The 72089-nt window shown below is 39.0% G+C and overlaps 1 protein-coding gene across 1 annotated transcript; it reads right to left on the bottom strand.

Annotated features, from left to right (window-relative positions):
* Nucleotides 1-30342: 30342 nt before the first annotated feature.
* Nucleotides 30343-54593, bottom strand: LOC126243273 (lambda-crystallin). The gene is made up of 6 exons (XM_049948151.1): nt 54434-54593; nt 48408-48595; nt 43986-44194; nt 38230-38387; nt 33075-33217; nt 30343-30624 (listed from the first exon to the last, which is right to left on the bottom strand). Exons 1-6 carry the CDS (start codon nt 54478-54480, stop codon nt 30407-30409), a joined length of 963 nt encoding a protein of 320 aa, XP_049804108.1. The 5' UTR covers nt 54481-54593; the 3' UTR covers nt 30343-30406.
* Between the last annotated feature and the right edge of the window lie 17496 nt (nt 54594-72089).

The raw sequence follows: 72089 nt of genomic DNA, 5'->3' as shown, positions 1-72089 counted from the left end.
AGTTAATTATCCAGAATTGAGTTATAGTAACTAGTATACTTTGGGAACTCTTGCAGCTGCTGTTAACTGTAATTAAGTGTAATGCAATACCACTAATCTTCCATGTGCATCCTAACTTCTATCATCTTGGAATTTTCCTCAGAATCACTGGCTAATCTTCCAACTGGTGCTGCACCACAGCAAACATTGTCACAACAATATTGCACTCAAATGGTTTTTCTTAAGATGCCAGAATGTCTATTGTCTAACTCTTCCTCGGTCTGCATCGCTATAGCCCTTGAGTTTTATGTTTCTCCTTTCACAATGTCTTGATTAATATTTCTACTGATAATGGAAATTCCTGGACGGAAAAATTCATGAAATACGGGAAAAGACACCCATGTACCTACGAGTACACGTGCATGGTGCTCACATGTAATAGAAAAGAGTTAACACTCATTTTGTAGCTCGTGTTCTTTGTAGTTAGAGTATACGCACTCAAATGTAAATGCCCATGGTAGTAGCGAGACTGATTATTGAAATCTGTTGCTTGGTTTAATGGAAGTGGGGAGAGGATATGGGAGGCTGCATGAAGCAAGGAGGGGGTTGCAGGATAGTGTGGGACAGGTATTTTCAGGGTGTATACGACCAGGGACATCAGGGAAAAACCCGGGAATTTTTTCGTCCGGGAGAAAACCGGGAATATTTTAGAATTCCGGGAATTTTTCATTGTTTTAGTTACCAGTTAAATTTTTGTAATTTTGACTGGTAAGAACGAATACTCTAACGAAGGATATTACTGTATCCCGCCTTTGCAGAATAATACTGCACAACAAAACATGAGCGAGAGAAAAAAAGAAAATAAACCTTAAGTCGCAAAGGAAATGCACCGTATACAACAACAAAACACTGTGGTAACAACAAATTGCCTCCGATGAGCGTGACGTGACAGCTGTTTACATTAGAATCATTTGAGCAGTTGCAGGAGGGCTCTTAATGCGTGCGCAGTTGAGTCGCATGTGAGTAGTACCTTCTCGCTTCTGGCTACAGATGTGTGGCTTGGGGCCACTATCTAAATTGCTCCGGTTCAGAAATATCGTAGATTCGGGGCAGTTGCACAGAGCAGTCTTGAGTTGTAGTGGGGAGGTGGGTAGTCTCCACGTGACCTGTGTTTACGTTTAGTGATTTTGCTGTTTCCTCTTCATTTATTATCTCGCATTAAATGAAAACAAAGCGAATTTCTGTGGCCTGGAGCTACCAAATGAATTAAAATACGTTCGCATAGTTACGGAAGGCTAAAATTTGTTGTTAGTTTCAGGTTTTATTTCCACCTTTCTGACAGTCAAGCATTAATCGCCTTGCAGAACAATGAAGTTATTTTTGTCATTTACTAAAGAGATTTGGCTTTTGTCAATCTTTTGCGCTGAGCAGTCAATTTATTTGAAACAGTGTTTAATTTCACACTATTGGCTAGTTTCAACTGTTCGCTGCATTTCAAGTGCACGTTTTCCATCTTCACATTTTCCACTGGTACTGGTACTCAAGAAAATTTACAAACAATTGTGCACTTTAAGGCGAATTATGAATTTTAGTATGGTTCACGAAATTCTGATGCTCTTGAAGTATCCTTGATGTCTTGTTTCTTTTATGACATAATTCAAGATCTTTTCATGTTTTACACGTACGAACATGCGGGCTTCCTGCGTCATCGTAGCTGCGCAGGCGCAGCGACGCCTGTTATCTGGCGCGCTCTGGCAACTGCTGAAACGAACCAGTTTCTAACAGGTCACAGGAAAATATGCGAATGATGGTTTGAAAAGTGTTAATTTCAAAGTAAATTTCCTTTTACGCAAGATGAACTATGTACGATGAATTTCTTAAATCAGAGCGTTTGACTCTCATTTAAAAATCAACTCTTTGAGGACGACCATCTAGAAGAATTTCGAGCCCAGAAGATCAGACATTTAGGTAGTTACTAAAAATTTTACTAGCACAATTGTGTGATGTATCTTAAAGTGTAACATGCGCAAAATATCAGCATTATAGGCCCTATGTGGAAGCTTAGCTTCTCCTGCAGCTTATTAATCTTAGAGACCAATATTATTTGTGAAAGCTTTGTTTTTCTTGTAGCAACACTGTGTATATTAATTTCAACCATTAACTTTTCTTTTTTGTGTGTTCGCACTACTTAAGTGATCTTGCTATTGGTTGACTACATCACGTGTCCTATGCTGTCATCAGCTGGCGAGATCACGTGACGTGAGCTATGACTGGCTTACAAAAGTGCGTCGCAATCTCAATTTCATTGCTTCGGAAAGTAACATGCAGTGTTTGGTGGAATTCGAATTTATACCTCCGTAACACGAAAAAATGCAGCGTACATGTTGCTGCACATCAAAGATCTTTCCAAAACATGTTTTTTTTTTTTTTTCCGCCATGGGTTTCGTTTTCTAAAGTGCTGGCAAATTCTACGTCTGTGTAGAAACCATGAACATTCTAAGGATTGATAAGTTTTACGGTGCCGAGGAAAAGTATACTGACACTTAACACGGAGAAAGTGTATTTTCAACCGGGAAAAATCCGGGAATTTTTTTTCCTTGTTCATGTATACACCCTGTATTTTGCAATATGACTCAGCAGCTGCACAGCAAGGTGGAGTTTATAGGGTAGAGTTTTTTTGTTTGATGCGGCCCCCCACGGTCGTCCTCTATACATAGAGCTTATAAGGGATAGAAAGAGGGAGGGTAGAAAAGGAGGGGGAGAGTAAGACATGGGAGAGGGTACTTCAAGACTCCTCCTAAGAATGTGTAAGTTATTGAAGGTTTAGGCCAGGGGGGATTGTGAGAGCAGATGATACACTGGAGAGGCAGTTCCCACCAGTATACAGTAGTTACAGCAAAGCTGATGCATGGCATGACTGCTTTCACATGTGGTCCTGACTTACTGGGTAGGAGATGAACTGGACTGCACTAGATGATGGTGGGTTGATGCATAGGACAGGTCTTACAACTGTGTCAACCACAAGGGAGTGAGCCATGGCGTGCAGGATTGGAAGCAGAATTGGAGAAGGGATGGGCAAGGGTATTCAGTAGGTAGGTAGGTTGGTTGGTTGGATGGGTGGTGGAACACTACTTCGGCTGATGTGGTTAGGACATTGTTCATCTCAGGGCACAACTCTAAAGTAGTCACAAAGTCCTGATGGATGTGGTCGAGCTTCTCAAGGTCATGGTGATATAGGGCGATTAGAGAAGTGCTGGTCGAAGGCTAGTTAACAGGTTTACTGTAGTCAGAGGAGGAGATGACATGGGAGATCTGTATATGGATGAGCTAGTAGGGTATTGTCTGTCAGTAAAGGCTCTGGTAGGGCAATAAGATAACTGTATATTTCGACAACTCCTGCCTTGCACTGGAGATGTAGCATCCATGGTTGTGGAGGCTACATGGAATGGATGACAGCTGTCAATTGGGAGGGATGGTTTGTGCCCTTGATATTAACGTCCATATTTATGGACCCATTTGAGATGTGGAGATAAACATCTAGGGAGGTGGCTTGTTGAGTTAAGGAGTACCAGTTGAAGAGGATTTGGGAGTAGGTGTTAGGGTTATGGAGGAAGGAACAAAGGTTTTTCCCTACCCTCCTTTACTTCCGTCCCTCCCCCATATATATATAGAGGGAAACATTCCACGTGGAAAAAATATATCTAAAAAGAAAGATGATGAGACTTACCAAACAAAAGCGCTGGCAGGTCGATAGACACACAAACAAACACAAATATACACACAAAATTCAAGCTTTCGCAACAAACTGTTGCCTCATCGGGAAAGACGAAAGGATGTGGGTTTTAAGGGAGAGGGTAAGGAGTCGTTCCAATCCCGGGAGCGGAAAGACTTACCTTAGGGGGAAAAAAGGACAGGTATACACTCGCACACACACACACACATATCCATCCACACAAGCAGACACTGTATGTGTGGATGGATATGTGTGTGTGTGTGCGAGTGTATACCTGTCCTTTTTTCCCCCTAAGGTAAGTCTTTCCGCTCCCGGGATTGGAACGACTCCTTACCCTCTCCCTTAAAACCCAGATCCTTTCGTCTTTCCCTCTCCTTCCCTCTTTCCTGATGAGGCAACAGTTTGTTGCGAAAGCTTGAATTTTGTGTGTATATTTGTGTTTGTTTGTGTGTCTATCGACCTGCCAGCGCTTTTGTTTGGTAAGTCTCATCATCTTTCTTTTTATATATATATATATATATATTATTTATTTACACGTCAAGTTCCATAGGACCAAATTGAGGAGCAAATCTCCAAGGTCATTGAACGTGCCAGTACGTGAAATTACAACATAAAAGTAATAAAAGATAAAAATAAAGTGTTTATGAACCCAAAAAAGTATTGCCATAAGTTTCAGTAAATGCAGTCAACAATATTACATAAGAAACAGCTTAATTTTTCAAGGAACTCCTCAGCAGAATAGAGTGATCCATAAGGAAACTCTTCAGTTTCGATTTGAATGCACATGGATTATTGCTAAGATTTATGAATTCTTGTGGTATCTTATTGAAAATGGAAGCAGCAGTATGCAGCACACCTTTCTGCACAAGAGCTAAGGAACTCCGATCCAAATGTAGGTTATAGAGGCCAATGTCAAAATACCCATATTGTGAACTGGGGTCGACAGGAGGTTTGTGAACTTAAACCACTTTATTGTATGAACTGCCTGTTTCTGAGCAAAAAATATCCTTTTAGAATGGGAAGAGTTACCCCAAAATATAATACCATATGACATAAGCAAATGAAAATAATCAAAGTAGACTAATTTTCATGTCGAACATTACTCACTTCAGGTACCGTTCAAATAGTAAAAACGGCAGCATTAAGTCTTTGAACAAGATACTGAACATGGGCTTTCCATGACAGTTTATTATCTATGTGAACACCTAGAAATTTGAACTGTTCAGTTTCACTAATAATAAGCCCATTCTGTGAAATTAAAACATCAGGTTTTGGTGAATTGTGTGTTAGAAAATGTAAAAACTGAGTCTTACTGTGATTTAGTGTTAATTTTCTAAGCCATGTACTGTTTGAAACTGAGCCAATGTTGCACACAGCATCCTTTACTACCCAGTTAGTGTCATCAGCAAACAAAAATATTTTAGTTACCAGTAATACTAGAGGGCATATCATTTATACAGGGTGTCTACGACCCGGGACAACCGGGAGATGTGGGAAAAACCCGGGAATTTTTTTGAATTCCGGGAATTTTTCATTGTTTTTGTTCTCAGTTAAATTTTTGTAGTTTTGACTGGTAAGAACCAATACTCTAACAAAGGATATTACTGTATCCTGCTACTGCAAAATAATACTGCAGCCATAAAACATGAACGAGAGAAAAAACTAAAATAAAACTTAATTGCAAAGGAATTGCACCATTTACAGCAACAAAACACAGTGCTCATACAAGCTTCTGCCAACAGCAAAATGTGTCAAAGGCTTTAGGAAGACTATGCATTGCTTCATAACAACAAATTGCCTCCGATGAGCTTGACGTCACAACTGTTATTAGATTTGTTTTAGCAGTTACGAGTGGGATCATGCGCATGCGCAGTTGAGTAGTATCTTCTTCCACTTCTGGCTACAGAAAAAGGCAGCTAGGTGCTACTGGGAAAAATTTTACTGGCGCGCCCAAGCTGCCAGATTGCGCAGCAGCCCTGGATCTAGGAGTGCGGGAGGGGGCAAATTCATATAAAACTTGTTTCACAGAGCGCCTATCATCCAGCACACGTTGGTCTATCGATTGTTCTTATGACTTTGAAATGTATCCCTGTCTGTTTTTGAACATTGTTGAACACATTCTAAGTTGATTTCTGAATGAATCATAAGTTGATTTGTGAATGCGTGCATAGTGTACGTGATGTCTGTCAGTGGAATCCTCGTCACATCTAGAAATAAACTTTCCTGCAGACAAAAGGGGCTATAAGAGCTGAGCAGAGTATAGCCGAACGAAAGAAAGCCAACCACTGTCTGATTATGTGGTTTATAGGGTTTGCGACTGATGAGTGTTGTTACGATTACCAGCGAAATCCATAGATTCAGACTACCAGAATGCTAATAAACGACTAACAGGTAACAGGAGTAAAAGGTAAGAAAGATTACGTATTATCTTCTCGGTGTTTTTTGTGTGAAAAAAAAGTCTTCTCGGTGTATCCAAGAAAATGAAATTTTGACAGAAAATTTTTGGCCAGATCGCTATACTAACCAGGGCCAGTTGTACAGTCTACGGCTAGCAGCCGCTTTAAGGTCTATTCTGAAAGTAGTGGAAAACGCGTTGTACGAACACATAACAATGCCTACCCGAAGAATAATCGCGGTATAACTAAACTGGTGATTCTGGAAGAGTTAGTGAAGTTAATCGGCGAATAAGCTTTGACATTGGCAGGAATAGATACAGAATTAGTGATGACAACATTGTTTGTTAGAACGAGGAAGGAGAAGAAAAGGGGACATCACACAAATTATGGAAGAATAAGACGATTCCAAATTTCTATAAAAATTTCGCACTACTACTTTTCGATCTCATGCTTGAGAAACTGGAGCGTATGAAGTAAGTGTAAAACTTATTTTCTAACGTAAAGATTTTTGCTTGGAGTAGGCCTAATAGGCATTTGATATTGGTACTTTGGAATTATAATCTGCCGTGTTATAAAAATGACTGTTTCTGCCAAAACAGTCTCGTTTATTTGGCGTGTGTTACAATTTCTGCAGTATTATAAAGGCCTATTTTGTTTTAGCTCGCAGACAGTGCCAAAATATAGGTAATCAGGTCGAGAAACTACACCGGTTTTGGGCCTATTTGTAGGTACAGGTTTTTCAGTATTAGAGAACGACATTTCGATTTTTCATGTAGCAAAACGTTTGACGAACTTTGATGAGGTAACAGATTCTTTCGCAGAAAGGAAAGCATGCCATGTAAAGCTGTAGCAAGATTAGAGAGAGAAAAATTCTAGGAGCTAAGGATTGAAGAAATGTGTACTGTCTTGCTTGTCTCTTCTCATTACTGGCTTTATGTATCCTGTACTTAATTTTATGTCACACGTAGCAGCAAGTTGTAAGCTAACAGGGAATAAAGAGTGCAAATTTTTCGAAGAGTTTTTTTAAAAAAAAAAGAAAAAGAGGGGCAGGATGTCAAACCGGCCGACTGGAAGCAGGAGAGGCACCATAGGACATTTTAATTTCCGCTTTCCTGAATATAGTTTGATGGCATCCAGTACAAAATATACATGTTTCAATTCCACAGACCGAAATACAGTGACGTGCGATAGAAGAATGCTGTGTGAAGAGGTATGGCGCTGCACTTTGGTACAATTAAGATCAGATAACATGTCTTACAATTCCTCGGACACGTATGTTTTATGTATTAGAGTCTTCAGAAAGATGTGCACAACAAAAGGAACATATTTTTTAAGATTCGATTTTTTTAATTTTTGACGTCCTATCTCAAACGCTAGAGGGAAGCCACTATCTACTATTGCCCAGGTTCGGAAATATCATAGATACGGGTCTGATGCGCAGAGCAGTCTGAGTTATAATAGGGAAGTGGGTATTCTCCATGTGACCCGTGTTTACATTTAGTGATTTTGCTGTTTCCTCTTTGTCTACTGCACTCATGTCAAATGGAAACAAAATTGATTTCTTTGGCCGGGAGCTATCATGTGAATTAAAATACATCCATATAATTACGGAAGGCTAAAATACGTTATTAGTTCCAGATTTTATTTCCACCTTTCTGACAGTCAAACATTAATTGCCATGCAGAAGAATGAAGTTATTTTTATCGGTATGCTGAAGAAATTTTCTTTTATTAATCTTTTCCGCTGAGGCAGTCAATATATTTGAAACAAAGGGCTTAATTTCAAACTATTGGCTTGTTTCAACTGTTCGGTGCATTTCAAGTGTACGTTTTCATCTTCTAGCACGTATGGCATTATGTCATAACAAAGAACCAGACATGAGATAGCAAAGTACTGGTACCCAAGGAAATTTACATCCCGAAATCACGTTGAAAAGCTTAATATCAGGTCGATGCCTACTTAACTGGTAATCTGAGACTCATTTAAAAATCAGCTCTTCGATGACGAGCCACTTAGAAGAATTTATAGCCCAGAAGATCACACTTTTATGTCGTTATTAAAAAAATTTACTAGCACATTTGTGTGGTAATCTTAAAATGTAATACGTGCATAAAAGATCAACATTATATGTGAAAGATTAGCTTCTTTTGCAGCGTATTGGCCTTAGAGACCAATATTATATGTGAAAGCTTTGTTTTTCTTGTAGCAACATTATATATATTAATTTAAACCATTAAATTTTCCTGTCCGTGTGTTCGCATTGCTTAACAGTGATGTTGCTATTGGCTGACTACACCACGTGTCCGAAGCTCTGAATATCCGCTGTCATTGGCTGGTGAGATCATGTGACATGAGCTGTGACTGGCTTACAAATACGCATCACAATCTCGATTTCAATGCTTCGAAAAGTAACGTGTGGTGTTTGGTGGAATTCGAATTTATACTTTCGTAATACGAAAATATGCGGCGTACATGTTACTGCACATCAAACATCTTTCCAGAAGGTGTTTCGTTTCCTAAAGCGCCGGGAAATTCTACTCCCATGTATAAAACCGTAACCATTCAAAGGATTGATAAGTTATACAATTTGGAGAGAAAATATAGTGTCAATTAACTGGGAAAAACTATGTTTCCACCCGGGAGAAAGTGTCTTTTAACCGAGAAATCCGGGAATTTTTTTTCCTTGTCCACGTATATGCCCTGTTATATAAATAAAGAACAGGAGTGGCCCCAACACTGATCCCTGGGGCACCCTCCATTCGACTGTACCCCCCCTCCCCCCTCAGACCCCACATCACAGCCATTCTCAGCACTGCGAGTAATGACTTTTGCTGTCTGTTGTTAAAGTAAAAGGTGAAGCAATTGTGAGCTACTCCCATATTCCATGATGGTCCAACTTCTGGAGCAATATTTTGTGGTCAACACAATCAAACGCCTTAGTCAAATCAAAAAATATGCCAAGCGTTTGAAACCTTTTGTTTAACCCATCCAGTACATCACAGAGAAAAAAGAATATAGCATTTTCACTTGTTAAATGGCTTCTAAAGCCAAACTGTACATTTGATAGAAAATTATGTGATATAAAATGATCAATTATCCTTATATACACAGCCTTTTCAAAAATTTTAGGAAACACATGGCATAGAAATAGGTTTAAAATTGTCTGCACTATTCCTTTCTCCCTTTTTATAAAGCAGGTTTACTGCTGGAAAGGAAACTGACCATTCCTAAAGGAAAAATTACAAATGTTGCTAACAAGGGAACCTCCCCATCGCACCCCCCTCAGATTTAGTTGTAAGTTGGCACAGTGGATAGGCCTTGAAAAACTGAACACAGACCAATCGCGAAAACAGGAAGAAGTTGTGTGGAACTATGAAAAAAAGAAGCAAAATGTACAAACTGAGTAGTCCATGCACAAGATAGCAACATCAAGGATACTGTGAGCTCAGGAGTACCGTAATCCCATGGTTAGCATGAGCAGCTACGGAATGAGAGGTCCTTGGTTCAAGTCTTCCCTCGAGTGAAAAGTTTAATTTTTTATTTTCATCACTTTTTTGGGAGTGATTATCACATCCACAAGAAAACCTAAATCGGGCAATGTAGAAGAATCTTTTTACCCATTCGCCAAGTGTACAAGTTAGGCGGGTCGACAACGTTTTCCTGTCATGCAGCGCACATGCCGTCACCAGTGTCGTATAGAATATATCAGACGTGTTTTCCTGTGGAGGAATCGGTTGACCTCTGACCTTGCGAACAAATGTTTTCGGTTCCCATTGGAGAGGCACGTCCTTTCGTCTACTAATCGCACAGTTTTGCGATGCGGTCGCAAAACACAGACACTAAACTTATTACAGTGAACAGAGACGTCAATGAACGAACAGACAGATCACAACTTTGCGAAAATAAAGAAAGTAAACTTTTTACTCGAGGGAAGACTTTAACCAAGGACCTCTCATTCCGCAGCTGCTCACGCTAACCACAGAACCACGGCGCTCCTGAGCTCACACTATCCTTGATGCTGCCTGACTACTCAGTTTGTATATTTTGCTTATTTTTTTCATAGTTCCACACAACTTCTTCCTGTTTTCTCGATTGATCTACGTTCAGTTTTTCAAGGCCTATCCACTGTGCCAACTTATAACTAAATCTGAGGGGGGTGCGATGGGGAGGTTCCCTTGTAAGTACAGGGCTAACATGTGCTGCACAGTACTTTAATAGTCTGCCAGGCACTCCATCATACCCACAAGCGTCCTTAGTTTTCAGTGATTTAATTATTGAGTCAATCTCCCCCTTGTCAGTATCACAGAAGAGTATTTCAGACATCAGTCTCGGAAAGGCATTTTACAAGAGAGTTGTATGATTCCCTGTAGAAACTAAATTTTCATTTAATTCATCAGCAATGCTCAGAAAATGATTGTTAAATACTGTACGTATATCTGATTTATCAGTAACAGAAATATTTTCACAACAAACTGCCTTTATATCATCAACCTTATACTGCTGACCAGAGTACTTCCTTCACAACTGACCTTATGATTTGGATTTTATCCTGTGAATTAGCTATTCTTTTTGCATACCACATGCTCTCTGCCTTTCTAATAACATTTTTAAGCACCTTACAATACTGTTTGCAATGGGCTACTGTAGCTTGATTGTGACTACTTTTAACATTTTGATATAATTCCCACCTTGTTCTACATGATATCCTTATCCCACTAGTCAGCCACCTGGGCTGCCTTTTACTCATAGTACGTTGTTTAGAACATTCCAATTGAAAGCCACTCTCAAAGAGCATGAGAAATGTGTTAAGAAAAGCATTATATTTGTCATCTATGTTATCGGCACTACAAACATCCTGCCACTCTTGTTCGTTGACGAGGTTTAAAAAACACTCTATTGCTGTTGAATTAACTTTCCTACATAGTTTGTAATTATATGTGACATTTGTTTGAGTGCAAATCCTTTTATTGTTGAAATTTGTGCATCATGATCTGACAGGCCATTAACCCTTTACTATCTGAATGTCCATCTAGTAATGAAGAATGAATAAAAAAAAAATTGTCTATGGCTGTGCTACTGGTCCCCTGCACCCTAGCTGGGAAAAACACCGTCTGCATCAGATCATATGAATTTAGGACAGCTACCAAAATCCTTTTTCTTGCACATCATATACGAAAGTAATATTGAAGTTGCCATGTATAACTAATTTCCGGTACTTCCTATAAAGTGAATCAAGAACCCTCTCTAGCTTGAGCAGAAGTGCTCTTTAAGTCAGAGTTAGGGGACCTATAAACAACAAAAATTAGAAGTTTAGTTTCATTAAATTCATGTGCTCCTGCACAACATTCAAATATCTGTTCAGTGCAGCGCCGTGATAAGTCTTTGAACTCAAATGGAATATTGTTTTTTATGTACATGGCCACCCCGCAAGGAACTCAACAACCAGCTAATCTGTATCCTGGTAAAGGAAGCCTCTGAATTGTCAAATTATTTAAGTGATCCCCTGATATACCAATAATTCCAGAGTCAACATCTATAAGCAGTTCACTAACTTTATCTCTAATAACTCCTATATTTTGATGAAATATGCTAATTCCTTCTCAACTTGGAAACATGATGTCCTCTGAAGGTGCTTCCTTAGAGGGACTTCTTTAAGCAGGTATACCTATCAGCTGATTTCAGTCTAAAAAAGGTGCATCTCTAGTGAAACCCGATCTACTGATAGACTAAACTGGCACCACTAAAATGTGACCCATGCCCTCTGCCATCAGTGCCCTCCCCAGCTCCATGTTAACACTCCTAACAGCTGCATCAAGATGAGGCCGATCATGACTGAAACAGTTGCACAGAATGCACATTAGTGCCACCAGTTTGAGTTGCTACCTTTACCAGGTCACCACCTCCCTCCCCCATCTCTCCCCTTCCCCCCTCTCTGTGCTGCAAATTGTATTTGTCACAATCAGAATGCTCTCTGTCTCAAAATATGTTACACCAAATATGTTCAAAATTTTATTTGTATGATGATTGGTCTACGCATAGCTTCTACCTCTCCCAAGTCGTGTATTACATTTGGTTTTTAGTTGTCTCTTAAAACTGTTAATCTGTTCTGCACCTTTAGGTAGAATGAAGAAATTGTCCACTTCTATAACGATTACTGCGGCATCTGTTCTATTTCTATAATCTGTTGGGATCTTTATCAAGATTTTGTACTGACATCTGTCCCAACAACAGCTATTCTGTTTAAGTGTTTAAATACTTTCCAGATCTCCACATCTTCTCTTTTTCTGGACAAGTTTTTCTATCCGCTTCTAGCTAGAACACACATATTTCATCAAATGATTTCCAATTTAAGGAAGCTGTCTTCACATCCGTTTGGTAATTTAGTAAATCTTCTTTTATTACTAGGGCTGAAATGTATCTTGAGTGATTCATATTTTACCACTGGAAAAACTTTCTCTTCAGTGTTATCCACAGGGTGGCTCTAGTATGTGTCACATGGGTGGACCAGATTACAAAATGGATGGACCTAACCTTGGGTTCACATGGATCAATGTAAATGACAAAATATAATTTAATAAATTAATTTACTGACCACACACAATTGCACCAATAAGTTATCAAAAAGTGGCAGATTTGGTTTAGAATGCCGATTATTTATGACTGTGTCCTGCGTATTTATAGTCAGTGTATATTTATTGTGTATGTTTATGTATCTGCATCAGCAACATAAAATTTCAGAGTGGCTTCAAAACCGCAATATTTGCAACAAATTGAACATATTTCTTCCATTAATTCTTGCATCAAGGGCCTCTTCCATTTATTCTTGCATCAGGGGCCTTGTGCGTCTTGTCACGGCACTTGAATGTTATATCTTTTTGCCTTTAACCAACTCGAAATAGCTTATGGTAGTATAATTTTTTTCTCTATAGACAGTGTTGATTTCTGTCTTCAGTGGCAGCAACAAATAAAGTTTTTCTACAAGAGGGTTTAAAAAGACCAGAATTATTTTTCAAAAGCTATATATTCAAATTGTTTACAAAACAACTTTATCCCCTTCAAAACTCTCCATTACAACTAACACATTTGTCCACCAGTGCTTCTACTGTTCGAAACATTGTTTTCGTCGATTGGAGAAGTTGATGGACATCCAGAACGAGGTTTGTCATCGACCGACACGTCACCATTTTTAAATTGCGCAAACCGCATGTACACGTGAGTGTAAGCTGTTTTCAGCATCAAAACAGTTTCAGCAGCATTCTTATTGAATAAAAAACAAAATTTCACAACTGCATTCTGTTCAATTAAACTTGCCATCATACATAATGAAACGAGAACAAAACAGGGCTAGCAAAAACAGTCACAGCAGATGGACACAACAAGCCATGTCGCAGTGCTGAGTAGAGCGCCTCTGTGTGTGTGTGTGTGTGTGTGTGTGTGTGTGTGTGTGTGTGTGTGTGTGAACTCACTGGGACTGTACAATTTTAATTTCTATATTCGGTCTGGGGGTACATTCTAGAAGTATCCACAAATGTCAAGAATCATTGTACTGAAATATTCTGTAGCTGTATATATACTGTATGTGTTCTGGTCGGAGGCAGTTCGCTCCGTGCTCTTGTATGTGCAAGTGCTGAATAAACCTTCGTTAAGTGAAGTTAGTGTTCATCATTCATCTAATTGCACCTTCTATGTGACATTATTCTGGTGGAGACGCTGGGTATTTGAACTTGTGATAGTGCACATTATCGACGACACAGTGGCTCCCATCAGGCCATGACAGAGCTGCCGTTTACGTGGCGAGAAACCATAGTTCGAGCCATATTCAACAGATCGCAATGTACCGGAGACAGAAGAAGAAGACGACAACGACGTTACGATGACAGCAACTGTGTGCCACCTCATGAGACATCCTTCTCAGTTCTCTGGTGACGATGGCCAAGATCTAAACAAGTGGCTGAAGGTATACGAGCATATAGCCAAATTTAATAAATGGAATGACCCCGTGCTGCCAAGCAATGGTATGAGAACAACGAGGAGAAGTTCACAAGCTGGCAAGTATTCCAGTCAGAACTGCGCAAGTATTTCGCCCACACTCGACGACAGACGTGCAAGGTTGAAGATAAAGCGCAGGGCACAGCGATCAGGAGAAACTACAGCATCCTACATTAAAGACATCTCGGAGCTATGTAAAATAGTGGATCCTAGAATGGAGGAGGAAGATAAGGTTGCGAATCTCATGAGGGTGTTGCTGAGGACATGTATCAAGCCCCACTCCTGAAGGAGGTTTCAACAGCAGACGACTTCATAAAATGGTGCCAGTATATCGAGACAATGCATTAAAAAAGAATTACGCGCAAGAAGTTTGATCGGCTTCCAAACGTCATATCGATGTCTGTGATGGAGGAAGCAACCGATTTCATAAGTGTTCTTCATCAGATAGTGAGAGAGGAAGTTCAGAAGGCACTTGGATTGCACAGCGAGCAAAAAATCGAGACACTTCCATAGCTCTTAAGGCAGGAAGTGGAATAGACATTGAACCCAATCTCTGATACTTCATTTCCCTTTTAAAACAGTGAAAAAATTAAGACCCAGGCCGAGTTACGTTCCTACAATGCCGCATGAGGAACCTGTTTGGGCATCAAGGAAGACTGACATCTGGAGGACCCAGGATAATCAGCCTGCATGTTTCCACTGTGGATGACTGGATCATGTGGTGCGCTATTGTCGAGAAAAGCGGCAGATATTTGATGATGCCTGCACCAGAAGACAGCAGACCGATCTTCGCCGATGCCAACCCTGGGATGACGAAGATGAACAAGATGATGTGGGTGCAGGATGACGTAGGTCACAATCGCCGCAAGCTAGCCGCTGGAGAGGTCGCTCCCCAACATGCCGATCAAGGTCTCCATAGCTGTTTAGAAGCTCCAGCCAATCACCTAGCCCCCGCAACCTGGTAAACTAAAGGGTGCGACCTTCCTTGGAGGTGAGGCCAACGAAGAGAAGAATCCTCTGCCATCGACCACTACAAAAATGATAGGAAACTACATCCTCAGGGGTGGCTGACCAGCCCAAGCTCTTGTGGACTCTGGTGCATCATATTCAGTCATTTCCGAGAAGTAATGTTGCCAGTTGCAGAAAACCATATTCATTGACAACAGAACATCTCTGCTGAAGGTGGCTAATGGGAAATATGTAAAACCTACAGGAAGATGTGTCTTTCGTGTTGGTATAAGTGGCCATACACAGCCCTTAGAATTCATTGTCTTACAAGAAAGTAGTCATGACATCATTATCGGCTGGGACATTTTGAAAGCTGCTCAGGCAATTATAGATTGTGGTCACTCGAAGATTATGCTAGGCGAGATGAGATACTGTGAACAGGAAGATGCCTACGAGTGTGTGGAGACTGTGTGCTGGATGAAGTGATCATTCCTGCAGTCAGCACTAGAAAGGCAACTGTCACATGTCATGCCATGCATCAACCCATGGAACTTGTAGTGAAATGTAAGAGAAACATACCACTGAAGAATAACTTGGTCATCCCAGCCTCTGTCATCTTGTTTAAGAATGGATTCGGTGAATTGTGGATAGTTAACTGTTGCCGAGAACTGCAGATCCTTCCAAGACGCATGTGCATAGCAAATGCTGAGCTGTTAATTGAAGAACAGCTGAGCGTCATAGAAACTTCCCGTGCCGAGTCTGTGGGTGAAATTAGCACTACCACTACGAGACAAGATCTTCTAGCTCAACTATCACCAGATCACACTAAGGAACAACAGAAGAAGCTACTTGCCATTCTTCAAGAGTTCCCAGAATGCTTCAATCCACAGGTGAAGAGCAAATTAGGCAAATCGATGTTGAAGCACCGGATTAACACTGGAGACCATCAACCAATAAGCCAGAGAGCATACTGTGTGTCAGCAATGGAACTTTGAATAATTTGTGGTGAGGTAGAGAAAATGAAGAAGAATGACAACATTTAACCTTTGCAGAGCCCATGTCGTCACCAGTGGTCCTTATCAGGAAGAAGGATGGCAGTTGGCGCTTTTGTGTTGATTACAGGAAGCTTAATGAGATAACTAAAAAAGACGTTTACCCTCTTCCATGAATTGACGATACACTAGATTATCTGAAGGGGGCTAAGTTTTTCTCAACCATGGACATGTACTTGGGATTCTGGCAAATCAGTGTAGATAAGGGTGATTGTGAGAAAACTGCATTCATCACCCCTGAGGGCCTGTATGAGTTTAAGGTAATGCCGTTTGGTTTGTGTAATGCACCAGCAACTTTTGAATGTATGACGGATAATCTATGTTGTCTGAAGTGGATGATGTGTCTTTGTTATGTATATGACATTATAGTGTTCTCAGAGACATTTGATGAACATACAAAAAGACTGAGGGCCATTCTTAAGTGTCTCCAACAAGGTGGACTTAAACTTAATCCAAGAAAGTGTCTCTTTGGAGCAAAAGAGATCAAAATACTTGGACACCTTGTGTCAAATGAAGGTGTGTGGCCAGACCCAGAAAAGGTGAGATCTATAACTGAATTTCGTATTCCTAAAAGTATTAGAGGTGTGAGAAGCTTCCTCAGATTATGTTCTTATTACCTTTGTTTTATCAAAGCCACGCCACTCTGAGTTGTTAAAAGCTGATGCTAAATTTATCTGGGGTGGTGCTCAACGAGATTCTTTCGATGTGCTGCGAAAAGCTCTGACGACTGACCTTGTACTTGGTCTGTATGATGAGAGAGCTACCTACAGAACTACACACAGATGACAGTGGGTATGGGATCGGTGCAAATTTCGGATGGAAAAGAGAAGGTTACAGCCTATGCTGCTAGGACACTTAAAAAAGCCAAGAGAAACTACTCTACTACAGAAAGAGAATGTCTTGCTGTGACCTGGGCCATGTGCAAATTTCGACAGTATCTCTATGGAAGGCCATTCACAGTTTTTACTGACCATCATTCACTTTGTTGGCTGACAGGTCTTAAGGATCGAACAGGATGACTCGCCAGGTGGGCACTACGTCTTCAAGAGTATGACATTACCATAGTGTATAAAAGTGGAAGAAAACACAAAGATGCAGACTGTGTCTCAAGAAACCCTGTGCAAGACCATCAAGACTTTGATGAAGATAGAGACTGTCTCGCTGCACTCCAGGATTTCTCTGCTGAGTAGGAGGAGGACACCAAGATATCTCAAATTATGCTTGCCTCAAATCGGTCAGAGGATATGAAAGGACAATTTAAGGAAGTTAATGGATTACTTTGCAAGAAAAACTTTGATCCGTTTGGAAAGAGAGCTGGCTACCAGTGATTCCTATCACATGCGCTTAGATGTTCTACAGTAATTCCATGACACAACTGAGGCCGGACATTTTGGATTTATTAAGACCTACGATAGAATCCGCAAGAGATTTTTCTGGCCAGGTTTATGTAGGAGTGTCCATCACTATGTGTCGCACTGCCAAGAATGCCAGAGGAGAAAGGCAGTTCCTCAGAAACCACCTTTCAGGCGTTGTTGGGATTGACCTCCTCGGACGATTTCCAACGTCTGCTAGTGGCAATAGATGGATTATTGTTTGCACTGATTATCTGTCACGCTATGCCACTACAAAAGCTGTGAAAACAGCTGAAGCATCCGAGGTAGCAAAATTCACCATGGAAGAAATTGTATTAAAACACAGTGCCCCAGGGTAGTTAATTATGGATCGAGGGAAAGTTTTTCAATCGAATCTTGTGACAGAGATAAACCGTTGGTGCAACATTACTCATCACATGACGACTGCCTACCATCTGCAAACTAACGGGCTTACTGAACGCCTTAATAAGACCTTGGCCGACATGCTATCAATGTTCGTCAATGTAGAGCAGAGCAACTGGGATGAGGTGCTACCTTTCATGACGTTTGCCTACAACACCACCACAGGATTTATGCCATTTTTCCTGGCGCATGGGCATGAGGTGACTACGATGATGGACACTGTGTTTCCGTTACATCCTGATGACATGGACGACGACTGCGTCAGCCACGTGTTAACCAGAGCTCAGGAAGCTCGGCAGTTAGCTCGACTCTGCGCGCTGCAGGCCCAAGAAAATAATTGCTGAAGGTATGAAGCGAGCCACTGTCCTGTTGTCTACCAGCCTGGTAACCTCGTCTGGATCTTCACTCCTGTTTGGAAGGTTGGTCTCTCTGAGAAGCTCCTCAGGCGCTACTTTGGACCTTATAAGGTTGTAAAACAGTTGTCTGATGTTACTTACGAAGTTGAAGATTTCAACCGTGACACAAGACGACAAAAGATCAGAGCTATGGTCCACGTCCTTCGAATGAAGCCCTATAAGAATCCTGCAACCCTGGGTAAATTTGAAGCTCCAGTGACAGGCAACAAGTGGAAAGCTGAGGAAAAGTGTAGTGTCAAAAGAAGTTCTAAGAAGATCACCGCCAGGGTGAGCATCAGTCACCAGGAGTCTGAGTCTGCAGGACCGATGACTCGTTCCTGCACTAGTACGACGTAACACCGAGACGCTGTTCTCTTAAGGAGGGAGCAATGTCGCAGAAGCAGCTGGGTAGCACTGTGGTGTAGTGGTTATGATACTAAACTGTTGCATGGAGGGTTGCAAGTTTAAAATTCACCGGGACTGTACAATTTTAATTTCTATATTCGGTTCGAGTACATTCTAGAAGTATCCACAAATGTCAAGAATCATTGTATTGGAATGTTCTGTAGCTGTATATATACTGTATGTGTTCTGGTCGGAGGCAGTTCGCTCCGCGCTCTTGTATGTGCAAGTGCTGAATAAACCTTCGTTAAGTGAATTTAGTGTTCATCATTCATGTGATTACACCTTCTTCTACATGACAGTATGGATAGCCTTTCTGATGCAGACAAAATTGCAAGAAGATTCAAAACATGACTTCACTTGTTGCTGTCAAATGGAGTGTAAATCAATGTAATTTGAACTAGTGTCGCTTGGAGATTATAGGATAACCATCAAAATGCATTGTAGTTACATAGTAAAATCAGTGTCTGATTCGTCTTTTTATTTATTGTTGAAGTGTAAAATGATTGAAAATCCATTTCACCCTGGACAAGTATATTTTTTAAAAAATGTAACAATTTATATAAGTAAAATAATAATAATAATAATAATAATATTTACTTGAGAGACAATAAAATAACATTATTTCATTTCTACATCATTTCCAAATTCTGTTTATTGCTATGGCCATAAATACAAGTGTCTGTTTTGCTACCTCAGTATTATCACTCCCTGTGCCATCCTACCCCAAATACAAATAGCCTGATAGTTTCTTTCCATTCCAGCCTGATAGTTTCTTTCCATTCCAATTGGGAGAGTAGTGAGAATACAGAGCTTTGAATGGAAACAACATAAATGATACAAAATAATGAATATAAATTCTGTATCAGAAACCACAGTACACCTACATACATATTTTCCGATACATGCACTCTCTGCTAACAGCAGAATAAAAACATTTCCATTTTTGTATTGGGAATTAATGTATACTTATATACCTAAGCTATCTTTTCCAATACATGTACACCCTAAAATCTTGAAAGATAACTCACCGATAAGAATGGGGCTCATCTTTCCCAACATGCTTCACAACAAAAACAAATTACACAACATTGACAAGAAAGTGAATAACTGTGAATACAAAACAACAAACAGCTGTTTACTTCTAAAACAGGCCAAGCCTGTTGTGATTGATGACAATAGCATCAACCATTCTTTGCAAGTCAATGGTCTTTGTCACAGCACTTTCGATTGCAAGAATTGACAGGTAACTTAGCCATTCATCAGACATTACATTCTCTAAGTAACTTTCTACATGTTGTGTACATGAGAATGTTCTTTCATATGATGCAGAGGAAGCTGGAACAGTCACTGATATTTGACTTAATTTGTACAAATTGTATAACGCAAGTTTATTTTGGTCTAACAACTTGACCAATGCAAATAAATTGTCAGTCTTCATTCCAGTTTGTTGTTTATGTCTTATGATAAGATTTTTTGATACCTCAATTTCTACCTCCAACGATTCAGTAGTGCATTAATAATTTTGTGCCAATGGCAGTAACGTTTGTTTATCCATAAAATTTTCGCTTTTTGGGTTAGACAACTGTTTCCTTTAATTATTCCAAAGTAGAAATAAAATGTCTCTAAAGTTCACAGTGTATTATATGTAAACCTTTATCAAATACTAAAGGAATATGGAGTCCGAAAGAACAGTCATCATTGGTGATCTTGCTGCTCTTGAAGAATGAAATTACAGCGAAATCCAGACCTTAGTAGTTGCTTACAGGCATTGTTAAATATCGATGGGGACAGTTGAAAATTTGTGCCCTGACTGGAACTTGAACCCGGTATCTCCTGCTCACATGGCAGACGCTGTATCCGACTGAGCCATCGAGCACACAGAGGATAATGTGACTTATCTCTGGCACACTCCCCATGAGACCCACATTTCAAACTTATCGTCCACACATTACATTTGTAGTGCCCCTGCCCACTACACTCATTACTCACAGCAGTCAATCTACTGGATCCCGTAAGAGTTTGAGCAATGTGAGTGCATTCGTACCGCAGGTGATCATTGGCCAGTAAGCCTCATCTGTATGAATATGGTCTCCGAAAGAACAGACATCATTAGTGATCATGCAGCTCTCAAAGAATGGAATTACAGTGAAATCCAGATCTTTTGCAGCTGCTTACAGGCTTTGATAAATATCAATGGGGACAGTTGAAAATGTGTGCCCCAACTGGGACTCGAACCCGGGATCTTCTGCTTACATGGCAGACGTTTTATCCGACTGAGCCATCGAGGACACAGAGGATAGTGCAGACAATAAGTTAGAAATATGGGTCTCATGGGGGAGCCTGCCATAGATAAGTCCCTCACACTATCCTCTGTGTCCTCCATGGCTCAGTCAGATAGAGGAGCAGAAGATCCCGGGTTTGATTCCTGGTTGGGGCACACATTTTCAACTGTCCCCATTGATATTTATCAATGCCTGTAAACAGCTACAAAAGTATGGATTTCACTGTAATTTCAAAAACTAAAGATTTGAAACCAGTCGGTTGTACAGGTTCCATGCTGTCTTTATTCGGCAAATCACATGATGTGATGTTTTTGCCAACTTTCAAATTCTACCGAGACAAGAGGAATCTGTGGGACTATCAGCACCTATTTTTGTTGCCATCTACACTTTCTTTCCATACATAAGGGAAACCTGAGTCTGATCCATGCATTTGGGTGAAATGATCGCTTGTAGCTTCTAATAAGTTGATTGCAACAACAATTAAGCCTCATCCCCAAAGGAAATTAGAAAGTCACTTGCACTTTTCGAACACGTGAACATAAATCAAAAATAAAAGTTCAACTTTGTACTAAATCCTGATGCTTCTGCAGCTCGCTCTGAACTTCTGTCTGAGTGTTTACGAGGGTTACAATGATAACTTTTTGCCCAGGCTTGACACAGAGGAAGTATCCAATTTTTCATTGACAATTAGAGGAAAATACTGGGCTTCTTTCACTTCACATAAGATGTTCTAGCATGATATTGCTCATGCTACATATTTAATTACGTGTATCATGATGCGTGAATTTTACCCTTTTAAATTCAAGTGTTTCTTTTAACACTTGAATATTTATTCCCAATAAGTCCCATTAACTCTAAAAATTTGCCTTATTTGCCATACCTGTTGATTCATTATGGCCTCTTTTGAGTGATTCGTTGAAGGCTTGTGTATTGAAGAATATTAGCAACTGTTTGTATGCATCCTCTGTTTCCTTCAACTTAAAGAGCACATGTATCATCCGGCAGAGCAGCAACTGATGCATTTGCTCTTAACTAACTTTTTAAATTTTTGGAAGACTTCCAAGGAAATACAGAGTTATTGCGTGTGAAGCTATTCTCATGCTGCATAAAGTCAGAAACAGATTGTTGCTGATTTCCAAATAATGAAACCCTCATTTACAAAACTAAGCAATTTGCTTTTTGTGCGTTGAGTTTGAGGATGGGAAAATCGACAGACAAAACAAAATACAGCATCTATTATGATACTATATTCCAGCCATGGATGAATTTTGTAGAAACATGGCTGGAAATTTCCTTACTACTTCTTTTTCCATTTGAATTAACTAAGGAGCACACACCAATTTAAATGCTTCCTCCTTTGTTGTTCTTTCTTCTTCCTTTCATCTTCTCACTATGTATCTTTTTTCTCTATTCAGATCATTTTGACTCTGCCTTCTTCTCCCACCTGTCCTGGAATCCTTCCATTTTTGACACTTTCTTCTTAAAAATCTCTCTTTCTGTTCCATCTTTTTCACTTGTGTTGTTTCTTTCCAGATCTTTTATAACTTCTTGAATCCAGGCTATTGTTGACTTCTTGTCCCAAAGATAATTAAAAATGTTTGGTTAACGTGTTGCTGTTCATTCTGAATGTCCAAAAAATAAGTCTCTCCTTCCATAGTGTTGCAGCGGAGTTTTCTATGTTACTAAATACTTCTTCATTACTTCTTAATTTCCATACCTCTGTATTTCTTAGCAGACCAAGTATTTTTCAAATGATTCTTCTTTCTTGAACTTCGAGTCTGTGTAATTTAATACTAAACATTCACTTGCATTCTGGTTTTACTACTGTGTTGTAGTGCAGTATTTTCAAAATTTTAGACGGAGACCTTTTGTTGTAAATATATTCCTGGTTACACTGTATGCTCTCTTCATTTTGAGTACTCTTTATTAAACAGAAAATTTTTCATTCATGATTTCTTTAATATTGCTTAGAGAAATAGCCACATGGTCTAACTGGAACTCCCCTAGTGTTGTATTTGGAGGTAGCCTTGTTTTTGCTTTTTTGGCAATTTTTTGAAGGAAGTTGGCATTACCTTCAACTGAAATATTTTACTAAGATTTTAGTCTTGTGTCAGTTTTGTTCATTCTTTTATGGGCTTGATATTCTCCTACTATTTTCCAAAAAGTTTCTTCCCTATCTATTTGTATTTAAAATCCCCCAGCAATATCACAACATTTGATTTCGAAATTTTTTAAACTTCATCTTCCGAATGTTCCCAGAATGCTTTTACTTTACTCGGATTTTTCTTTTTATCATCATTAACTTAGCATGGCAATTAACAATGGTACACTATTTTTGCATTTCACTTTGAGAAGAGAGAGGCTTTCTGAACTGGATTTGAATTCTGTAATGTTATCTACTAAATTTTATGGATTTAGAAGGTGGTACCAAATAGTTGCATGCCTTTCATAATTTTTATTGCTGGTTTACCTTTAAAAATTCTGTTTTTACGTTTTTGTCAAAAATCTTCTTGTCCTTTGTACTGCTAAAACTTTTATTGCATGCTTGTCTAAGAGAATTTCAAGTTCTTTCCGTTTACCAATTTTTAGTAATGAGTTTACATTCAAGGAGTCTGCAAAGAATTTCCTGTTGAGCTTGAATTTGGAAGGATACCAAGGGTGCTCTTACTCATCCTTACTGCAAATGTTGGAATTCCTTAGAGTGCTAGATCCCAATGCATTTGATAAAGTAATGGTGAATTCTTCTTTCAAGTTACCACCTGCATCCATTCTCCAGTGGAAATTGTACACTGTACATGGTAAGAAAAAAATTCCAAGATAAGACCGGACTGTTAGTCTGAAATGAATATTCTTCATAGTTTGCTCCATTAGGTTCTCTCACTCTCCCTGCAGTTGGCAGCTAGGATTCCTCTTCTGCCATTGAGACTGTTGACTGGGTGTCACCTGTGCAGGGGCCCCCACGGGGTGCTACCATCTGGACCCATATGGATCCTTTTTTTGTTTTTTACAAGGTGTTCGTCTTCCCCCTCCTCCCAAGCTTGGGGCCGGCAGTGGCAGAGTTATTTATTTACTTATTTATTTATTGTCTCCAAACTAGCAAAAAGGAAAATTCCTTAATAGAGGCTGATTTGCTTCCATCAGTAGATTTTTGTAGGTATATCATAAACTGAAGCAGACAGATTAGTGCTGCTGGTGCTTATTTTCACTGACTTTTTCCATTTTCCAGCTGTTTCTATTCTTTTCCCACTTCAGTTTCATCATAAAAAACAATTTTTTTATATTTTACTTTGTGGATTGTGAAAACTAATCTCTGTAGTTACATACAGAGATATTTTAATGTCTTTATTTGGGTTAACAACTTTTTGTTGCTGACTTATTAAATCTGATATGCTAGGCCGTTTTGCAATGTTAGTACATTCACTTCTAATGACACATATAATTCACTACAAAAAACAAAACACAGACCACAATGACACCAAATATGCTTTTATTGTAAATGCAAACTGTAAAACCCACAGACAAACACAAAATTGGGGATGAAGGGTTCATTCAATAGACTGATCAGTCGACAAGTTCATTTGCTTGTTGTTCAACATTTGTGAATCAATGGATAGGTCAATGCTAACTTCCTCATAAAATACACTTCAAATGTATTTGTTTCATTTTTGGCTTTAATATTGGACAATACAAAATAGTTCAACAAATTAACAGAGTAGTTTGCCAATTTAATAAAATGAAGTTTGATTCTGAACTTTGTCAGTCTCATTTGGGTGGGCCAAGAAAATTGTGATGGGGCCTGGGCACATTGTTGAGAATTTGGATCACTTGTAGCCCCTTCAGCTTTTATAGGTTCATCTTTAAAATACTGGGCTACATACATTTCATAACCAGGGTAATCCTTAGGTTTATGTACAAGAGAAGAATGTCTTAAAATATTTTCTTCATATTTTAGAATTTAATATTCCCTCCCTCCCTTCTTCTTCTTCTTCTTCCTCCTCCTCCTCCTCCTGTCTTCCACTTTTGTTTCCAGAATTAGTATTTCTTAACTTAGCAATGTTAGTTAAGTGGCTGCACTCTCTCGATGACTTATTTCATTTTTATCAGTTTCAAGGAATACAAAATGTCTACTAGTCACTACCTTCTTTTTGTAGGACTGATGAGTCAGCAATCCTTTGAGCCATCCTATGGCCAAGACCTTACATATATTAGTTTTACTCATCAAACAAATTGTTTTCTTTGAATCTTATCTTTGCACAACTGTGCCAGAAGTGAAAATATGACAGCCTATGTATCACAGTCCATATCTTTAGATTTTTTACTTTGTCACCATCTTGTCATAACCTGTGATTAACTGTAAAACATTGATCTCAAGTGATATATAGGACTAGATCATTTTTGCCTTAGCCCTCAATACAAGTCAGCATCTTGGATCCATACACAAATATCACATCAGAAAATTGACAAGGAAAGTAAATGGAGAATATTGTAGTTACATCTTTTCTTTCACAGTGCTTCATTATGCAACAGAAGCTATTCCGTACTCAAAGAGTTTCAAACTGTGATCTCTCTGTCACTGTTGGTATGGGTTAAAGATCTTCATACTTCATGTCTTGCCCAACTACAATATAGCAGCCACAAAGTGCCACTGACTAGAAAGCAAAAGAAAAATGTTGATTCTGTGCCCCAAGGAGTCTATCACACCACGTGTTCCAGATTTATCGAGAACAAGGTGAACTATTTTTTTTTTTTAAAAAAAAAAGCACTATGATTTGACTGCATAATTTCAAAAATGTCATATGATATAGACGGTGACAGGCTGATCAGAAAATTGAGTCTGCTTTCAGCTGCCGAGCAAAAGAACAATATGAGATGCAGCAGAAATCACTAAATTAGGTACTGTATTAGCCACACATTTAAATACATGTAATTTGTCAAATCTAGAGTTGTAAACAATGCAGATGCCTCTTGAATAAAGTTGACATCACAAAATAGGTCAGTATCCAACAGCATAATATTTTGGCAAGCGACTACATTGCCATCAGAAGGTGCACTGATGAAGTGATTGTCTAGGAACTGATGAAGGGTTTTATCTCCTCGCCCCTTCCTTTCAACCTGGCACTCCGCACACTGTCTGCTCTTAGGCATTGGTACACAAACAGAATCTCCTCCCCCAAAATGTTGCTTTGTCCAAGGTTGACACCCATGGACATGCACTGGCCATGTCTCTGCTGCTGTCGGTGGTCCACCTGCCCTGGAGTCAGTTCATTGTGGGATGATTCCTTCCTCCTCGTAATCAGACTAAGTTCAAGTTCCCTGGCTTTACTAAGTGTACAGCCCCTATCACAATTGATCAGTGGTTCTTTTACTTAAATCTTGATAGACATCTAACTTCTGGGACTGTGCCATTAAATAATCTATGTCAGAACCTTAATTTGATCGTAATCCAATCCGTGTAATTCCAATAGACAATGCTCCACGACTCATGTCTTGTTAGGCTGCTCCAGATGGTGTGCCATTGGTGTTCTTGACAATGATCTTCGACTGTATGCATTGACCTATGTACGTCATGCCACACTGGCAGGGAATCTGATAGACTGCGGACTTCCGTAGTCCGAGATCATCCTTGACACTTCCAAGCAGTGCCAGTGGTTTAGCTGGCAGGCAGAAGACCATCTTTGTTGTTTCCCATGCCACTACCCCTTGTGGGTAGCGCACCCTTCTGTCAAGGTGGCATGTGGACCCAGTATGTATCAGGAAGCCAGTGCAGCAAGCACTTCAGTGGTCTTCACAGACACTGTACTACTTCTGCAAGCCTAATTACATTCACCACTCAGGCATAGGACAATATTACTCTGCCTTGGAAACCAACAAACAGGATGCGTGTTATCATCTGGCAGCCACAGCCAATGGTGCAGATTCCCAGTATTAACCTGCGTGGCAGTTTAAATCTTAACACAGCAAGTTAGCGGCAATTCGTATACAGCATCTGAGTGTTTCGTGTGGAGTCAGTGTGAGAGACCTCCTTTAAAAAACTTTTCTTTTATAATTTAAAAGATTTGTAAAATGAATGTCAAAGATTTAATTTGTATCTTAAAAAATACAAGAAGGTGCCATCTTCACATGCTTTGGAAGGCAGAAAGACGTGCTTGTTGGCCTTCCTCTTCTGCATCAGACCAACCACGTGTAAGCATTTCTTTCTTGTACTGTTGTGACTTAATGATTAATAATAATATTTGAAGATAATTTTTACTGCTCATTACACTGCCGATCCAGTCATTCTGTCCCTAATTTTGTTATATTAAATTGTCAGCTTCAGAATACTTATTAGATCATTTGTCGAGAAGACACGGAGGACTGATGTGGCACCTGATTTGCCAACTTGTTTAAAATTCTATTTTCATTGTACAGCTGAACCTGCACAATTAGTGATGAAGTTCTAACACACATCATGATTATTAAAGCAATGAATGATTATCATATCGGGATTTGGTATTTCCTTAACCACATCCCCCCCCCCCCCACTTTAACAGCTACCTGGAACACACTCTAGGAAAAGATGAGACTTTCATATGCAGCTCGACCTGAAAAGGATAATTATTTTATTTTATGGAAAGGTAACATGCAAGTGCTAGTAGATGTCTGAAGAGAGTAAGCAGCTGCCAGTCTGGAATCAGACATCTATAGTGAACAGTTCATGACAATGTCAGCTACTGCAGCCACTACAGGGTCATGACTTAAGTAGAGCTGACACACAAATGAGAAAAGTTAATGGCTTAAATTAATTAACTTAGTGTGGCTACAAGAACAGCTAAGCTTTCACATATAATATTGATCTGTAAGATTAATAAGGTACATCAGAATCTATTTAACATGTGATATTGGTCTTTTTTTTTGCATGTGTTACACTTTAAAATACTTCACACAAATGTTCAAGTAAAATTTAAATGTCTAAGGCTTCTGGGCTTGATATCCTTTGAAGTGGCTGGTCCTCAATGTGTTAAGTTTTAAACGAGAGACAAACAATGTGTAATTTAAAAAATTCATTGTACATTTGTACACGTAACATAATTCATCTTGCGTGAAAGGAAATTTACTTTGAAAGTAACACTATTCAAATCACCATTCGCTATATTTTCCCCAACACCTGTCAGAAATAGGTTTGTTTAGGTTGTTGCCAGAGAGAGCCAGAGAACAAGCATTACTGTGAGTGCACAGCTACAACGGCATAGGAAACCCGTATGTTCGTACGTATAAAGCATTAAGAGATCTTACATCATGTCATAAAAGAAACAGAACATCAGAAGATATTCCAAGAGCTTCGGAATTCCATAAACCATACTAAAATGTATAATTTGGCTTGAAGTGCACATTCGTGTGCCCACATTCACAATGGAGTAGGTCCCAAGCTCATATTAAGCTTTTTGGGATGTAAATTTCCTGGAGCACCAGAACTGTACTATCTCACGTTTGGTTCTTTATTATGGATAAATGCCGTACATGCCAGAAGGTGAAAACATGGAAATTCAGCGAACAGCTGGAACTAGCCTATATTGTGGAATGAAATGCTTCCTTTCAAATAAATTGACTGCCCCAGTGGAAAATACTAACAAAAGCCAAATTTCTTTAGTAAACCGACGAAAATAACTTCATTGTTCTGTAAGGTGATTATTGCTTGACTGCCAAAAACGTGGAAATAAAATCAGGAAACAAACTGACAATATATTTCAGTCTTCCGTAACTATGTGAATGTATTTTAATTAACTGATAGCTCCAGAAATTTTTTTCTGGTTAGCGTCTGGCTTCAAGTAGCCAGAAGCGGAAGAAGCTACTGCTCACATGCGACTGAACTGCGCACGCGCATGATCCCACTGGCATCTGCTCAAAGAAACCTAATGTTAACAGATATGACGTCATGTTCATCACAAGCAGTTTGTTGTAACTGAGTATTGCATAGTCTTTGCCCTAAGGCCTTCGACATATTTTGCTATTGGCAGACGCTTGTGTGTGCATGGCACTTTATTGTTGTTGTAGTAAAGGGCAAATTTCCTTTGCAACTTAAGTTTTATATTGTTTTTTCTCTCATTTATGTTTTATTGCTGCAGTATTATTTTGCAGTAGAGGGATACAATAATGTTTTTTTATTAGAGTGTCAGTTTTTACCAGTCAAAATTACAAAAATTTAACTGAAAATTAAAACCAGGCAAAATTCCCCGAATTCTCAAAAATTTCCGGTTTTTGCCCGGATAAAAAAATTCCCGGGGCGTATACACTCTGCACTATGGCTCCGAGATTAGTAATGAACTTAGTTCTAGTAAATTGTACTAATTAATTAGGTAGCGATGTTCCAGAGCCCAATCACTACAGTGGTGCAGTGATGGGGAAAAGAAACTAAACATCAGCCTTCCCTTGGTGTTTCCAAAGAATTTGTCTCATCTTTGCGGATAATGCGACATAAAATGGAATAAATGCAATGGCTTCATCCTCCTGAGGTCCTTGTCTGTTTCTGCCAGTTGCACAGTCAGTGTAGGACATCAGGGTCTCTGAATTTGCCACTCTGCAACACCATTCTCATGTGTTAAACTTCTTGGTTGGACCCTCGCTGTTAGAGAGGAGGTGCAAGTCCTATGTGAAAATGTTTTGAGCACCCTGTTCCTCTGTGCTAGGTGGTGATAGCAGTCAGTGTGCAAGTATAACTCCGTGTGTGTCTTCTTACAGTATACACTGTGGTCCAATGTGCTGCCTTCTCTTATTTTAACATGACATCCAGAAAGGGGAGCACTCCACGTTCACATGGACTTCCATGGCAAAATTGATTTCTGGGATATGGAACTGAGATGTATGAGGAAATCGTTCTACTTTTTTCTGCCAAGTGGCCATATGACAGGTTACCTCCTTACTAACACCTGGGAACCTGCACTTAGTTCTATTAAGAAGAGGAAGGAGATATCCCACAGTGAACTGGCTTCAGGAACAGGCGGAGCAGCAACAGTGGAGATGCCACCAGAAGGGGTGTGGGCCTCAGACAGAGCAATGTATCGGTGAGAGGAGAAGGGGAGGAGATGAGGTATGCTTACCACCACCTCAGCGGAGACTGCATACCGAGTACTGGGCCAAAGGGAAGGGGGGCTGGGGGAAGGAGGAGATATAGGTCCTGAGCCAGCTCCAAGGCAATCACTTCCTGACTGCTCCACTTGTATAGCACACACACACACACACACACACACACACACACACACACACACACACACACAGAGAGAGAGAGAGAGAGAGAGAGAGAGAGAGAGTCTCCCAATGGGCAGGTGTACGACCCGCCCAATTTCTGCATTGGTTTTTACTCATTCTTCTGGGGTGGGGTGGCAGAGGCATACAGTGAACAGAAGGAAAAATGTTTTGGAATTGGCAAAATATAGTTTATACAGTTAATTATTTACATATTATTGCACATTGTTGTTTCATTCAGTATTAGACATTTTCTTCTTCAGAGTAGAGAGATGTGTGAGGCACAAGTCACGCCATGCCCTTCGTTCTGGAAGTTTCTCTAGAGGAGTCATCTCACACAGTTGTTTATGAAGTTCTTTCACCACTGGACCTTCAAATTTCGGTGTGGGTCCCATTGTCATGGACACATCATATATTGTCTGACCATACCTATCACAATAACTTTCCATACCTGAAACAGGAACAAGATTTTAAACTTTGTTGTACATTTAGCTTAAGAATTTATGCTCCCTGCTTTCAGAGTGTATATACATTATACTTAGAATAAATGACATTGCATCTGATTCAAATAAAGAATGTAGCCGTGAGCCACACAAAACATATTGACTTTGGGTGAACTGTGTGGATGTGGGGTCTGTAGGACACGAATTCTACCACTGTGTTGTACATGGAAAGTCACTTCATCACTTAACATGATGCACTGTGTGAAAGTGCTGTCACTGCCAACAGCACTCTGTAGCTGGGCAGAAAGTGCCACAAATTTGCATTTCTTGTCATGACTTAGAGCCTGTACCAGCTATAGCTTGTACGGCTTCATAACCAATCAATGTCTCAAAACAGGCTAAATTCTTGTTGTACATATCTGTAACCCCCGATTGTCATGATGAGTTTATTTTGTTGGGCTTTGTTGGAAAGCGGTCTGATTTTGTGTGACATTTTTGTCAGGACTCTTTCCTGTAAGTACACGTCCTGAGTCTACAAACTACTGAGACCATCTGCAAATGTTTCATGCATTTGGAGGGTCAATTTGGTACCTCAATCTGAAACATCTTTGCACTGTAATCATGGAATTACACTCCACAAACGCTAGAACACAAAATGATTTCTCCTGCAGAGCAGCCATTTTGCAACATGTGGTGGCAACCAAGCAAACAGAAGACAACTGACATCTAGCGCCAATAAATATAAACTATACAATGTATTTGTTCTTCTAATAACTGAGCTGTGGTACAGCAATCAATGTTTTGACAACATAATACTTTGCAATATGTAAATTATTTCTGAAACACCCTGCATTTCATTCTCGTCACCATGTACTGTTAAAGGCACTTAATGTCTCCAAAAAAATTAGTACATACTCAAAACCTTGCAAACTTGGTATGTTGAACATGAGGACAGTTAATGAACCACTAGGCACTTCAACCACACACACCTTATTGAAGCAGATAAGCAAATTAACTGTTGTGGAATATCATTACGAAGTGACAAGACAAGACTAGTATTGTGGGGCAGTCCCCAAGCTTCTGGGACTGAATAATTCAGTCAAATGTTTATACAGGGGTTAGGAAAACCCAATAAACATGAATGGAGGTTTCAATTTCGGCAAGGCTTGGGATCCAACATTCTGGTATTTCACTAACCATTTGATCTTGCAAGGATGAAATCACACACAGAACATATGCTGTAATGAACACTGCAAAACAAAATGCACAACGGACACAGAGAGTGCCAGGTAGTAAACTATTTTGAAGTAGTTACACTTTGGCAACAATTCTTCACAGTTCCTATTGAGTGCAAACAGTAAGCATACCAATATATAAGACCTTCACGTGCAGCACTTAAAGATGGATGTATCACTTGTCAAAACACTGCCCAAAAATAGAATCTTCAATGTAGTTGGGGCATCGAGGAACATATCACATCTTATTTCCTTAGCAATCCTACGTAAAGGATAGTTGCTACTCACTTATAACTCTCAGAATATATTAAGAAACAGAGCTGGGCAGAATTTATTCAAACAATACAGATAAACATTATTACTCAGTCTTGAATGACAAAAATATCTGATCAAACCAATATCCATTTACATCAATCAAAACATTAGACATTTTTGAATAGAAGGCAATACAAAAAAAGGTAAAGTTCAAACACATTTATTGATCAGATACTTAGTTTTATACATGATAAATGTCCTTTTAGGTGCTGTTACACAAATTTTGAGAAACATCCAAATACATGGATTTTATGTATTCAGTATTTGAGAATGAGAGAACTTAGCGACTTCCGATAAGCTTTAGACATAATTTCCAACCTTTACACAACTTCCCTCACTGATACCTTCAACAAAATTATTGAAGGAAAAAGTTTAATACTTATTATATTTTCACTGTACATGCAGCCAAACTTTAGAATCAGGCATGACCTTTTAATTTACTACTGCTTTAATGACCTTTTAATTTGTTATTTCTTTACTACTAACTCTCTTCACAACACACTTCGCAAACAGTACCTGCATACATCATACATCACTGAATGTACCTGCAAGATTATGTCACTGGATGCCACATAGTTCAGGAGATACGTCATACATTTAGATGTGTGAAAAACTAGCTCTTCTTTAAAATGGAGTGGAAATTACCCACACTGTATTCATCCACTCTTTCCTAATGAGATAACTCAGCAACTTCCAACCGATATTAAGCATAATTTCAAATCTTTCCTAAACCTTTTCTCAGTTACATGCTTAAAGGCAAATATTTAACATATTAAGTCATTTGTCAAGAAATTAGACATTTGAAGCTGTTTTATACACAACAGTTCAAATCTTTAAATAATCAGGGGTTTACTGGTGTATTGCTAACTAGCATGTTGTAAGCATATAATGACAAACTGAATACATACCTTCGGCATTTAAATGAGCAGTTTCAAGAGGACCCAAGAAAGCATAACGCATTCCTAGACCCTCTGACATCACCTTATCAATGTCACTAACATTTAAAACTCCATCAGCAACCAAGCGGAGAACTTCATTCAATATGCAGTACCTGCAGAAAAGTAATACAATTTTAAACATGTATCATATAGTTTTTTGGAAAGAAGAAGAAGAAGACATCCACGTAACAGATTTAAACTGCAAGTTTTGAATTTTATTCAGTACAGAAATCAGTGTTATCTAACTTTTCACGTTGAGCAATTATTTCTCAGTGAAAGTTACAACTGCTTTTCGTAATGTCAAAATTTGTAAAGTGACACTTATAGCGACATTCCCTGCTTTCTTTATTTCTTCGTATGTTGTCCTCAGTGTCGACTTACTGCGTTGCTACACTGGCTGAAAAGTGCGTTGTGGAAGTACAACACTGACTACTTTACATGATGTAACCGGCAGGTGCAAATTTGTGTTTCACATTTCTTTACTTTCGCTTTCCTTATTATGCTATCTGACAGACAAAAAGAAGTTGTTAATCTGTGGTGATTTCAATGCAAACTTTCTAAGCAATTCTGATAGGAAAAGTGAACTCGAAGTGTTATTAATGACATATAACTTAGAATCAGTGATTAAGTTCCCTACACGCATAGCTCAAGACAGTAGCACTCTAATAGATAATGTATTTGTACGGCAAGAGGATGTAAAACTAATATAAGCTTTCCCTGTGATAAATGGATTATCAGATCATGATGTACAATTTATTAACTTACTAAACCTAGCAGGGTGTACTGTTCATAAATCATTAAGTAAAAGTGTAAGGTTGCTCAACCCGGTATCTACAGAAGACTTCAGAGAAAGTTTAATAAATGTTAACTGTGGAGATGTATATAATGATAAACGCAAAATATTTCTCGATAAATTTATATCCCTTTTTGAACACTGTTGCCCAAAAAAATTAGTGAAAGTAACACCGAACACTTTTCAAAGAAACCTTAGGTTCTACAGGTATTAAAGTTTCTTCAGAATGAAAAAGAAAACTATGTGACAACAGCAATTAGTAAAGACTCGGGAGTAATTTTACACTTTAAAAATTATTGTAACATACTGAGAGAAGTTGTCAGAAAATCAAGAAATATATACAATAGAGTTGAAATTTACAACTCAACTCTGCAATAAAATCAAATCAATATGGAATGTTCTAAGAAGGGAGACAGGAATAGTAACACTAGGGTTGGTAGTATTACTATTAAAGAGAAAGAAACCATCTTCACCAACAGTACACAAGTAGCTACTGTGTTTGAAACCATTTCTTAATTATTTAGTGTAGGTGAAAAAATTGTTAAGAATAGTTCAAAAGAAAAAGCCAAGCAGTACATGGAAAAGTCAGTTTTGAGAAATACTAGTCAGATTAATTTTCACCTTAGAACCTCTTGTGAAATGAGGAAAATCATTAAATCTTTGAAAAATAAATGGTTTGTTGGAGGAGATGACGTATCTAACATATTAAAACAATGTGGAGCAGTTACTGCCGATATTCTGAGTCACATATGTAATCCATCATTAACTCAAGGTATTTTCCCGGACAGGTTACAATATGCCGTTGTCAAAGCTCTCTACAAAGAACGAGAAACCACAGATGTCAATAATTATCGACCAGTATCCTTGCTTACAGCATTTTCAAAAATTGTCAAGAAAGTAATGTACTCAAGTATGGTTAGATATCTCAGCAGTAATGAGATACTTAGTAAATCACAGTTCGGATTTCAAAAAAAATTTCACTGCCCACATTAAAAAGTAAAATGTCACCATACGAATCTTCTATGACTTATCCAAAGCATTTGATTGTGTGAACCGTAACATTATGTTCCAGAAATTACAATTCTATGGTACAAACGGAACAGCATATGAGTGGTTTAAGTCATACATACATACATACATTCATACATAAGCGGCAGTCTTAACGGTTTCTTCCCTCAATTCCTAGGAAAATATGTATCTGTGGACTCCACATATGATGATTAAAATGCTCAATTTTCAATTATCTATCGATACAATCAGTTCTGATCTGATAACATTTTATAAGGTTTAGGATTGGTTTCTCAAAGCCAGAGGGGTGTCGAGTAAAAATATGCAGGAATCTCATTTTAGGTTGTAAACAAGTGACCTGCCAAATATGAGTTAAATCATTTGGCTGTGTCTGAGGCCTATCACTTATCAGTAACACACACTTATTATCAAAAGTATGATTGTATGAGATATCAAGCAAAATTTGGGAATCAACTGATAATTTCATAGTAGACAGGACACAGAATGTTATATTGGATGGAGAGTCATCCAAAGATGATGAAGTAATTTTGGGTGCATGAGGGAAGTGTGCTGGGACCATGGCTGCTTGTGTTGTACATTGACCTTGCAGACAATGTTTATATTAAACCCAGATCTTACACATGTAATGCAGCTCTATTTATAATAAAGTATCCTGCCTGGAAAAAAAAAAAACCTCCACAAATATTCAGTCAGATCTCGATAAGGTTTCAAAATGGTGTAAAGATTGGCAATGTGCATTAAATGTTCAATGAGACACAGTTGTAATCAGTGAAGTCATGAAGATACCTGTATGTAACAATTTGTAGCGATACAAAATGTAACATTCATACAAGCTCAATCATAGGAAAAGCAGGCTGCAGGCTGTACCTCATTGCTAGAGTATTATGGGTATCCAATCTGTCTACAAATGAGATAGTTTAGAAAATGCTCACATGACCAATACTACCCTAGAATAGTACTCAAGTGCGTGGGACCAGTACCAAATAGGACTACCAGGGCACCCTGAAAATATGCAGAGAAGTGCAGCACAAATGGTCACAGATTTGTTTCATTGATGGGAGTGTCTCTCAGAGATGCTAAAAGACTTGAACTGGCAGTCGCTTGAAGACAGATGCTAATTATCCCATGAAAGTGTAATTAGAAAGTTTCTAGAATACGCTTTAAATTGTCACTTCATAAAGTGAAATGGGAAGATGCCCTAATAGCTGGTACAGTGGAAAGTACATTGCCAAGTGGTTTGCAGAGAACTGATCTAGTTAAGAAAACCATTTTGGATTCCTGTGGCAGACAGGAACAGTGGAGATTTTATTAATATGCCAATCAACTGCCTGCATTTCAAACTTTTTTGACTGACCTCTTATATACAAGGTGATTCACGAAGATATGCAAGTATTTTAATATGTTATTCCACAAGTAAAACTAAAGAAAAAAGTTCATATAAAATAAGGTCCACAAATGTTTATTTATAGAGTTACGGCTAACAAAAGATTTTACCTGGAATTTAGTAACTTTGCTAATATGAAGCCATCGCAAATCTGTACGAGGTTAAAATAAAGCACGATTTCCATTTATTTTGTTGTTATTGGTCTGGTGAATCTAATGTAACATGTCCCAAACGTGTATCTGCAGTAGCTTTCTAGAACATCCCAAGAAGCAAAGAGTATTACACAAGTAAATTTGTTTACTTTCCATTAAGAATGTAGAAACATGTATGTCATTGTTGGCAATGGTTAGCGAGTTTTTTCACTCATTTTCTAACCTTGAAATGAGTTAGTTTTCTGTATTGTTCAGTGAAAGAACATAATAACAACAGTGTATTTAAGTGAAACCACATATTAACTGTTGTGGTATGTAGATTATTTATGAAATAGAGATGCCTTTCAAATTTACAACACAGGAATACGCCAATATGGTGTTTATTTGTGCCAAATGTGATGGTAATGCTATGGCTGGGACATGTTTTATTAGATTCACCAGATCAATAACAAAATAAATGGAAATTGTGCTTTACTTTAACCTCTTACAGTTTTGCAATGGCTTCATATTAGAGAAGTTTCTAAATTTCAGGCAAAAATCTTTTATTAGCCATAACTCCGTAACTAAGACCTACATTTATATGAACTTTTTCTTTTGTTTTACTAGTAGAATAACATATTACAATATTTGCATACCTTCGTGAATCACCCTGTATTTAACTATAGCTTCATGGTTCACACTGAGCGAGGTTGTGCAGTAGTTAGCACACTGGATTCACCTTCAGGAGAATGACTGTTTCAAACCTATGTCCGGCCATCCTGATTTAGGTTTTTGCTATGATTCCTTAATTGCTTCTGGCAAATGTCAGAATGGTTTCTTTGAAAGGGCGCAGCTGACTTTCTTCCCCATCCTTCACTAATCCAATGAGACCAATGACCTCCCTGTTTGGTCCCCTTCCCCATATCAACCAACCAACCATCTAGGGTTCACAAGTTTAATTTAGGCTTTGGGAAAGATAACTGATCCTTAATGTAAACCAAATATCTGCATAATGGCAAGCTACTATTTGTCTATGACTTGTTTCCTGTTATTGTTTCATATTTACACACACATGCATTCATAAAAAAGTGACATATGAAAACATTTGTCTCAAGGGCTGTCTACTTCTAAAGACATTCCAAGCAGTTACACTCCACAGTTGTGTCACATTACAAAAACAAGGTATCCATCAAAGAATTTAAAATTTTCTTACAAGTACAACTGATGACAAAAGTCTCAGAAGAACAGAAGTAAGAGAGGTTTGTTTTAAGTAGTTGGTTTTACAACAACACTAACAATTTCATATTAGAACGAAAAGGTAGGAAACAAACTTACAAACTTTAAACATGAAACAAGATGTTACAGTACGTAGGGTTCTTTAACCCAAATCTTCACGGGGCTTGATAATTGCATTAAAAAAGCTTCTAATCTGACTGTACAAATTTAGGTACGAAAAATTTGAGGTTTTTCAGAATGTCCAATCTACACCTTTAATGTTCATTACTTTTCAGCCATTCTCAACTGGGTACACAGTAGGTTTACTTTTATATAGATGTGCAGCTACTGTCCACTTATTTGGGTGTTTTATGTGAAAGCCTTATTAACAACATAATACTGCGCTTATTCTCTCTCTCTCTCTCTCTCTCTCTCTCTCTCTCTCTCTCTCTCTCTCTCTCTCTGTGTGTGTGTGTGTGTGTGTGTGTGTGTGTGTGTGTGTGTGTGTGTGTGTGTGTGTGTGTGTGTGGGCGCGCGCACGCACGCACGCAGGAAGAGGAGGAGGGTACTTACTGGATTCTATTCAGTGCAAAGCCTGGAATTTCCTTTGTAAGGCAAACTGGAGCTTGGCCAATTTCTTCCATGATAGCCCTTGTACGAGGAATAATTGCTGGATCAGTCCAGGGAGCTGGTACTATTTCAACCAATGGAACATAATATGGGGGGTTCACCTGTAAGAAGAACAAAATTTAAAAAAATGAAATACCATATAGCTGTGAGAGCAGAGAAAATATTGAGAACAATGTTCAAGGGAAAATTTTTTTGAACTGCAAAAATGTTTTATCATAATTAACACTAAGGTGTGGAAATAGACAAGCAGTTGACAACAGAAATCTGTCTATTTCACACTAAGGTAAAATATAAATAAAAAATCAGAAATGTTAACATTAGTCCATCATATTTTGTTGAACACTCCATGAATGCAATTGAGGAATGCTAACCAACAGAAACACTTATGGCATAAATACCACAATTGAGAAAAGCCCGGGTTTTAAAAAATAAATAAATAAGTGGGTAAAATTGGTTTTTTAAACGGATTTTTATTGTTTTTTAGGATTTTGCTTGTATTGACAAATAGTTCAATTTAAATTCCTGTGTTTAATTTATTTAAGACACTACAACTACTTTACTAGTGCCTCATTTCTTGCCCTGTCTGTACTGCACCCATTAGGGGGATCTTCTCCGTCTATGGACTTGTTTGATCATAATTATGAAATAATTTAGGAGAGAAAGGATCCAAGAAATTAGTGAAGATCTACCAATTTCTGCATGTTTCCAAAAAGTAGTAAATTCTACTAAACAAATATTACACTTCTACATCACATTATAGTTTTTTCTGGAAGTGCAAATATTATGTAACTGTGTTTCTTGCACTGCATGAAAAGTTAAAAGACAACATTAATAAAACAAATTCTAGTGACAGTTAACAGTTGCCTTCAATAAATATGATGGCTCTTTTTAATTTGTATAAAGATAACTATGTAATAATTTGTATGCCGATTGAATTTCCATAATCAAATTTACATTCATCTTTAGAAAAAACAGAGTACTTTTAACAACTAGAGATAGGATGTTCATCTTCATAGGTCTTGTGTGTTGTTATGTTCTGCAGAGATGATTTGATATCAGTCACCTTGGTTCACCAGGTGCCCTGTTGCCTAGTAGGCACAGGATCCGCCATGGGCCGTGGTAACTTGTTCCGTGCACAATGCCATCGACGGTTATAAGGTGCAAATGGTGTCCTGCGGTATGGCCATCCATGCTGCATTCAGCTGGTTTCAAATTTCATTTGTGGTGGTTGGCATTGGGTCACAGCACTGCACCCGTTGTTTCACTATAGCCCACACATTTCTGATTGGTGACATGTCTGGGTCTGGTGATCTAGCGGGCTAGGGCAAAAGGCTGACATCCTGTGACACCAAGAAGGCACGTGTTCATGCAGCAACATGTAGTCATGCATTGTGTTGCTGAAAAACGGCGCCTGGGATGTGTAGAAAGGGCATGGTTACAGGTCACAATATGTCATTCACTTAGGTCACACTGGTCACACACCAACTGTGATTTGTGGTTGTAGCCAATAGCAGCCCACACCATAATGCCTTGAGTTCTGCGAATGCCGTCAGTGTGATGCCACTCACACTGTGTATGGTGAACCAAAGTGCAGCCATCATTTTCAAAGAAAAAGATCCTGGATTTGTCCGAAAACACTATCTGATGCCATTCCTGTCCCCAGTGACATTGTTCCATACACTATTGCCATCTAGCCTGTTTCTGCACATTCGCCAAAGGTATGAGAAGTGGACGACATGAACGTAACCAATGCCGTAATAAAAGGAAATGGACTGGCACCCCTGATAGTGTACGATGTGTTATACTGTTCCGCGGTTGAGCTAGAGCTGAGGATGCAGATCTGTCTTGCAATGCCATTCGGATGAGATGTCGATCTTCTAGGTGGGCAGTGCAGCCTGACCCATGTTGTCATGTTCTATGGCCTTCTGTGAATCATTCTGTAGACACCTGTTGCACTGCCAAAACACTTCGGCCCACATGAGCAGCAATTTTCTGGATGGATGCACCACATTCTCTCATGCCAATAATGCACCCTCTTTTGAATTCACTGATTTGACAGTATCGTTCAAGCATGTCTGGGAGGCATCCTGTCTGTCTGCTTAAGTCACACTGATCCATTATGTTTGGTTTATAATGACAACGAGAGCCGCAGGCACACTTTCCCAGTACTTGACGTTCCACTGTGATATCCATGTTGACCCTGAACCCGTGGGGCAACATGAATCGAATGCTACTCATTTCTGCAGAACATACTAATATATATATAGCCTCTGAATATGAACATCCTATCTCTAGTCAATTTAAGGTGGTGCATTTTCTCTGAACACTAGTGTAGTTGGTAGTGTCTTTTTCTAAATTGCTTTTTGTGTCTTAACAAGATGCCACAATTTTAAAATTTCCATCATCAGGTACAAATAGGGCGGTAAAATTTTAAGGGTGGCCCATGGGTAGGGAAAATTAATTTCAAATCAACCAGCGAAAAAATTGAGCAAACCATGAGAAAAAATGAAAAAGAGGAAGAAACTAAAACATCAAACTGTTTTCAAAAGCATACACAACAATTACATAACAAGTATTTAGTAACTTTGACAAAAGTAAACACATTGCCTCTACCTAGCTCAAAACTAAAGCAACTGCTACCGAGTACGAAATGGAAACAAAGATAATCTCAATTCATCTCTGTCCAGCATTGCAGCAAGGCACATGCGCTGGCTTGCGATCAGGTTGCAACCTGATCCCACTGCTCTCTCAGTCCTTTTTGTTTTTGTCTCTGCAGATCATTTGTCAAGTGTCAGTTCTATTCATTGGTTCTGTTGATGTTTTTAGTTCTACTATTTCCTATGGATAATCGATCACATATTCACAAGCTAGGTTTTGTACTTCTCTTTCAACATATCTAAAAGGAGTAAAAGGTAAATGCATTTCATCATAATCATACACAAACATGAGTTGGTGTCAGTTAAGTCTGTCTCCGAGACTTGCAGCATGAGAAACGAACTACATTGTCTTTCCTCAAACAAATTAGCTGGCATTTCCTTAAACTTTGACATGTACGCAAATAATAAAAGAAGAGACTGTCATGACTTTTTAATCAGTCGGACATAATTGCAGAAACTGTTTTAAAGAAACTATGGACTGAGCATAAAAACTGAGGACTGTCCCCAGGAAATTAAGATGTCTGGTCACTTTAGTTTAATTATTAAAAGTATAACAACAGATTTGCATTGTTGTGCCGTTGGATGTTGCTGGTGGTGGAAATGGGTATGGATATCGGGGAGACCAATGGTAGTAAAAAAAGAAGGGGTGTTATTTTTCAGTTCTGTCCTAGGGTGGCAAAACACTTAGAAATGTCTCTGTTTGTAAAGAAACTGTTGCCAACATACTGTACACCTCATCTTATGACAATTTTCATGAACAAGGGACACTATAAGATTTTAAGCTGGCAACTAATTAAACATTAATCATGGAACACACTGTAGTTTTCCACGTGCTATACATTTGTAAAACCCGCTCTGTTTTTAATGTCATGTTCAATAATTCTTATTTTACAACTAGGAAATTTATAACTCTGCTTTTTTACTACTAATTAATAAGAAATTTTGCTACCCAGTAAGTTCATTTTACTTACATACACTCAGAACATCACTCTCAGAATTTTAAGTATTGTTGTGCGAAACATAATACCATAACCATGGGAATACAATATAAAAGTTCGTAAGAACCTGCCAACATTTTTTAAGACTCATCTCTTACACTCCACTGTCTTCACTGAACTTTCTAGTACACACACTTCTGAGTTTTTCTTTAACTCTGTTCCTAACAAATTCAATAATTTCTTTCCCATGTCCAGCATGTTCTTATAGTTTTCCTTCCAATCCCCTTGGCACCACTAATGTCCTCAACTTACATCCTCATTTCTTGTTTTAAATTTCCCACATGTTGTAACCACATCTCAGATTTCATCACACATAACAGTATCCAAACAATAACCAAAATCTGTGGCACAATTTCTTGCACTGTAACAAGATATGTACTGTTAGCTTCTCACACAAAACTTGTGATACAACACAGGAAATAAAAACCATTCTGTCTGTAATATGATCTTCAAGAATAATGTAATATGCAGACACACACAGGCTGTGGGACTGATGTTATTTAGTAGTGTGATTCACAGAAATCTTTCTACATTTCGACTACATTCCCTTCAACAATTGGGTAAGGAAGTCAACCCTGAACGGAAGTGTCCTCAAATTTTCTGTTTTATACAGAAACTCTGAAGCACCTTCACATGGTAGGGCACTGAACAGCCTTCTCTAAGCACTGGAGACATTTCCTCAAATCACTAAACCAGTGGCAGTCCACAAGGACAATTGTTCCCCAGAACTGGTTACTATTCTTCTACCCAACACTGTCACATCCACCGATAGCAACTCTCAGCAGCACTGCATGTTTGAACATGTTCTGATAAGAAAAGAAGCATGACACATTTGTAGACTTGGAACATCACTTTGAGGAACAAATTTCTGCATATTTTCTATATACATCTAACCACACAGTCTGAGGCGCCTTGTCATGGTCCGTGCCCGTTGGAGGTTCAAGTCCTCCCTGGAGCGTGTGTGTGTGTTTTTGTCCATAGCGTAAATTTAGTTTAAGTTAGATTAAGTAGTGTGTAGGCTTAGGGACCGATGACCTCAGCAGTTTGGTCCCGTAAGACCTTACCACAAATTTCCAATTTCTGTATACATCTACAAGACTACTCAGAAATTCACACTCAAATTCTTGGGCAGATGGTTCAGAGAACAACTTTTGGACTACTACTCGACCATTCCTCTCTCAAAAAGCACCTGGGAGAAATGAATATCTAAATCTTTCCATGCGAGATCTGGTTTATTTTATTACAAGAGTCATTTCTTCCTATGTAGCTGGGAATCAATAAAATATTTGCACATTCAGTGCAGAAAGTTGGTGATTGAAATTTTGTAAAGAGATCTCACAGCAACAAAAAAAATACCTTTTTTCTAATGATTGCCACCCCGACTTGCCTCTCTAATCCAAGACACACTTTCCCCTATTTCACAATAATACAAAACAAACTGCCCTTCTTTGAACTTTTCTGATGTCCTCTGTTAATCTCATCCAGTAAGGATCCTGAGGACAGGCAATCATAGTGTAAAAATTTGCTTTATTGCATCTGTTGTATGGTTCAAGTGTTCTGCAGTAAAGCACAGTCTTTGGTTCACCTTCTCCACATTTTCTCTGCGATGCTTCCAATTTAAGTTATTCATATTTGTAACCACTAAGTACTGAGCTGAACTGAATTGGCAACCTTTAAATTTATATGATTTATTGCATAACTAAAATTTCACATGGTTTTTTAGTACTCATCTGGAGGACCTGCCACCTTTTATTGTTTAGGGTAAATTGCCACTTTTTGCACCATGAAGATACACCATCTGCAACATTTTGCAATTTGTCTAGATCTTCCAATGCCTTTACTACATGGTAAACAACAGTGTCATCCATAAAAGGGCTGTTCAGATTGTCACCTAAGTTGTTTTCATAGATTAGGAACAGCAGAGAGCCAGTATCACTTTACGTGTCTGCATTAATATTAGTTACTCTCTCCTTATCTGTGCTTGACCTTCTCTTGTATTTCTACCATAAAACTATATTATAAATACAAATATTTTTGTACTTACTGGATGTGAGACAATAATTTGACTCCTGTGTTTTAGGTCCTTACTGAACAGTGAAGGCAGGAATGTACTTGTAGAACTTGAGAGGATTGTATTAGAATCCACCACTTTGTCCAACTCCTGATACACCTTACATTTCAAATCCAGTCTTTCTGGTACATTTTCCTGTACCAATTTTGCTCCTTTAACAGCTTCTGACAAGTTTGATGTGCCTACAAAAATAAAAAAAAGTCCAGTAGTATTATACAGAGAAACAGTTAAATACACCAACTAAAATTACTGTACCAGTCCGAAAATAATAAGTCTTTTCTTGTAAGGTTTCTTTAATTTTCCTTTATGTGGAACTTATATTTCCCTTATTTATGTATTACACAATGGAAAATCCAGGATGGAATGTAACGATATTATGAGAAGGAAAGCTGCTACTCACCATATAGCAGAGATGCTGAGTCACAGGTAGGCCCAACAAAGGGACCGTCACAAACAAAGTTTTCGGACAGTAAGGCCTTTGTCAAAAATAGACGGCAACATGCACACAAACACGCATGCACGCACATTCAGGCATGTGTGTGAGTTGCATTTGCGAGAGAGAGAGAGAGCGAGAGAGAGAGAGAGAGAGAGAGAGAGAGAGAGAGAGAGAGAGAGAGTGTGTGTGTGTGTGAGATCTATTTTTGACAAAGGCCTTACTGGCCAAAAACTTTATTTGTGACAGTCGTTTTGTTGTGGCTACCTGTGACTCAGCATCTCCATTATTTACATATTCTTGACACTTCTCTAGCAACCCCCACCTCACCATTTTTCATCTCCTGTCAATCTGATTTTTACTCAAGGATGTGTACTGGGCCTTGCCTTTTTTTGCCTAATTGTTCCTCTGCAACCTTCACTACTCCATTTCTCACTTCCCACTTCTACCGCATTCCTTTCACCTGATTCAGTCAATCTTTTCCTAATGCTACCTTTCAGACTTTCAACAAGCTTTGGTTCATTCAAGTTATTTAGAGCCCATCTCCTTAATATTTCATCATAATCAGTAAATTGTGAGCACTATACACATTTGCTGCTGGAAGTGTTTCGTAGTTTAAAATATGGTTTCTGAAGATCTGTCTTGCCATTATATAAGCTATCTGAAACATTCCAGTGTCTCCAGGTATCTTTGATGTATACAACCAGCCTTCTTTCTTGGCTCTTTAACAAAGAGACTACAATTATTAATCTGTGCCATGCGCAAAATTCATCTTCTAATTCATTCCTCCCTTAGGTCATGTTCTCCTATTATTTTTCCTTCTCTTCCTAGGGAGCACCACACAACAGTCACTTTTGCTCATTTCCTATTCTTCTATACTGTCAAAATTAAACTGCTCCCTCCTGTGTCTCGGAGGCTCTAAAGCATTACCAAAGTGGATGCCTGCACACTGCAGAGTGGATATCTGCACACTGCAGAAAAGAAGCCACAGTTGTTTCTAATAGGTGGTGGTGATGAAGGCCGTCAGTGACAGAGCCAGTAGACAGTCATTCACTCTCTACCTTACGGAATTTTTTTCGAATTCATATTGGGGGGGGGGGGGGGGGAGGAAACAACGACAACAACAACACTCAGAACATTCTTGTTTACTGTGGTGCTACATACGAGAAATGTACGTGACAGAGATCTTCTAATTAACAAACTTACATGCAGATCAAATATTAACAATAACAAATGTGATAATTAAAGATACAGGTTACTTAATAAATGGTGGAAAAATCGAAATTTTTATGACTTTATTATATTCTATAGTCTTTCCTGATTACACTGATATCTATATTATAGGGTTTCAAATCAAAGATGACCTATATACACCAAATTTTAAAGGTACGGTCATGTACGCTGCCGCGCCCTCTTTATTTCTGTTTCAGAAACCAGTATTATTTTGAAAAGAACTGTGAACTTCCTGTTTCCAGCGATAACACATATGATACATTGTATATGTTGGTAACAGTGCAGGTTCCTAGTGTCTGTAAATGATTATCTTTGCTAGTATTTACTTTTGTTTCACTGAAGCAGTTTGTTCACGTGTTACTGAATGTTTGTAGCCCAAGTGCTATATATATTTGTGGAAGTACACATCCTTTAGTGTGCAATAAATACGAACTATGCCACGCATCAAGAAGTTCAATAAAAGGAAATTCCATGGTAACCAGTTCACAAATAAAGCATGCCACACTGTCGAAAGTAGCCTATGTATCAGTTCTTCTGGGAAGAAACTCTTGGTGATTCAAATTTTTGTGTTAACAATTATGCTGTTTGTAGTGGATTTGTTGTTGATGTGGGCATCTCATCTTCTTTGCTAAAGGAAGTGGCGAAATGTAAACAATGTAATGGTGTAGGCTGTCTAGAAATAACTGAACAACAAAGTAGCAGGAAGGGTTTAGCATCAAAATTAGTTGTTCTGTGTATATTCTGCAATAAATCAACCTCGAAAAGGGCTTCAAACAGTGTGCATAATTCATATGATGTTAATTTGAAGTTAGTATATGCAATGCATGCAACAGGGAAAGGAAAAACAGCTGCTCAAACGTTTTGTGGTTTGATTGACCTTCCTCCTCCTCCTCCCAATACGTTCAGGAAGTACATAAAAATACTTTTAGGTGCCTTGACGGTTGTGTCTAAAGCATCTATGAAACATGCAGTAGAAGAAACTGTAAATATTAGTGAAACCAGGGACACTGCTGTTGCACTTGATGGGACATAGCAACGTCATGGACATCGTTCCTTGATTGGTGTTGTAAGTGCTACTTCTCTGGAGAATGGTAAAGTTGTTGATGTTGAGTACTTATCTAAGTACTGTCACACCTGCCATGGTAACAATGAAGGACATATTGGACATCAGTGTTCTAAGAATTATGATGGTTACTGTGGAGGTATGGAGTGTGATGGACCTCCAAAAATATTTCAGATCTCGGTGCCTGTTTATAACATTAGATATATAAAATACCTAGGTGATGGAGGCTCTAAAGCTTTCAATGAAATTAATGAGTTCAATGTTTATGGTGATACCTTGATAACAAAACTGGAGTGCTGTGGACATGCGCAAAAGAGGATGGGTGCTAGATTGAGGAAGCTACAAAGAGAAATGAAAGTTGCTATCTGATGGAAAATCTCTGTCTGACCGAGGCAGATTGACAGAAACTGAAATAGACCTCCTTCAGAGTTATTATGGACTGGACATTAGATGAACTACACTTCTGAATGATGTTACAGCAATTAGAAAAGCTACATGGGCCACGTACTTTTGTAAGTTGTCCACAGATGACCACCCTGTTTACGGACTTTACCCTAAAGGAGCAGATCCTTGGTGTGGTTACCAACAAGCAAATGAAAGTGGTCAAATATACCATCACAAGCATTCTCTTCCTGAGCCTGTTATGAATGAAATAAAACCAATTTTTAGGGATCTGAGTGACCCTGTTTTGCTTAGAAAATGTCTTCATGGGGGCACTCAGAATACAAATGAAAGTTTCAACCATTGCATATGGGAAAGAATACCCAAGAATGTTTATGCAGGACTAAATACATTAAAAGTTGGTGTACTAGGTGCAGTGATATGTTTTAATGATGGTGTGATAGGAAGGTTGAAAGTCCTGAGAAATTTAGGCATAAAATGTGGCTCTAATATGGAAGATCAACTGCTTGCACGTGACAGACAATGGGTGCATGAAGCTGAAAGATTCGCTCTTTGAGTTTCCAAAGAAGCAAGAAGTGCTAAAAGGAATGCCAAGAGGAAGCCTGAAGATGATGAAATGCTGCAGGATGAAGACTATGCTTCAGGAATGTTCTGAGACACAGTTTAATTGGGCTCATATCTTCATTCCCAATTTCCCGCAAGTTGCATTTTTCAGAAATCAGGTGCAAATATTTCCTAAAGTTTATAAAGCATTGCTCTATTTTTTTCTGTAACTTGCAATAGTCCATACTTATGTATTAGAACTAAGAGTTTTGCAGAATCAACTAAATTGTAGAAAAAATAACATTTTTATTAGGAAAAAAAATTATAAAAATTAAAATATAAGATGTGATATTTTATATGCTTGTAATACACATAATAGGTGGAATTAAATAGATCTAGTTCCTCAGCCATCATGTCATGCATATCTGGTAAAAGTTTAGTCTTTGTCTCCTTCAAATGTATAAAACTGAATTAAATAGTTTGGAAAAAAATTGCATCTATTTCTTTGTAACTTTTTTTAATAACCCTAAGCAGGTTCAGAAATATTCAAAATACTTCTAATTTATTTAGAAAGTGTGCTGCATTACCTGATATCAACACAAAATCTGTAACACGTATACATTATAAACAGTGCCTCAAAGAAACAGGTGTTTACTTTTACATAATATTGAGCAGAGAAAGTACCCTGTAACCTTAAAAGGTTTCAAGAAAAGTAACTTACCCTTTATAAGAGACATCTGTTGGTCTGCAGACAGTTTTCCACGTAGAAGTTTTTCTTTTTCCAATGTTTTCAGTTGTTTTTTAATGTCTTCCAGAGCTGAGCTGACCTGCTCTGGCAAGATGTCATAAAGATGAACCTCATACCCAGCAGCAGCAAACAGCATTGCCCAGCTACGGCCAATCAAACCACTGAGAGGAAGGAAGAAAAACCACAGGGTGATTAAATTGGCAAATTAACAAAACTGGTTTTGTTTATCAGTCAACATTACATGTCAGGCATTTCAAAAGGAGCAACAAATGCAGCACTTCAACGTAGTCATAAATTGAGGGGTTGGACAAAATATTTTCAACATCTAAACTCCACAAACCACCTTATGGTGTGTGCTGGAGAGTACTTTGTGTACCCGTGTCACTTCTCGCTTTTCCTGTTCCAGTTCCGGCTGGTTCTAGGAGGAAATATTGCTTGTAAGCCTCTGTGTAGGCTCAAATGTCTCCAATTTTATCTTCATGAGGTACACACAGGAGGAAGCAATACACTGGCTGACTCTTCTAGGAATGTATGCTCTTGGAATTTTAACAGTGGAGTATAATGCAGAACACCTCTCTTGCAGAGCCTGCTGCTGGAGGCAGCTGAGCATCTCTGTGACTCTTTTGCTCTTATTAAATGAACCTGTAATAAAATGTGCTGCTTTTCTTTGTATCTTCTATATTTCCTGTATCAATCCTATCAACTACAGATCCAAGACTAACAAGCAATATTCAAGGATTTTTCAAACGAGCATTTTGTAAACTACCTCCTTTGTTGATGGAGTAAATTTCTAGAGGATACTTCCAATAAATCTAAGTATAGTATCTGCCTTACTTGCGATTTATTTTGTAAGGATGTTAAACTTTCAAATATGTTTGTACGCATATGAAAGAAACTGCTTTGAGTGATTGTTCTGCAGTTATTGCGTAGTCATACAATAACAGCTCATTCTGTCTATGTATAAGCAATACAATACGTTTGTTTATGTCGAGGGTCAATTGCCACTTCCTGCACCATGCAAAGATCCTCTGCCGATCTTCCTGTCTTTTGCTATGATTTTCTAGTATTGGCTTCTCTTTTACACAACAGCATCATCAGTGAAAAGCCTCATGAAATTCACAACATTATCTAGTCTGTTATTTATATATAATGTGAAAAGGAATGCTCCCATAGCACTCCCTTGGAGTACATCCAAAGTCACTTTTATATCTGAGCAGCTTTAAAACAGAATTCCTTATCACAACAGGATTATTGCACAATTAAATACCATTGATTGTAAATGCTGATTTCACCCTTTCGGTGAGTCGATACGTTCCCCTGTTAATATAGGCAGAAAACCTCCTTGCACATTATAACTATTTGTTGAGCTAGGACTAACAAATATCACTACTTTGTCCTTGAGCCCAGGTCTAATATACTCCTTTAATATCTCACGAAGTTTTGTCTACATCCAATGGCAGTGTGAAACCTTCCACGGAAAAAAAAACATTACAGGCAATCAATGTGGACCTTTGAGTTTTTACACTTACAGGAAAGAATGTAGGAGATACTAATAGTCTGAAGAGTGTCCCTTCCACTGCACAGTTACAACTAGTTTTAGTAACTTGTAATAAGAATACTACACCTTTGAGGTAAGCCATACTATATAAGGTTCTTAACAGCAATAACAAAATAAAAATGAAACTGTGAAAAACTTTAATGCAGAATATCTGCAAATAAATGCTGTAGACAACAAGAAGGCCTAAAAATTGGAGTGGCTGCAACACAAACAACTGTTCAATACCCACCAGATGCAACATTTGCTAAAATAAAATTGGACTTGCGTTGATTCATATTACATATTTCTTTTGGGGGCTCTGCAAGGAAATACACATTGAACTCACAAGCACCAAATTAAATAACTTACAGGTAAGAAACAGATATGCTCACCTCGTTCTTCACTAAGACCTAAACCCTGACCAGCATTCTTCTCGAAACCAAATGCACAGTGATTACTTTATAGCATGTGATACACTTTTTCCCCTCTAGCATTCCTTTTGAAGTATATTTTAGCATCAGAATAAAAAATAAAGTGTGTATATACTATGTTTTATAATTATTTTTTGTAATCTAGATAACATTTTATTCAAATAACTGCATGGCATATAATCTGCTAACTCAACACACAGGGGGCCTATGTGGGGAATTTCTTGAAGTGGACAAAAATCATGACGAATTTGTTAAATGAACTGATGAGGAGAATTTTCCAAGTGAAGAACAAGGTTCTGTGTGCACTATAGGAGAGGAAGAGGGTTCATATGATGATACTGAAAGTACTTGCTTATTCTGAGAACAGAATTTTCACTTTTTCATGAATATTTCTCCCTCCAATTTTCCAGAATGAATATCTTTCTTAGATAGTTCAGTAACAGCCATTACTATTTTTTTCTTGTAGTACTATGTCTTGAGGAAACAAGAGTTACATTTCTAGCCATTTATATGATTAAAAAAAAAAAAAAAGAAAGAAACTAATGTTTTTCAGTTCCTCAGATGCCTGCATCTTTTAATGTTATTTTTTGGTTACATTATCTACATAACTTCAAAAGATAAGATTTTGAGAAGTTACGAAAAATTTTTGAACCATATTTATTCAATGGAAAAACTGGTAGAAGCCAGCCTCAGGGGAGATCAGTTTGGATTCCCTATAAATGTTGAACACACAAGGCAATACTACCGTAACCCTATGACTTATCTTTGAAGACAGGTTAAGGAAAGAAACCTACATTACTTGACTTAGAAAAAGCTTTGGACAAAGTTGACTGGAATACTCTCTTTCAAATTCTGAAGGTGGCGGGTGTAAAATACAGGGAGCGAAAGGCTATTTACAATCTGTACAGAAACCAGATGGTAGTTATAAGAGTCGAGGGGCATGAAAGGGAAGCAGTGATCGCGATGGAAGTGAGACAGGGTTGTGGTCTATCCCCAATGTTATTCAATCTGTATATTAAGCAAGCAGTAAAGGAAACAAAAGAAAAATTTGGAGTAGGTATTAAATTCCATGGAGAAGAAATAAAAACTTTGACGTTTGCCAATGATACTGCATTTCAATTAGAGACAGCAAAGGGCTTGTATGAACAGTTGACTGGAATGGATAGTGTCTTGAAAGGAGGATGTAAGATGAACATCAACAAAAGCAAAATAAGGATAATGGAATGTAGTCGAATTGAATCAGGTGATGCTGAGGGTATTAGATTAGGAAATGAGACACTTAAAGTAGTAAATGACTTTTTCCATTTGGGGAATAAAATAACTGATGATGGTAGAAGTAGCGAGGATATAAAATGTAGACTGGCTATGGCAAAAACAACATTTCTGAAGAAGAAAAATATGTTAACATCGAGTATAGGTTTGTGTGTCAAAGCCTGGTATGGAGTGTAGCCATGTATGGAAGTGAAACATGGATGATAAACAGTGTAGACAAGAATAGAAGCTTCCAGACTGTGGTGCTACGAAGAATGCTGAATATTAGATGGGTAGATAACATAACTAATGAGGAAGTACTGAACAGAATTGGGAAGAAGAGGAATTTGTGGCACAACTTGACTAGAAGAAAGTATCAGTTGGTAGGACATGTTCTGAGGCATCAAGGGAGGCGGGGTAAAAATCGTAGAGAGAGACCAAGAGATGAATAAATTAAGCAGGTTCAGAAGGATATTTGTTGCACTAGCTATTTGGAGGTGGAGATGCTTGCACAGGATAGAGTAGCATGGAGAGCTGCATCAAACCAGTCTCTGGACTGAAGACCACAACAACAATAGCATATATTCAATAGATTATTTGTTATATCAATTGTTGTTGCTGGGGTGCGATCCACTCCAGTGTGTCAAGCACATCACCCCGCAGAACTGTGTCAAATAAGGTCTATGTAAATGGACGGTAAAAGGGGAGTCAAACAATTTCATTAGTACACTACAAACTGAAGTGCAACATCAACCATTTTATTACAGTGCAGGTCCATGAAACAGATATTGTTGTTTTGTTACACAAACAACAACGAAGAGTGTAATTATTCCAGTTCCAAAGAAATCAGATGCTGAAAGAGGTGAATATTATTGTACTATCAGTTTAACAAGCCATGGTTGCAAAAACAACAAGTTATTTCCATAATCATGGAAAAATTTATATAAGCTGACCTTGGGAAAATCAGTTTGGGTCGGGAGAAATGTAGGAACATACGGGCAATACTGACTGTATGATTTCTCTTAAAATATAGGTAAACCTATGTTTATAACATTTGTGCACTTCAAGAAAGGTTTTGACAGTGTTGACCGAAATATCCTATTTAAAATTCTGATGATAGCAGGGATAAAATATAGGAATATCAAAAGGTTATTACAACCTGCACAGAAACCAAACACAGTTAGAAAACTCAAAGGGCACGAAATAAAAGCAGCAGTTGAGAGGGAAGTCACACAATTTTGTAGTCTATCCCCGATGTTATTCAATTTGTACATTGAATAAGCTGTGAAAGAAACAAAAAGAGAAATTTGGAATGTGAATTAAAGTTCAGGAAGAAGAACTGAGAAGTTTGCAGTTTGATGATGACATTCTAATTCTGTCAGAGATAAAAAAGGAAAATCAGTTGAACAGAATGGACAACTTGTGTCTTGAGAGAAGGATGTATGATGAATATCAACAAAATCAAAACAAGGGAAATGGAATTAGCTGAATTAAATCAGGTGACACTGACAATGTGATGTGGAAACAAGACACTAACAGCAGTAGATGAGCTTTGCTACTGGGGTAGCAAATACTGATGATTGAAGTAGAGAGGATATAAAATGCAGAATGTCTGTAGCAAAGAATGTATTTCTGATAAAGGGGAATTTTTCCACACATCTGATGTAAACAGGTTTAAGGAAGCCTTTTTTCTGAAGGTATTTGTCTGGAATGTAGATTTGTGTGGAGGTGATGTGATAAGCAGTTCAGAAAAGTAAACAGAAGCTCTTCACACGCCCCCCCCCCTCCCCATTAGGTGTCAGTTAAGGGAAAAAGAAAAGTGTAGTCTGGTGCATTTCTTTCAGGAGTTTCAAAAGTCAGAATTATGCAGGTATTTAACAGGGTTGGAACTGGAACTTTTGGCTACCTTACAAGTCGCCATTTGTCTTCCAAAATATTGAAAATGCTCCATAACGCCCCCCCCCCTCCCCTCTTTCTGCCTACAAACTATCGTATGGGCGACTTTGAAATGTGGTGCTACAATACAATGCTGCAGATTTGATGATGAACTGCGTAACTAATGAGAAGGCATTGTACCAAACTGGGAAGAAAAATTTCAACTTGACTAAAAGAAAAGCTCACTTGATAGCATGTATTCTCAAGCATCAATGAACTTTCAGTTTGGCATTATAGGAAAGTGGGAGGGGAGAGAGAGAGGGGGGGAGGGATTTTGAAACAACAACATGATTTGCAACTACCTCAATTGTTTCCTTTTCCTACACAAGTATAATTTGTTCCACATAGCATAAACACACAGTAAATGCAAATGGGCAATGGCACAGTACGAAACAGTACCTTTGAGAAAATTACTGACGATATTTCAGTGAAAGTGTTGAGAAATTTTGAGGAAATAAGAAACGTCTGACGGCAGGGCTTTGTGCACACAATGACAACAGCCCAAAAACAGTAAACACTAACAAATCTTAAACAGATAAGCTTAGTTTCATTTACAGCTATAAATGTAAAATAAAAAAAACTGAAATGTAAATTACTTTGAAAGGTGTAAAATAAGAAATGCCGATGTTCATGGGGTTATGTTAATACATACATTCAATTTTCTTTGGTGGGAACTTCGGTGAGGGTAAAACTCAGAGCTGAAAGTAATTTTTAATACACTGTGTGTGAATACACGTTATGCCACAGTACGGACTTGACACTTCTTAGCTATTAGAATGATGTTTTCTGCAACGTCTTGGAAGACGTTGACAATGTATAATTCTACAAACAAATATTGTACCTACCTTCCCACGATCCCAATTTTCTCATTCTTGACTTTTGGTGATGCCATTTCGTTTGACAGACCTACTCACTCACTCCAGAAGTTCTGCGACACAGTGAGCTCTCGCTGGATTGTGCCTGACCTTTATCTGCAGAGCCGCCCCTCCCCATCACCGTAACGAGCAGACGACAAAATAACAGGCGACTGCCTTGAACCGGCATCTCGTACGATGCGTTCGAATCCTCCACAGCGTCACATCTTGTGTCACTATCGTCTCTCTAATTCTAGTCTGTGCGATACACTTACAGTCTTCACCTAAGTATAGGATGACATGACACCTCAGCGTGTTACAGTGCTTGAATTTAATAAGTGTAGAGGAAAAACAGAGTTTCAGTATAGTGGTAGCAATCATTTTCTAGCACATTATATCTAACCTCTATAGATTTCTGGAGTCGCAAAGGAAAGTTGTTATAGCAATCCCGCCTTCACGCACTCATTTATTTTTCCTACAACCATTGCGCCATCTTTAGCGGGTAGTTGCTTTATTGCGTGTAAACTTCGTGGAAAGGTAATAGTTTCGGAAAATATATATGAAACCACTTCCACAACACAGGACAGTATTTGTAGTTAACGTGTATTACAGTTATTAGTTACAAAACCTACAAATTTAAATTGGTTGCATGTGTAAGCACTCAAAAGCCGTCGTCATTCGAGTAACAGCCAGTTGCCCTGTCCGTAAACATTAAATGTTACGATATCGAACTTTTCCGCGGCGGCTTCTTTGTGCAAAACCTTAAAACCTTCTGAAAAAGTTGGTAGTAATCTTCGAAAGTTCCGAGTTTCAACTACGATTTGAAGCGGCCTGACAAAGTGAGATTTTAAATAATGTTTAAAAATTGTTTTAACTTTGCTACGTCCTTAATCTTCCCAGATCATCGATTAACACCAAAACACGCACCGTAATAATGTTTTCTCCAGCAATACATTTACATGAGGCTTCCAAAATTGGGTTTCGTACACAGATTTTCCAATACCTCTTCTGGATGCCATGTAAACACTTCAATATCGATTTTGAAAAATGGGGTTCTGGCTCCCGGATTTTTTCTTCCACACTCTATTTTCACCCACTTTTAGATGCACAGCCATTTTCGAAACGCGCTTATGTTCGCAGGTTAGAGGAGTAACATTCTATGCAGTACCATAAAGGAGAAGTAGAAATATTAGAGTGAACATGAAATCAGCTACCTCCAATATTTATTTGAGTAAAAATGCCATTGTACTGATTTATGGTCCATGAACAGTTGACTGAAAATAACAGCCCGAGAAGGAATGCCAAACATTCAGCATAGCACTTCCCGGCAGATTAAAACTGTGTGCCGGACCGAGACTCGAACTCGGGACCTTCGCCTTTCGCGGGCAAGTGCTCTACCAACTGAGCTACCCAAGCACGACTCACGCCACGTCCTCACAGCTTTACTTCTGCCGGTACCTCGTCTCCTACCTTCCAAACTTTACATAAGCTCTCCTGCGAACCATGCAGAACCAGCACTCCTGAAAGAAAGGATACTGCGGAGACATGGCTTAGCCACAGCCTGGGGGATGTTTCTAGAATGAAATTTTCACTCTACAGCGGAGTGTGCACTCCCTTCTTCATCATGCCTGTGGGAGGGTGTAAATATGTTGTCTTCCAGGAGACCTGTACTGCAGGATGGAGACAAGCTGGTGGCGGCTCCATTATGCCCTGGGGAACATTGTCGTGGGCATCCACATGTCCAGTTGGGCTCATGATGTTCAAGGAGTATCATATACTTGTTGTAGACCACATATACCCCTTCATGATGATAATGTTTCTCGAAGGCAGTGGCATTTTTCAACAAGATAATGCGCCATGTCACAAGGCTAGGAGTGTAATGGAGTGATTAGAGGAACATAGTGGTGAGTTCCAATCAATGTGCTGGCCCTCCAACTCACCATATCTGAACCCAATCAAACATATCTGGGATGTGATTCAATGTGTCATCAGATCTCATCGCTCCCTCCCCACAATTTATGGGAATTAAGTGACATGTAGGCAGATGTGGTGCCAACTCCCTCCAGCAACCTACCAAGGACTCATTGCCTCCATGCCATGACGCATTGCCACTATTGTCCATGTCAAAGTTGGAATACTGCTTATTAGGTAGGTGGTCATAATGATCTGGCTGATCAGTGTAAATACGATCAGACGACCGCAAAAGCCAAATATTCATTGTCTTATAGACATGGCATATTTAGAAATTTTAAGTAACATATTTCTTAATTTTTTAAAATGAACTATGTTGAATTTTTATCAACTGCAAAAGCTGTAGCTTTGCTAAAATTATTCACTAATGATAAATGCGAAATGAATAAAAATGGTAGAAGATATTATATATTTTAACCTCACTTTCATTGTTCAGTACTAGGCTAAGGGAACTGAAATGGTCTTCATATTCTGTCTAGCTTGAACACTCAGTGACAGAGACATCACCTGACAGTCTGTTCCATTTCATTCATATCTAGTGTGAATTGCCTATAAATCAGAAAACCAAAAAGCTGATTCCTGGAGTCCGTTTGTGCAGAACAAAAGACGATCAGAAACCGATATTTCACTGATGTCGCAAAATCGCATGTTTTCATTTACGTATGTGTTACAAGAAGTACTGTGGGTCTACTCCTTTCAGAGATGTACACTGGCTGAAGAATTTTGGGGATACCAAATTGGATTGCGTTGATGAAGTTCATATTTGGTGGGTTTTGTATTATAACTTATGCTCTACGAATAAAAGCTGTTTCAGAACACCAGCACATCGAGGATCTCTCAAAAACGCGTTAGTATTGATATGATTTGTTATAATTAAATTTATGATAATGAAATATCGGTGGTTAAAGCCACCAGGAGATACAAGATAAATGATATGGTCAAATGTTGCAGATGTTCACAGTGATTTGGGGGTAGAGGCATTGAGTTACGAAGGCTAAGACTGCGGCCCAGTGGCACTAACAATGGCCATCATACACTGTCGCCAGATATGCAATTGGGCTACCTGTTTATGACTGGATTGTGTCCTACAAGCAAATGTCCAATATGTGACCAGGAGCGATGCCATGATTACATAACTGGAACGTCGTCATCTTGGATCTTTAGTGTATACAGGGTGTATCAAAAAGGATGGCTCAAACTTACACAGCTGAAAGTATACGATAATAGAAACACGCATGTCAAGTAAACATGGGCTCTAAAATGCGTACCTTAACATCTATGAGCACCTTTTCATCTTCAGTACTTTGGAACACAACTCTTGTAATGAACAAGTTCTCATAACTTTTAAGGTATGCCTTTTAGAGCACATGTTTACTGGACATTTTTTTCTTGTTTTGACCCATACTACCACTTCCCAAAATATGGAAAGCAAAGAGCTTCCAGTAGAAGAGACTTACTTGTTTCACAATATTGAAAATCAAGAATATCTCATAGGTCTTAAGGTATGCGTTTTAGAGTCCACGTTTATTTGACATTTATGCTTCTGTTAATGTGTACTTTCAACTGTGTAAGTTTGCGCCATCCTTTTTGATACACCCTGTATAAGAAGGTCACAAAGCAGGTCTCCCTCTAATGTAATGGATGTCTCAGATTCTGGGGGGCATAACTCTGAAAGTGGATCTGTAATGGGGCAAATGTTAGCCTTTAACGGATTTTTGCACAATACTTGTAATTTGTATAGGATGGAAATACATCTGCATTAATCTCCTGACTCAACATTCTTGTGCAGTTCAACTTAAGATGTGCAAACGCGATGTTGCCCAGGGTCAGATCCTGAACTGGTTGCTGCAGTCTGGGGATTTGCATCAAGTCCCAATGTCTCAGGAAGACTCACCATTCACACCTCGGATCCTGCAGGTGGTCAAATGGTGACAGTGGTGATGGGCTGTTGGCCAGACGGTGAAGGCCACCAAGTAGCAGTCTTAGTTCATTACCCTGTTGCATTGATGATAGCTGCTTCAGGAGAGTGTCAACGACGCCATGACAGAGAGTGACAACATGGCAGGCACCAACCTACAGCTGTGCCGTGCCAATGGACTGCTCAGTTCGCCCATGGGTATATATATTCAGCAGGCCTGTAAATGCGAAAGGCGTGTACTACTGCATAGTTCGCTGCCATAAAAACTTCCTGAAGGCCTGTCATTGTCCAATAAACTAGGCTGCTGTTGAGAAAACTGTCAGTATGGCGAAATGCTTCGTTTCTGGCTGCAGCTCATACCTTGAGAATGGCACTGGGCTCCTGTCTTGGCCAGTACTGTTACATTTGTTTGGTGAAGTTATGAGAAACACATCTATATACTTTCGTGATTTCCTAGATTTCTGTCAGTGCTTGGGGACTGTGAAGCTTTATGTAACTAAATAGATCTATACATCTCACTGACTTGAATAAACATTAGACGTCTTCTGCCTGTAGATCGTTCCTGGCCAGTACTACACATGGGTATCATTTAGTTTCAAGGGCATTTCTTCAAATTGTCGATGTATGCTGCATTTGAGTATAGTGTTAGGCCCTTATACTCTACATGGTTGAGTTATGCTATGGCAAAAATTAAGTGTGCAAAGAAAAAGTAAGGAATTTTGAGGTACATCTTTTACAGACTCACTCAGCTGGTTTCTTTAACATATAAGGTGATTCGTACTCATACTTTTTTGTACTTCGTCTAGCAAAAGGTCTTTGCTGACTCCTATTTTTCCTCTTTTATTGTTAACTACTTCACTACTTCACCTAAACAATCTCACTTAGTTACATTACCAGTGAAGATCTATTTGATAAAGAAATTACATCTTATGTTGTACACTGTCAGATGAAACATAATTAACGATCTCAGTTCTTCTACCATCTTATCTGTAACGAATTAGAACCATAGTTACAAATAATATTGTTGTCTCAATCACACAAAAAAGAACTGGATGTTTAACCAAGAAGTATTTAACATATGTATCCATTTATAAAATATTCAATGTCCTAATTTAAACTCTGTTTCTGTATATCAGTATCTATCTTTGGCAGGTGTAAGACTAATTCTGGTGCTGATAAAAAGTCTTCAAATATCTTCAGTAGCCATTTGTCATCGACTGATCAAGTTAGTGTACTGTAGTGAAAATGCCAGGGCACTGGAGGCTTCAATGATTACTTTGCCTTTATTGTTTGACTAAAAAATAATGTCCAGTCACAACAGGACAATATCATCTCTATAATGTGTTGACCTTCATTGTGCTTACAGGGTTACAATTATTGAACTATATGAAATAAAATCGTCGTAACTTCTGAACGGTTTCCATTAGGATGTTCAACCTGCACAGTTGGCTGTGGGGCACATGCCTTCTTGTTGTCGGCCAGTTGCACGTGAAAATGTCGTGGTGTAGCGTACCTGAGGGTATAGTCCTTGTGAAGTCCTACTATGAGAGCAATAACAGCCCAACTGTGGCACAAAGGAAGCTTGCGACCAAGTTCAAGTAGAAGACAACCAGTCCAAATGTACTAACAACCAAGAATTTGATTCACATGTTTGAGAGAATATGTAGTGTTCGTGATGACAGTGTTGGCAATGTTGGTCATCCAGAAAGGGTGGAAACACCTGAAAACATAGAGAAGACACACTCTGTGTTTCAAACCAGCCCCAGGAAGTCGATCAGATGACTGCATAACAGGTGGGAATCAACCAGGAGACGCTGCGACAAATTGTTTTGAAGACCTGCATCTCTTCCCATACAAAATTCAAACCCATCAGCCATTAAGCCACAGGGCCATGGAACAGCGGTTGTGTTTCGCCAACATTATTGTCCACAGAAATGATGAACAGGACTTTGATGCGAATAAGGTTTGGTTTAGTGACAAAGCCAATTTTCATTTGAATGGGTTCGTCAGTATGCAAAATTGACGCGTTTAGGGGACTGAGAATCCGCATTTTGCGTTCGAGAAGTCTCTTCACCCTGAACAGGTGACTGTGTGGTGTGAAAAATCCAGTCATGGAATAATCGGTGTGGTATTCCTTGACCGCCCAGTGACTACCGAACAGTATGTGAAGGTTTTGGAAGATGATTTCATGCCCATTATCCAAAGTGTCCCTGATTTCAACAAGATGTGGTTCATGCAAGACAGAGCTCGACCCCATCAAAGCAAGAGAGTGTTTGATGTCCTGGAGGAGCACTTTGGGGACCGCATTCTGGCTCTGGGGTACCCAGAGGCCACTGACATGGGCATCGATTGGCCGCCATATTCTCCGGATCTGAACACATGCGACTCCTTTTTGTGGGGCTATATTAATGACAAGGTGTACAGCAATAACCCCATAATCATTCCTGACCTGAAAACAGCCATTCAGGTGGGCGTCGACAGCATCGATGTTCCGACACTTCAGCGGGTTGTGCAAAATTTCGCTGTTCGTCTGCGCCACATCATCGCCAATGACGGCAGGCATATCGAACACGTCATAATCTAAATACGAATATCTGTTGTGACGTTTACATGTTGAATATAGTGTGTGCACGCCGTAGTTTGTAACTAATTTACGTTTTTATATGTAGTTCAATAATTGTCACCCTGTATATTGAGCTCCAGCATAAATTTTTCACTCTGCAGTTGAGTGTGCTCTAATATGAAACTTCGTGACACATTAAAACTGTGTGCCAGATCGGGACTCGAACTCAGCTAACTCGAACCTGACCTAACCAAGCATGACCTAGAACCTGTCATCACACAGTCCCATAAGTATTGCAGGTGAACTTCTGTGAAGTTTGGGAGGTAGGAGGTAGGAGGCGAGGTACTGGGGGAAGTAAAGCTGTGAGGACAGGCTGTAAGTCATGCTTGGGCACGTCAGTTGGTAGGGTACTTGTCCATGAAAGGCACAGGTCCCAGGTTCAAGTCTTGATCTGGCACACAATTTGAATCTGCCAGGAAATTTCTTCTATGTATTGTGCTGCTCATATAGATCTAAGGATCTATTCTTGAGAAACATCTTTGTAACATAGGCAAAATTTATCACTTGTGACATAGTACAATCAAATGTTCATTTACTCCAAATTCAGTTACTCTCGATTAGGTGTCACAGTCATTCACAGTTTTTCATGACTGACATAAATGGAAAATACACAGTTCTGTAAAACTTAACGATGAACTATATAAAGTAACATAACATATTAACTACTTGGTGCAAATTGTGCACGCTCGGGTTCCCGGGTTCGATTCCCGGCGGGGTCAGGGATTTTCTCTGCCTACTGATGGCTGGGTGTTGTGTGCTGTCCTTAGGTTAGTTAGGTTTAAGTAGTTCTAAGTTCTAGGGGACTGATGACCATAGATGTTAAGTCCCATAGTGCTCAGAGCCATTTGAACCATTTTTTTGCAAATTGTAAAAATGAGGGAGCACGTTGCCAGAGTTCTCCTAGCTGTGCACAGAAAGTGCAGTTGAGAAAACTATCTAAATCACGAGAGTAAATTAGTTAAATGAGATAAGAAAGTGTATTCATGTTGTACGAGATTATCTTCTTTGAGAATGTGGAAACAGCTTATTTTCTTCCAACTACAGATGGCGTGAGATCAGGGTGACTGTAGCGCCACGAGGCAGTTGAGGGACAAGAGAAGAAGGGGGGGGGGATTTTAATCTGTAATGATGTTCTTCATTACAACATGGCCCAGAGACAACATTTGGGAGAGTTCACATGTGGAAGAATTATCAGGAAACTGGAAGCGGGACGAAATGTGCCGAGTGTAGCCCAGAAGTTTAGTATTGGCCACAGCATTGTTTCACGTGCACGGGGAGCATTCTGAAGCACAGGCACTGTCGCCCAATGGAGAGGACGTGGTCGACCACTGTCAACTACAGCAGCGGGTGACCATCACATTGTGCAACAAGCAAGAAGGGACCCATGTCAAAAAGTGGGTGCAATTGTGTACACATTTCACAGGATTGCTGGGCTCCAAATGTAAAGGCTACTGCATGAGGTGAAATCTTTGCCTGACGACTAGCATGTTGTGTTCTGTTGATACCCACACAGCAGTGCATCGTTGGCACTGGTGCCAAGGCATGGAGATTGGACAAGCGAGGAGTGAGGTCATTTGGTGAGAGGTGGGAATACGTAATGAACCTAGGTACATTGTCGAACTTGATCGTTTTGATGGTCAGGGTGTTATGGTAGGGATGCACAAAATGTTGCATGGACTTAGTGATCTCCAAAGTTTTGAACATGGTGGACTCACCTTTCAACGTTATTATGACAATGCACTCCTTCAACGTTTCTATCTTTCCAGGGTTGCTGTTCGGCCCTGACTTCATTTTTATGGATGACAATACTCGAACATATAGAACAGCACAGGTGGAGAAGCTCTTAGAATTGGAGGACATTAAGCAAATGAACTGGTCTGCCCCTTCTTAAACCCCACTGAGCATATGTGTGATGCATTATGGCGACGTATTGAGGCACATCTGCATGCACCAACAACCATCCAGTAGTTGTCAATAGCACTGGTGGAGGAACGGAAACCCTACCGCAAGAAATCGTTACCAACCGTGTGGCCAGCAGCGGAACATGCTGCAGAGCATGCATTACCGTCAATGGTGGTCACAAATGCTAATAAGTGCAATGTCGGGCCTTTTGTTGCGTCCAGGGGACCATTATAAATCTCAGTGACTTTAGTGTCATTGTTGTCTTTGAACAAAAGTGTATTTCCTGTTCGTCTCATTGAGTATTTCTTTCAGTCACATTCTGTACTATACTGTAGAATTTTTTTCTATGTATGGTAGATGTTTCATCAAACTATGTTATTTGGCAGTGACACATTGTCCGAAAATACTTTAGTCCTTAAGCTGTGCACAACAGTGAAATTGACAAATGCTGTAGCCTTCCATTGGAAAGAGTTTTATAGCAGTGCTTGGTGAGGCAAAAGAGGCAAGATAAATGAACATGGTGTGATAAGCTGTTAAGTGCAGCTGAGAATCTCAGTGAACTGCATAGATAACTAGTACAAAAATACGTAATGGATAACAATGTATGGCATTTTGTGAAGGCATGGTAATATACAGATGACATACATTGAGAAAACTATCTAATCATTACAAAGCAAATAAGTTAAATGAGATAAGAATGTAGTACTCATGTTGTATGGGATTATGTTCTGCCAGGATGTGGAAACTTATTTTCTTCCAGTAATGCTCGAACACTATATTAAAATATGCTGATGTTCAAACGAGCAAACAGAAGATTTAAGCTACCCCTTTTTCTTCCATCTCTTGTCTGTCACCTTCTTTTTTATGTTAGGATAAACTTGCAATAGCTTCACTCCGCATTTGCTCTGTACGATAGTTAATGAAGGTCACAACCACCAAATACAGTACCGTACTACCGGTATGGAAAAAGGAGAAAGCTGATGCCAGCAGAAACCCACAAAACCCACATGGTCAACACTTCTCACTTGGCACTAAATGTTCAAACACATTCAGCAACCCCTTACACTTAAACCTAATCTAATACTATTACCTATTCTCCATGCTTTACACACTTTTTATCCCATTTTATTCACCCACTTTATTCTATGTTTTTGTTTCCTGATAAATTTCTAAATTGGTTTTGGATTAGTATTTGTAAATCCCTCTTACATTTTTGTGTAAGTTCCCAAAAATCAAACTGTCATGGTATCTGTAGTTTAAATAGAGTACCCGTGGTCTAAGGGACGCCGGCACGGTAGCTCAGCGTGTTCGGTCAGAGAGCTGATTGGCCTCTGTAATAAAAAAAACTGAGTGGAAGGATCAACAAAAAAACGAACTTGACCGGATGTCAAGTGACGTCCGCAACGGCCAAACACATCGATCAACAACGAACAAAATGAAAAAAAAAGGGGGTAGCATCTTTGATTCATAATCAAAACGGCTTCGGTCCCGGGTTCGATCCCCGCCACTGCCTAAATTTTGATAAATAATCAGCATTGGCGGCCGAAGACTTCCGGCATAAGAAGTCAGCCTCATTCTGCCAACGGCCTTGTCAAAGAGGGCGGAGGAGCGGATAGAGGTTCAGGGCACTCTCTTGTCCTAGGGGTGGGAAATTGCCCCTAAAGGCGGAAGAATCAGCAATGATCAACGACATGAGGATGCAGAAGGCAATGGAAACCACTGCATTAAAGACACTTAACGTGTATCCACAGGACATGTGGCCTGTAATTGAAGAAGTGTCATGATGATCTCTCCGTTGGCAAAAGATTCCGGAATAGTCCCCCATTCGGATCTCCGGGAGGGGAGTGCCAAAGGGGAGGTTACCATGAGAAAAAGATTGAATAATCTACGAAAGGATAACGTTCTACGAGTCAAAAAATGGTTCAAATGGCTCTGAGCACTATGGGACTCAACTGCTGTGGTCATTAGTCCCCTAGAACTTAGAACTACTTAAACCTAACTAACCTAAGGACATCACACACATCCATGCCCGAGGCAGGATTCGAACCTGCGACCGTAGCAGTCGCACGGTTCCAGACTGCGCGCCTAGAACCGCGAGACCACCGCGGCTTCTACGAGTCGGGGCGTGGAATGTCAGAAGCTTGAACGTGGTAGGGAAACTAGAAAATCTGAAAAGGGAAATGCAAAAGCTCAATCTAGATATAACAGGGGTCAGTGAAGTGAAGTGGAAGGAAGACAAGGATTTCTGGTCAGACGAGTATCGGGTAATATCAACAGCAGCAGAAAATGGTATAACAGGTGTCGGATTCGTTATGAATAGGAGGGTAGGGCAGAGGGTGTGTTACTGTGAACAGTTCAGTGACCGGGTTGTTCTAATCAGAATCGACAGCAGACCAACACCGACAACGATAGTTCAGGTATACATGCCGACGTCGCAAGCTGAAGATGAACAGATAGAGAAAGTGTATGAGGATATTGAAAGGGTAATGCAGTATGTAAAGGGGGACGAAAATCTAATAGTCATGGGCGACTGGAATGCAGTTGTAGGGGAAGGAGTAGAAGAAAAGGTTACAGGAGAATATGGGCTTGGGACAAGGAATGAAAGAGGAGAAAGACTAATTGAGTTCTGTAACAAGTTTCAGCTAGTAATAGCGAATACCCTGTTCAAGAATCACAAGAGGAGGAGGTATACTTGGAAAAGGCTGGGAGATACGGGAAGATTTCAATTAGATTACATCATGGTCAGACAGAGATTCCGAAATCAGATACTGGATTGTAAGGCGTACCCAGGAGCAGATATAGACTCAGACCACAATATAGTAGTGATGAAGAGTAGGCTGAAGTTCAAGACATTAGTAAGGAAGAATCAATACGCAAAGAAGTGGGATACGAAAGTACTAAGGAATGACGAGATACGTTTGAAGTTCTCTAACGCTATAGATACAGCAATAAGGAATAGCGCAGTAGGCAGTACAGTTCAAGAGGAATGGACATCTCTAAAAAGGGCCATCACAGAAGTTGGGAAGGATAACATAGGTACAAAGAAGGTAGCTGCGAAGAAACCATGGGTAACAGAAGAAATACTTCAGTTGATTGATGAAAGGAGGAAGTACAAACATGTTCCGGGAAAATCAGGAATACAGAAATACAAGTCGCTGAGGAATGAAATAAATAGGAAGTGCAGAGAAGCTAAGACGAAATGGCTACAGGAAAAATGTGAAGACATCGAAAAAGATATGATTGTCGGAAGGACAGACTCAGCATACAGGAAAGCCAAAACAACCTTTGGTGACATTAAAAGCAACGGTGGTAACATTAAGAGTGCAACGGGAATTCCACTGTTAAATGCAGTGGAGAGAGCAGATAGGTGGAAAGAATACATTGAAAGCTTCTATGAGGGTGAAGATTTGTCTGATGTGATAGAAGAAGTAACAGGAGTCGACTTAGAAGAGATAGGGGATCCAGTATTAGAATCAGAATTTAAAAGAGCTTTGGAGGACTTATGGTCAAATAAGGCAGAAGGGATAGATAACATTCCATCAGAATTTCTAAAATCAATGGGGGAAGTGGCAACAAAACGACTATTCACGTTGGTGTGTAGAATATATGAGTCTGGCGATATACCATCTGACTTTCGGAAAAGCACCATCCACACAATTCCGAAGACGGCAAGAGCTGACAAGTGCGAGAATTATCGCACAATCAGCTTAACAGCTCATGCATCGAAGCTGCTTACAAGAATAATATACAGAAGAATGGAAAAGAAAATTGAGAATGCGCTAGGTGACGATCAGTTTGGCTTTAGGAAAAGTAAAGGGACGAGAGAGGCAATTCTGACGTTACGGCTAATAATGGAAGCAAGGCTAAAGAAAAATCAAGACACTTTCATAGGATTTGTCGACCTGGAAAAAGCGTTCGACAATATAAAATGGTGCAAGCTGTTCGAGATTCTGAAAAAAGTAGGGGTAAGCTATAGGGAGAGACGGGTCATATACAATATGTACAACAACCAAGAGGGAATAATAAGATTGGACGATCAAGAACGAAGTGCTCGTATTAAGAAGGGTGTAAGACAAGGCTGTAGCCTTTCGCCCCTACTGTTCAATCTGTACATCGAGGAAGCAATGATGGAAATAAAAGAAAGGTTCAGGAGTGGAATTAAAATACAAGGTGAAAGGATATCAATGATACGATTCGCTGATGACATTGCTATCCTGAGTGAAAGTGAAGAAGAATTAAATGACAGTCTAATGAGTACACAGTATGGTTTGAGAGTAAATCGGAGAAAGACGAAGGTAATGAGAAGTAGTAGAAATGAGAACAGCGAGAAACTTAACATCAGGATTGATGGTCACGAAGTCAGTGGAGTTAAGGAATTCTGCTACCTAGGCAGTAAAATAACCAATGACGGACGGAGCAAGGAGGACATCAAAAGCAGACTCGCTATGGCAAAAAAGGCATTTCTGGCCAAGAGAAGTCTACTAATATCAAATACCGGCCTTAATTTGAGGAAGACATTTCTGAGGATGTACGTCTGGAGTACAGCATTGTATGGTAGTGAAACATGGACTGTGAGAAAACCGGAACAGAAGAGAATCGAAGCATTTGAGATGTGGTGCTATAGACGAATGTTGAAAATTAGATGGACTGATAAGGTAAGGAATGAGGAGGTTCTACGCAGAATCGGAGAGGAAAGGAATACGTGGAAAACACTGATAAGGAGAAGGGACAGGATGATAGGACATCTGCTAAGACATGAGAGAATGACTTCCATGGTACTAGAGGGAGCTGTAGAGGGCAAAAAATGTAGAGGAAGACAGAGATTGGAATACGTCAAGCAAATAATTGAGGACGTAGGTTGCAAGTGCTGCTCTGAGATGAAGAGGTTAGCACAGGAAAGGAATTCGTGGCGGGCCGCATCAAACCAGTCAGTAGACTGATGACCAAAAAAAAAAAAGTTTAAATAGAAGGGGCAGTCAAATAAAAACGAGACAAATAGAAAAGGTTAATTAAACTGTTTATTATTTCATAAGTAATCGCCACAACTGCTAATACATACATTCTAATGTCAGACAAGACAGTCAATGCCATCATAGAAAAATGCTCGCAGCTGGCAACATAACTATGATTGTACCCAGGCTTCATCCGAAGCAAATCGACGTATGTGTGTGTTTTTTCAGGACTTCAAAAATTATGGAAATAGCATGGGGAGAGACAGGGACTGTATGGAGGATGTGTAAGGGCTTTCCAGCTAAAGTTCTGCAATGTATTCAAAACAAACTTGGCAACATGTTGGCCTGCCCACAAAGACTACACACATTCTGCCTTGCAGCTGCTGTAGCGCCTGAAGGTAGCCAAATACCACTTAACGGTTGTCACAGGGGTTGCCTAACCCTCAGTTGCTAAAGCAGCTGTGTGGTTGAATTGGTGTCGAAGTTTCTGACGGGAATACTTTTAACTTGCTCAGAGGAAGTGCGTTAGTGGCACCGAGAGCAGTTGCAAAACTGTGGGGTTTTAGAGGGACACTTTGCCGTTTAATTCGCGCACGTGTTAATCTTGCACCCCCTCATGATCACGCCACAGGAAAGCGTGAGACAGGAAGGCTGAAAAAAGATAAACATAAACACAAATTATGTTCAAATTTCGTCGAATGGTTCTGAACGATCTCTAGTTGTTCTGTCCTGTATATAAGAGCAAAAAATGCCGTCGCACTATATTCCAAAGGGGAATCATTACGTTCAGTTGAGTTGCAGCCCCATGATGACCTTAGAGTAAGCTTGAAACGCCCACAGGGTGGCAGCAGTGTCGAATGTTACAAAAAGATTGTTCTGCTGCTCATCGCACTGCGAACTGACGTTTTCGACAGCTAAATGTGAGAGAATCAACGCTGCAAGGGAAGGGGCGGTTTCGTTTACGCCATTTATGCCCCCTCTTCAGGCCTTTTCGAGTCGATTCCGATTGTCGATGTGTCTGAAATGTTTTCCTCGGCCACCCATAACAAAAACGATAGGTTTCAACGCTGGGTGTCGCACTTATGACTTCCACAGCAGAGATGTCGAAAGAAGGAGTGGAATGTAGGTAAGAGGGGGACTGGCGAGTTACCCATCATGTGACACGTGCATGGTGGCAGAACTGTGGTGAAATTTGGTGCCAGTGTGACATCACTAACACACCTCACAGTTCACATGAACTTCAGAGCTGTGGCCTTTTTCCACATGTACCGACACTTTGTTGTCTGAAGCGTCGTGAGCCCGAGGGTGATGTCGCAGGACGCCACGTTTTGTGGACCATTACAGAGGAAGTTTGTAAGCAATACCGAGTTCCAAAGTTATGCATCGCAATGGGAGCAACTACGAGGTTTCAAAAAAGTGGTCGTTTAATTCTGCTGTGCAGTGTAGTACTATCTTATACTAAGTGAAATCTAATCCCACGTAATATTCAGTTCCTACTCCACATTTATGAGAAGTTCCAGAGGCTTTGATGTTTTTCTAAAGAAGAGACTGGTCTTTGCAGTGAGTGGAGACGTAGAGGGGAAATGCTGACGTAATATGCGCTTGGCGCTACCATCGGAAACTTCAACGTTTAGCTTCACCACGCAATTTTGAAACTACAATTGCTAGGTCGGTGGCGTTGGCAGAAACGAAAAAAAAAACAAAAAAAACGGGTAAGCCTTCTTGAAGTGTTCTGGAAGAATCCGATATGCGACGGATGCCTCGGACACCTTCTATTATGCCACTTACAAGCTGTTAGAATTGTTAGCAAAGTTGCTATCGCCAAATGCGAACATGCATCGTTTTCCTTTCAATTTATGCTCTAAGGGGGATAGACAGTCTGCTAGTTTGTTGAGGTATAGAATATCTAATAATAAATCAATACTTAAATATACGGCTCCAAAACCTGCAGTATATTTACAATGTGAGGCCTCTATTTTATGGGCAGGAAAGTCGTTATTCTTTCCGACGATATATCGATACGTTTTTCGATTTTTCGGAAACCGGAAATAATACCTTTCAAATATCGATGTATCGGATTCCAGATATTTTTAAAAATATCATAAGTTCTAATACAAAGCTAAATTTTATACAAAGCCAACTATTGTAGCCAGATACGTGCTGTCCTGCAGTCTATTTCTCAATCTACACATGGTTTACATACCTGATAACTCCGATAAATAAAAAGTTCATCTGAGTCAATGCTTCATGAATTGTTTAATGGCTATACCGATTTCAACTGACTATTCCCTATCAATAAGCTATAAATACTAACATAGTTATTAAACAATTAATGTAAGCAGAGACTGAAGATGCCTTCTGCCAAAAGCACGTCAAATACTGACAAATAACTCTGAGACTGCCGTAAAGCTGCTATATCTGCTACATCATCTGTCACTGAGACGAAGATCCTGTGGGATAAATAGGAGAACTTCTATAACACCAGGATTCGACAGTGACTGGAGAAATTTCTGGAGCAGTCAGTGAAGTCTGGTTGACTATGAGCTGAAAAACAGGATTCGCAGCTATTCATTATCTATATTACTAAACAAATAAACCGGTTACGCAGCTTGTGTTGCTGGTAGCATATCTAATGGCTTCCAAGGTTAACAAAAATTTGATTTTTGCTATTACATATAATTACTGCTGGAATTTAAAAACTTAAAATGGTGTCATAATCTACTTATTAACAGGTCTGATCTTACATTAAAGGTGTAACACATCAAGCCAAGTATTAATATGAGCAAATGCGTATATGTCTTCAGGCAGTGTAACTCACGATGCGCAAATTATTCATGCTATATTCATGCGCTATTTGAAAATGAGAACACTTAGCGAGTTCCAAGAAACTTTATACACAATGTCAAACCTTTTCGAAAAATTTTTTTTCGATGATACTCCCCGCCCCCTCAATCAGAAATGGACAAAACAACAAAAGGAAAAAAGTTTGTCGCTTACTACATTTTCACTGTTTGTGCAGTAAAACTTCTGCACTAGGCATGATGTTTTAATTCACTACTTCTTTCCTACTAACTCTATTCGCAACTTTTTTGCGGACATTATATATAAGGGACGATCAAAAAGTTTTTGTTCGAAGGCCATACTAACCCCTTCACTACACGTCGGTGCTTACATACCTGTATCGTAGTGGCGGTGGTTTACATGCGTATATGTTTATAAGTTATATATATATATATATATATATATATATATATATATATATATATATATATATATCACTGACTGTACCAGCTAAATTACATTATTGTGTGACATAGTTCAGGAGATACGAAGTCACAAACATTGAGATGTGTGATAAACTAGGATTTTGTGTCTTCAGTCATAAAGTTTTTATTGTAGACTACAAAAATAAAATTTTTTTATATGGTGAATATAAGTTGTCGAGGAGAAAACTATTGACTTTTTTTTCAAACTTAACTTTTATGTCTGTCAGACGTTTTATACCATTAGGTAAATGATCGATAATTTTGACAGCAGCATTGTACACCACTGTTTGCGCCAATGGCAACCTTAATGTGCAGTAATGAATGCCACTTTTGCTCCCAATATCGTAATTATGTACATCACAGTTCCTTTTGATTTGCTGTGATTATTTACTACAAACTTCATCAAGGAATAGATGAGTCGTTGAGAACCATAAGGGTTCGAAGCACAGAAACAAAGTTTTGACCAAAACAGATGCTTGTGAAAATCAAATTTTTATGAAAACTACCAGGTTTGACTTGTTTTGTAACCAGGCATTCACATCCTATATCTCCTACAAAAAAACCGTGTAACTATTTCATATTATTAAATTTTAATTGATATTTAGGGTTATTATTATTCATGTTAATCCACAGAATTTTCATTTACAGGCCAGTGGCAACAGTGTCTTTGGGACTGTTCTGTAGTTTTAATTAATATGACACTAGAATCAGAACATAAAGAACAGATACTAAATGCACAACTCACACAATTATGATCCATCCGAAAACTTCATGGTCCTCAATACTATCGTTTTCATGAAGCACGTTTTCTGGCTTGAGGTTCAGACAAAAATTTCTAATAATTTTTTCATAATGTGGGGCCACAGTCATAATATATGCACTGCAAATAAAAAACAGTCTAATGGTAACACTGCAAATAAAAAACAGTTTAATGGCGGTACTGACTTTAAAGAGATGAAAATTTCTGTTCAATTTAGGCATGAAATCTTTGTAGTTTTGTGAAGTCTGTCTGTCT

The sequence above is a fragment of the Schistocerca nitens genome, chromosome 1 (genome assembly GCF_023898315.1).
Source record: "Schistocerca nitens isolate TAMUIC-IGC-003100 chromosome 1, iqSchNite1.1, whole genome shotgun sequence".
Classification (NCBI taxonomy): domain Eukaryota; kingdom Metazoa; phylum Arthropoda; class Insecta; order Orthoptera; family Acrididae; genus Schistocerca; species Schistocerca nitens.
Note: the sequence above shows the minus strand (reverse complement) of the source record. Positions and strands in the feature narration are given on the sequence as shown.

Bases quoted from the DNA above. Each gene is read 5' to 3' on its own strand.
- LOC126243273 (XM_049948151.1), bottom strand. From the start codon at position 54,480: ATGGCATCACCAAAAGTCAAGAATGAGAAAATTGGGATCGTGGGAAG. The intron at 44,195-48,407 runs GTAAGTTACTTT...TTATTTTTGTAG, and splicing joins ACAGATGTCTCTTATAAAGG to GCACATCAAACTTGTCAGAA. The intron at 33,218-38,229 runs GTAAGTACCCTC...ACTTTTCTGCAG, and splicing joins TTTGCACTGAATAGAATCCA to GTACTGCATATTGAATGAAG.